Source organism: Macrosteles quadrilineatus, unplaced genomic scaffold (assembly GCF_028750875.1).
Source record: "Macrosteles quadrilineatus isolate MER2022 unplaced genomic scaffold, UCM_ALF_1.0 Scaffold_6__1_contigs__length_79288215, whole genome shotgun sequence".
In the NCBI taxonomy this organism is placed as follows: Eukaryota; Metazoa; Arthropoda; class Insecta; order Hemiptera; family Cicadellidae; genus Macrosteles; species Macrosteles quadrilineatus.
Genome location: NW_026542599.1, coordinates 8,437,625 through 8,509,713, shown reverse-complemented (window position 1 = coordinate 8,509,713; position 72,089 = coordinate 8,437,625). Strand labels below are relative to the sequence as shown.

The 72,089-nt window shown below is 35.2% G+C and overlaps 1 protein-coding gene across 2 annotated transcripts; it reads left to right on the top strand.

Moving 5' to 3' along the window:
• Nucleotides 1-13,158: 13,158 nt before the first annotated feature.
• On the top strand, nucleotides 13,159-66,684 carry LOC128997270 (myb-related protein B-like). 2 transcript variants are annotated; one of them, XM_054422888.1, is made up of 16 exons: nucleotides 13,159-13,509; nucleotides 33,998-34,112; nucleotides 40,575-40,724; nucleotides 47,509-47,741; nucleotides 48,763-49,036; nucleotides 49,916-50,058; nucleotides 51,230-51,378; nucleotides 52,146-52,315; nucleotides 52,793-52,882; nucleotides 53,257-53,391; nucleotides 55,432-55,566; nucleotides 56,925-57,029; nucleotides 57,846-58,016; nucleotides 59,745-59,876; nucleotides 63,212-63,307; nucleotides 64,581-66,684. In XM_054422888.1, exons 1-16 carry the CDS (start codon nucleotides 13,439-13,441, stop codon nucleotides 64,698-64,700), a joined length of 2,289 nt encoding a protein of 762 aa, XP_054278863.1. In that variant the 5' UTR covers nucleotides 13,159-13,438; the 3' UTR covers nucleotides 64,701-66,684. The 2 variants fall into 2 exon arrangements, with proteins under 2 accessions (XP_054278863.1, XP_054278864.1); XM_054422889.1 differs by lacking the exon at nucleotides 13,159-13,509 and adding an exon at nucleotides 21,282-21,472.
• The last annotated feature ends 5,405 nt before the right edge of the window (nucleotides 66,685-72,089 follow it).

Sequence of the window (72,089 nt, the reverse complement as noted above, 5' to 3'; positions counted from 1 at the left end):
TGATTACTTTTAAGATTTTCTTAAACTTAAACCAATGTACATTATAAATCTGAATTAGAATTATTTAAAAATGTTAACTATAAAAATGAAAAAATACAGATTATATTGTGATATGAATTAAATGAAATGAATTGCTGAGGGTATCCTTTAAAAATGTTAATTTAAATAACCTACGTTAAACCCCAGCATTGAGACCGATAATGTTTTAAACTTTCACTTCCCTTAAATGATCAAATTGATTGAACAAAATATGTTTTTTAATTAATTTTGTGGATTCATTGTTTATGTATTTTGTGAATAATGAGGTTTTAACCTAATGTTTGTGTTGTATTTCTTTCAAATAGTATGCACTATATTAAAATATTACCAATTGGTTTATGCAGGTTCTATTTGATTATTGTGATAAGGTATAATATTTCAGCCAAAATGGAAGACACCACCATTCTTAAAAATTGTACCCAGAATTAGACTGTGAGCCTTGAAATTATTTTTTTTAATAAGTAATTTTGGTTGACATTGAGTCATATTACATCAAAATAATGTGATGTTATTTTATATGCAATGCATTAATGCTGTTTAAACATTAAAAAAATTCTCAAAAATAATGTAGCCTACTATAAAAATCACTAAATAAAACCAACCCATGGTATTTTCCTTGTGTTTTTGGTTGGTTTCTGAGTCATAATAGCTACTTAAATCTAGCTCTATCATAGCCACTTTTAATGTTAATAGAAAATGCCTTTAAGTAATTTAATTACGAACTTGTAGGCCTAGCCTAATATATTGTTTATTGTTTGTTGTGGGTATCTTACAAAATGACGTAGTTACACAGTGGGTACAAATAGATTTTGTTGAAAATATGAAATAATTGTATTGTATGTCCGGGGATCAGATTAAGGTTACATAAAACATGTGTATTGTATTTTATTCCATACAATCTAACAAATTTAGATGCTTAAAGCATTAGTCCCAATAATTTGATTTCGTTCAACGCTAATTTCCAGTTAGGCTGATCGAAAAGTCTGAAAAGTACATGACAATTTTACGAATATAATATACAGGGTGATTGATATAAGTGTGCCAGCCATTTTATTCGAAAACCATAAGAGATATCAAAAAAAGTTAAATGGTAAGTGCCTTGGACTTTTTATTTAAAAAATTGTAGAAAAGTCGAAAACATTATTTTAGCCGCCATTTTTCCAATATGGCCGCCAACTTTGATTTTTCTTATGGAACACCCTGTATTTTATGATGTATTCTGGTAGAAAATGTAATTTTAAGACGATTTCATTCTTGTGATTTTTTTCATAAACCTAACCGTTTCAAAGATAATAATGGTTTAAGTTGTGAAATTTTGAATGGTTTTCGAATAAAACAACTGGCATGCTTGCTTAGGCCTGTATCGAAACTCTTTCTCATGCAAAAATTTCAAAACTTTAACCATTATTATCTTTGAAACGGTTAGGTTTATGAAAAAAATTACAAGAATAAAATCGTCTTAAAATCACATTTTCTACCAGAATACATCATAAAATACAGGGTGTTCCATAAAAAAATCAAAGTTTGCGGCCATATTGGAAAAATGGCGGCTAAAATAATGTTTTCGACTTTACTACAATTTTTTAAATAAAAAGTCCAAGGCACTTGCCATTTAACTTTTTTTGATATCTCTTATGGTTTTCGAATAAAACGGCTGGCACACTTATATCAATCACCCTGTATACCGTAGCTAGAATGATGAATTGGTAATAATAAGTAGGTATATTAATACAATAAGATTAAATTGATATTAATTGAAAGAAAGAAGACTAAAAAAAAACTCAGTGAATTTTCATTAGATATGGGTATTTTACCTAATTTAGGACCTGAATCAAAGAAAACTGTACAAAACTATGAAAAAATATTGTGATGAGTTGAAGTCAGAAATAAGTTTAATTGTATAAAATTAACAAGCTGGTGTAATTTGAACCAATTACACACACACACAAGCTGCTTTACATTATGCACTCACATCGCATAACAATAGACCTAGAGTGTACCTTCTTATCATTTAAGAAACCCCTGTTATGTATTTAAAATACAGTTTAGTTTGAAAAATGTACATCACAATTCAACAGATTATACATATTCTTTGAGTTTAATAGGATAACTAACTTGCAACACTCCTGACTTAAAAAATTACAACCACTACTTGCTGTATTTGTAATGGATTTGCTAAAACCACAACTTGAATTTTTTATGTTTTAACGAATTCAACCGTGGCTCTTAATTTGGAGAACTGAGAAAATGATTTATTTCTTGAAATTAAGTAAACTTCACTTGTTGCTTCACTAAAATTTCCTACGGATTTAGTAAATACAGCAAATTTTTATGTTAGCTTCACAGGCTGCTTCGCTAAAATTTCCTACAGATTTAGTATATAAAGCAATTTTTATGTTATAATTTCTATTGAAAAATAAAATGTTCAAAAAATGAAATACCTATTTACCATGAATGTAAATTACTCTTAAGCAAAGATTCTAAATGTTCTGTTCCTTTTTTTCTACCTTTTTTTAACATATGTTTACTTATTAAAAGTTTAATGTGGATCAGTTGTTTTATTGATCTAGGCTAACTGAATTTAAAAGTTTAAGACTTTTATGGGTACTTTCCTGTTAAAGGGAACATTCATTATTATCGATGATTTTTTTCTCGATACATCGATATTAAGAAATTGAAACATATCAGCTGACAACTACGAAAAATATTGTTCAGTATCAACAAACATTAATGAAATGAAACTGTTCTAAAAAAAAATAACCTAACATAACTAACCAAACTTGCTGTAACATTTAAAAATTCCGTGTTTATAACTTGCCTTTTATATTCAAACCCAAACGAATTTTTTAAATGGTAAAGCCAGTTTGGTTGGTTATGTTAGGTTAGCTTAGAATAGTTTCATTTCTTAATCCATATAACAGACTATTTTAGCCTAAACAAGATCAGTTAGTTGTTGTCAATTTGTAATGGATCGGAAAACAAAAACATCGATATATCGAGAAAAAAATCATCGATAGATAATAATGAATGTTCCCTTTAACAGGAAAGTACCCTTTTATGTTTAACCTTTGACTATTGATCAAACCTGATGTTCCATCTCCATGATTGAGTTGTTACCAGTTTTTAAATCAATAATTTATAAATATGTAGAAAATCTTTTTAAAATCCACATTTTTTAACAAACTAAAAAGCAGAAAATAATTTATAAATATGTGGAGAGTACAAATACTTGTATAAGAATAATAAGAAAAACGTGGGCGCATACAATTTAGCTAATTACGGAAAGCAAATAAAAGAAACGTCTTATAACACTTAAAACATATATTTACCCTTAGGGTGAAGTGGGATAAGTGTGACCTAAAAATCATAAAGTTCATCTTTAAAATTTTTTTTCTCGGTTATTTCTAAAGCTAGAAACTTGAAATTTTTAACACTTAAACTTTGGAAATATCTTTATTGGTAAAAAAACCAATGTGATAAACTTATGCTTTCACTATTTTTTTTTTTTACTTACAAAAAATGCCTGCCAGCTGTCACACTTGCCCCATGGGGTTGGGGCAAGTGTGATAGCGGCCTGTATAAAATCCTGTATCTCTTTTAATAGTAAATGGGGCAATTGTGATAAATACCCAGTTAGTGCTCTTTCAGGAACATTTTGATTTAAGTCCCTATCATTCTTACTTTTTGAGATATTCACAAATGAAATAAAGACGTACAAATCTGCGGAAATTTGTAAAAACTTGCATCAGATCACACAGATTACATCAGATCACACTTGCCCCGGGTGTCGGTGTCACACTTGCCCCAGCCATTGAAAATTTCCGGGGTAAGTGTGACATGAGGTTTTAAATTTAATGATAAATTTGTACACGTTTTAAATATTTTTTTCTAAAAGTTTAGCTTTTAGGCTCTATAAAAATCTGAGTTTGATATAAATTGGTCAAAATTTAAAATAACTACAAATTAAACAAAATTTCCGAACAAACTTTGATTTTGACCTAAAATGTCGGACTTAGAAAAACCAATAAAATCAACATACAGTAGTTACTAAATTGATAAAAAAACTATGTAACTAGATACCTTATATGTCAAACATTATTTCTATGACAAAACCAATTTTTTTCAGCGATTCCCAAAAACAAGATGGCCGGCTATCACACTTACCCCACTCCACCCTATACTGTTACCATAGATAAAACATACTCCCTTAGTAGATTTCCCATCCTAATGGAACAGCTGAAGACAATTTTATTGTTAGTTCATGTACGGTTTATGCAGAGGTTGTGTTTTGTTTACAATTTGTTTCCCGTTATTACAGCCATTTAAAACCTCGTTTAACCAAATAATACGATCTAATCATAAACAATAAATTGTCCCCTAGTTATTTAACCAAACAGTAAAGCACAAATCAAGAAATTAACCCTAAAATAATAGAAGCAAAATTTCGTTGACACTAGCGCCCAGTGTGGCGTACACTGAACTAGACATGAAAAACGAGCTTCAAAATTTACAATGGGATGAGAAGTCTACTTGTGTTGGTTAGTCTATGCTGTTACTCACAAGATCACCACTTGCCATCTTTTTTGTATATTTACCGTATTGTGAGTAGGCTAACAGTATAAGCGTTAGTTTTAAGTGTTATAAGACGTTTCTTTTATTTACTTTCCGTAAATTTAATAACACGAAAAATGCTGATCCAGAAGTTATTTAATAGCTAATTTACAATTAATAACTTCACCTATTGCATGCGCCTCACATTTTTCATTTTAGATCTTACAAGTATTTACTCTCTCTACATATTTATAAATTATTTTCTACTTTTTAGTCTTTATTGTGTAAATTATATGAAATCCATTTTATATAGCATGCTAATACATAACCAACCCCTTTTTAACTGTAATCAGATGTTCCTAATTATTCTCATAACCCTAAAACTTTTGAATCTCTCGGGAGCAGAACCTGTAGGCCTACCTCTTAAACTCTGCTCTTAGAATAAACTGTCAAATTAAAGTATTTACAGCTGAATTCAATTGATATATTTGTTCAGTCTTACAACATGTAAACATTGAAAATTTGGAAGCCCGTGGGGCGTAGTCCAAGAGAAATATGAAAATAAAATTATATAATATTGCATTGTCATCCATTTGTGAGCTATGTTTCAATTTTCAAGTCTCTAGCTTATCGGAAAGTTAGCCTAGTTTGAAACCGATTGCAAAATTTGTACCGAACAGACAAGAAAGCGAGCTAGCCTAATAAAAACTTTAAAAATGGATGTCTTTTTAAATAAATAAAAAATGTGAGGATATCCAAAGAACAATCAATTTACTCAGACTTTTAAAGAAGACCTTAAGTACCGGTAAGTGGAATCATTGACTAGAATACTGTAGTAGAATGAGGTGGTATGACTCTTTGTTCATGACTAAATTAACTTTTCTTTTTTAGCCATGATCATTCACATTAATTACCTACTTGAATTCCCATGATTATTGATTGGTCTTTGAAGCCTAGCTATGTTAGCGCCCTAGATATTTAAATAAAAATATTTTGGGATAGTCTTCAGAATTTGGCTGTATTACTCTTATAGCCGGCAAATCCAAGATGGCCTTTAGCTTTCAAAGACCCAGGAAACCAGTGTCAGGTTTAAAACAATCCAAATTCGACACACACACACACACAGATATTAATTCAAAACCCACTTAGCCTAATTGGGTTCAGGGGGCCCAAAACAGATATTTCCACCCAAAACTCAAACTGGAAAATGTTGTCAAAAACAACTTTAACCATTTAATTTACTATGTAGGTTATAGGGGGAGAAAGTAAAACTGTTTAGTCCTACACCCCATGCTATTGTTTTGTAGTTTTAAAAAATCAGGACACCACCAATTTTTTATGCCAGGCTAAATACATTTTTTTTAAATATTGTTTTGTTAAATGTTTGGCAATGCGTCTAATAAAATTTAGGAATCAATTTACAAAATTAAACAACCAGAACGTAAAATTTATTTGAATAATTTACTCACATAGGTACGGTACTAAACTTAATACATCCAGGACCACTCACTACCAGGACACTGAATGTTCACTTCAGCTGTGAAAATAACTTTTTTGTAACACAGTGATCAAGGGCATGAAGATAATCAAAGAGTTCTTCAGTACACGTTTCCGACGTCTGCGATTTGCTGTTGACTCGGCTGTTGCATTCCTCGAGTCTTGTCTTTAAATGCAAGGTATGTTTGTCAGTGGCAGAGCATGTATCCTTTAGGACAACTTGAGGATCCACTAATTCCTCCTCTTCCTGAGCTCGGACGGTAGGAAACAGTTTCTTCAGTAGAGACATTTCTGGTTTCTGAAAAGTTAAATATTTGTTATTACCTATATAAATTATCTGTGTTAGTGTATTTAAGGATGTAATTAAATCCGTACAGACTTGATTACCTGACCGAGACTGGCAGGAGGGGTAGTAGAAAGGTCGGATAGAAGGGAAATAATGAAAATCAATGTAGACAAACAAAATCATTCCCATGTCAAATGAACACAGTAATTCTACCTGACCATCTAAGATAGCCTACAAAGAAATTTTGTAAAGCCTACTGGTATACCCTACAAACATCTGAGTTAAATACTAAGTTTCATCTTGAAATTTCAACTACAGTAGTTTCAAAACTACGCTCAAAAGCAAAATGTTAATGAATTACTTTATTTATACTACTATCACCTCTCAAAATCAAGCTAGGAGGATGAAAGAGGTTTCACTTTGTGACATTTTTTCTAAGCCATTCTAAAAATATATAACTTAACACAAAAAGTTTTTATATATAGCCTATATAAGTTCTTATATATTTTTTTTTTATATATATAAGTTAAGTTAACACAATACCGGTAGTTTTTTTTTAAATTAAAAATTAAATTTACCGGTAGGGTGACCCGGGGCAATTCTGGCAGCCAGACGTGAACCTTAACTTTAACTGCTTGTACCGCGGTGAACATATTTTTCATTTTATTTTGACAATTACCATAGTAATTCTATGTTATTCCTCTAGTGTTTTCATATATTTAGACAACAATCTCAAACTCCCCTTAAGGGGGTTTGAGGTTTTTTTTTTTGGAGTGTCAGATGCCAGAATTGCCCCAACCTTGGGGCAATTATAGCAATACCTTATATTTTCCTCATTGTTTAAATTGCTCTGACATTGGGGCAATCATGGCATAGGCCTAATTTAGCTGTTTAAGATGGTGTTTTAATTTTTGTTCTATCTCTATTTATAAGGAAGTTGTGAATAAACCGGTAAGACAGTACAAGCGTACAAGGGCCTTAACCTCAAAACTTCTAGCAACAATAAACAATAAAAATAATCAGGCTGCCATAGAGTAATCTAAGCAAAAGGTGTTTACAAAGCCATCCAAATGAACTGAAATGAAACATATTACACATAACACACGTTGTTATACAATTTATTCTTTAATTTATACATTATTTGTATAAAGATATATAGCTGCCATAATTGCCCCGGGTTCTTTGCCACAATTGCCCCATAGCATATGAAAATGGGGCAATTATAGCACCCATTTAAATTTAAATATCTTAAAGGGATAACTGCTATTACTATTTTTGTTCATGAAGTTTTAAGTCTGAACAATTATCTTTGAGTATAAAAAAAAAATAAAATATAAAATTCATAGGGGAAAAAAATTAGCCGTGTGCGATGTTTCGATATCCTCGGGCTGTGGAAGAAAGTACTTTTTTAATCGCTAATAAAAATTACTGCAAACATTTTATTTTTACAAAAATGCTATCCTATATATAGGAGGTATATGCTGAAATAACAAATATTGCTTCACTGATCTGTAAAGCTGAAATTTAAAAAAAATATAGGCCATTGCTATAATTGCCCCGTGCCAGAATTGCCCCGGGTCACCCTACCGTAAGTTAAAACATTTTTGAAGGTTCTCAAATAATGTACCGGTAAGTTAGTTTTGATGGTGAGAAATGGTGATTGATTTAGATTGGACACTCCTATCATCATTAGACATCAGACCCAATTGGCGGAATTTTGAAATTTTAGAGCAAGTTTGGTTAGTTAGGTTAGTTTAGAACAGTTTCATTCCAATATTTTTTTATGTTTGTTGATACTGAACAATATTTATTTATCGTAGTTGTCAGCTGATATGTTTCAATTTGTCAATATCGATATCTGGGACCAAAAATTAAAATATAGGCTAAGTGTCAATAAGTTATAGCGAAAAGAAATCATGGGTACACTTCCATATCTGTTGGCACAAACAAACGAATGAGTAGGCCTAATAATAATTATTCGATTGTTTAATTCAATATATCGTTTGGTTAGTTAGGTTAGGTTAACCTTACCTAACTAACCAAACGATATATCGTTCGATATTTTCATTCGGTTGTTTGTGCCAACAGATATGGAAGTGTACCCGAAATCATCGATAATAATGAATGTTCCCTTTAACAGGAAAGTAGGCCTACCCATTTTCACAACAGGTAACTTAGGCCTAATAGAATTGAAAAGTACTTAAACAAAAGTCTTGCAAAATACAAATCAGGCTATTGGCTCAGCTTTTTTTTTTTACCTAATCTAACTAAGTTAACCAAACAATTTTCAAATGAAATAATCAAACATATCGAATAGGGCCTAATCGATGTATCATCGATATTTTCATTTGGTTGTTTTTTAAACAGATACGGAAGTCTACCCCAATTTGTTTACTCCAATGATACAATAGGCCTTTCTTTTAAAGTGGTGGTAGGCCTATCTCATTCAGCTACAAGCCTGTTAACTTATAGATAAAATGGGCGGAAATGTGCTCAATAGGCCTAGGTCTAGCAACTACCTACTGTCAGGAGGTTTGTCTTCCCTTTCAAGCAATTGGCAGGGGCTGAGGCAGAGGCCGAGACGAGACTTCTCGAGGACAAAACCCCTCCAATCGGACCTCTTCATTCGATTATTATCTAAAATCTTTTTTATAGTATCAGCAAGTTTGGTTGGTTAGGTTAGGTTATGACAGTTTGCCTTTATAAAAAACTAATTTTACAATAACCAAAAAGACCTACCTTATGAGATGCAATTCCTAGCCAATAGGTTTATAAACCTAAGTAGCCTATATAAGGTTTAAGGTTATCCTGAAGCGCAGAACAACGTAAAGTTTTACTTAAGTACAATTACAATAAATGACTATGACAAGACAATGTCAAAGAAAGGAAGAGGAACCAACCACACCACCGTCGATCGGTCGAACTGACTCTGAGACTGAGACTGAGAACTGAGACTGAGAGAGAGGAGACTGAGTACCTATTTTAAGCACTGAGCTATAACATTATCTCAATGATTTTAAGAGACTGAATAGAGTGGAGTGGAGTGGAGACTGGAGAGTGGGAATTGGGAATACGGATTATCTACGGATTAAACAATGTTGCTAGATTGTTAAAATGTTTAGTTTTAACCATAGATAAAACATTCTCCCTTAGGAATTGAAGTGGCCGAAAACTTAGATTTTATGTTCAGATATATTGGTGATATTTTGCCGTTTTCCCGATAAGCTGAAGAACATTGAGCAACATCTTATTCTTAGGGCTTTGTTCAAAAGACTCCACTCCTATGGCGACATTGTAAACTCGTCCAAGTGTGTTTTTGCAATGCCTGAAGGGACGTTTTTAGGGTACAGAGTTTCAGCATCAGGTGTCTACCCTCCACAAGACCGAATATCTGCTCTTCGTGAGTACCAACTACGGTACCTAAGACAATGCGTAGCGTATGGTATTCGACGGTTCCTAGGTATGATCAATTTCTATCGTAGATTCTTACCTAAAGCCGCAGAACTCCACACATCTTTACACTCTCTGCTTGGTCATACAAATAGCAAGGGATCACTCCCTGTGCCTTTGAATCTAGAGACTGAGGAAGCGTTTCAAGCTTGCAAGTCTAGCTTGTCGTCAGTGACACTATCATCTGAAACATGACGCCCCTCTTAGACGGTTTACAGACTCCTCTGACGTTAGTGTAGGAGCTTGTTTTCAACAATTTGATGGAAATTCCTGGCAGCCACTGGGATTCTTCTCTTCTCTAAAGAAACTTTTACGAAAGCAAATAAAGCTCTTGGCTGGTGTACTACCGTGAACTTCTAGCTGAATATGAAGTAGTACAGCATTTTCATCATTTTTTGGAAACCACGGCATTTACCATTTTTACGGATCTTAAGCCACTGCATCTTGATTTTCATCAACGTCGTGAGAAACTGCCAACTGTTCAACTACGTCAGCTTTCATTCATATCCGAGTTTTCTACAGACATAAAACACATCGGAACTCAGAAAACACTGTTTCCGATGCTTTATCACGTGTAAATAAAACGCTGTCAAAATATTCGTTCAATTATAGTGGTGCGATTATTTCATACAAATTAAAAATCAGTAACAAATATATATGCCGTACTGGCTGTACTCTTCGGTTGAATATTAAGGCTGTAATTTTATGTATGAAGCTAACATATTTTTCAAGCTTCTAAAATAAGCTAGGTACGCAATACAGTAATAAACCATTATTTAAAAATAAATACACGTCGGTAACGACCAAACTTTGTATTTTCATGATCTCATTTTTTATGCATGAAGATGCAATACACTCCATTTACGATTCACGTGCCTGTGTCACATGGAAATTTATGTTTGTTTAGTTTATGTTTATTATTATACATTTTATTTTATTTACCTATATTTAGTTTGTATTTATTTATGCAAGGATCTGGTTGCAGTAGCAGCGCTCAGCGCCTGGCCCTCACCACGCCGTAGGACGGATTTTACTCCCTCTTCAACTTAATTTATTTCGATTACCAAAGATCGTAAAATTCCCCCAAAAATATATGTTAAGGTTTAACCATAGATAAAACATACTCCCTTTTAACTCATGCTCTCAAACTTTTCCACTGACGAAACTTTCCTGACCAAAAAAATAAAAAAAACTTCCTCACTAGTAATTTTTTCATGTCTTGATTTAAAAATTACTGCTAATAGTCAACCTGAATTAAATATTAAGATTGCATTGAAGTTAAAGGGTATTTACTCAGGGGAGGTATAGAAGAGGCTACGATGACAGCTGAGGGCTTCTTATTAGCTGAGGGAACGCCATTACTGTAACAAAACATTCGGTAGCCATCGGCCTCGGTGGTCTAATGGTTAGCGTGCGGGGCTGGTATATTATAGGTCCCGGGTTCGAATCCCGCTAGAAGCATTAACTTTTTGTCCAAGATTTTTTTTTATTATCAGCAAGTTTGGTTGGTTTGGTTTGGTTATTACAGTTTAATTTTATTATTAAGTCATTATAAAATTTTAATTGAGCAATTAATTTCTAGTTTTATTTAATAAACAGAATTATTTTTCCGATTACTAAACTTTTGTTATATTATTTCTTTATCAGCAAGTTTGGTTAGTTCGGTTAGGTTATGATAGTTTAATTTTATAATTAAAAATAGTAAAATTGAATTTGAGGCATTTATAATTTTATTTTATGAACAGAACTATTTTTGCGATTAGTAAACCTTTATTGCCAAAGTGCTCTCTACTACAGCGCTGTTCACGGAGGAATTTTGAACTAAATGCCTCATTCGTACCTCCCCTAAGTCAGGTAGACTTCTCATCCCATTGTAAATTTTGAAGCACGTTTTTCGTGTATAGTTCATGTACGTGACACAAAGGCGCTAGTGTCGACGAAACTTTGTTTCTATTATTTTAGGGTTAATTTCTTGATTTGTGCTTTACTGTTTGGTTATATAACTAAGGGACAAGTTATTGTTTATGATTAGACCGTATTATTTGGTTAAACGAGGTTTTAAATGGCTGTAATAACGGGAAACAAATTGTAAACAAAACACGACCTCTACAGAAAACCGTACAGAACTAACAATAAAATTGGCTTCAGCTGTTCCATAAGGATGGGAAATCTACTAAGGGAGTATGTTTTATCTATGGTCAGACCCAAGTTAAAGTTAATACTTTTAATTACACCATTAGCATCCACATTTAATATCGTTTAATTGTGATGGGTTTCAAATTTTTATCTTAACTCTAAGTATGTCAAACAGCGGTGTTAAATGAAAAGCGCGCACTATATAATTCTCCGTTTCTGAGCGCTACTTTCAACTTGATGCCGCCCCAAATATGGCGGACTGGCAACAATCCTTAGTAATGGTTGTATATAGTGCACGGCCCTTCTATTTTTATTCTGTGTTCGCTGGTATTAATTTACTGGCACTAACAGATTTCTAAGGTGTTTCATATAGTGAACAATCATAGTTGTTTCGCTTCAGGTTTTTCATTGTTGGCCAACCTGGCTTGACAGTCATGTGTTTTCAAGTAATGGCAACTTGACCCGCCGAAGGTGGAATGGGCACACGGAAGGGACTAAGGCTAAATGTGTAATGACGTCATATCTCTAGTGGTTATTGTCTTCTCTTGAGGCGACACGATTACCGTAACGAAACGATGTGATTTCAGCGGCGTTCGTGGCATAGTTGGTAGCGTTTCGGATTGCTGTTCAGGAGGTCCGGGGTTCGAAACTCGCTGGCAGCATTACCTTTTTGTCAACAAATTTTTCATATCAGCAAGTTTGGTTGGTTAGGTTAGGTTATGACAGTTTAATTTTATAATACTAAATTTTAAAATTAATTTTATAATTAATTAAAAATTATAAGTAATCATTAATTAGATTTTTATCTTATATAGTTTTTATATTATCAGCAAGTCTGGTTGGTTAGGTTATGTTATGACAGTTTAATTTTAAAAATTAAAAATTTATTTTATAACTTTAAAACAATATTTTATAATTAAAAAGTTAATTTTATAACAAAAAATAAAAAATTAAAAATTAATTTAAATTTTTTCAACTTAGCATTCCTAGCGGCGAACGCTGACACTACAAGATATGTTAGCCTTAGTCCCTCCCGTGTGCCCCACCGCGCCAAAGGTAGGGTAAAAACAAAAACAACAACGCTGAGCCGATCCCGGTCGCCGACTGCCAGCGCCACGCCAGGGGAGCCAGGCCTGGCGATATCAAAGAAGGACAAGACAGTGAAGTGAAGTTTGAAGACTGACTGATTGATTAGAAGAGAAGATCGGTCGTAGCCGACAGGCTCGCGTTTGTGTGAAAATAAATTAATACATAATGATAATACAAGTATGACTGACTTAAATCTAACGTAATTATAATTGTTAGTTTATAGTTAAAAATCAACAATAATGATAACTTACTGTGTGTGTGTGGTAAATTCGGTACGGTGGGGGTGTGTTGAACTGCATCGGGACTAGGCCTAACTTCTGTGATTTTTATATTAAAATGTGAGTTTTCATCTCGGTTTTCGGTGAAACTATTTAAGTGAACTTCTAAATTATGGAACCAACCAGTGTCAATGGATTGCATAAGTCAGCTAAGATGTTCATAAAGTCAAAGAAATCGTTCAGGTAAGTCCAATGCTGGAAGTTACCTAATTCTGACAGCAGCAGTACCTGAACCTGTAGTCATTTAACTTAATGCCGAGGAGTATAGGCCTGGTTTTAATGAGGTGTTTGTGTTGTGGATTCGAAAATAATCCTGTGCTTTATACAACTTAGGTTTAGCTCAAGTTGTAGTATAGTTTTTCAGCCTACACAGGGAACTGCCCTCTCCCCCCCCCCCCGCCCATGGTCATAAGTCATTTATTTAACCAGATTTACCCTACATAAGTTACATGCATTGGTATTGGTACGTCAATTACATTTATAGGCCTACATAAAATATACAAAGTTTCTTATCCTAAGTACCTACATGCCATAAGCTAATTACATTTGGTTCATTTTACATTTTGTTTAGAAGGTCATTGTCAAGGTCTTTCTAAGACAACACAAACATAACTTAATTAACACAATGGCATGTTACACAAAGAACAAAATGGGTGAAATACAGTCGAATGGGCAGTACTAGCAAAAGCAGCATTAACCTAAGTACCTAAGTTATTATGTTTTTTATGATGGACAGTCTATAAAAATTCGTCAGTTTTGTCATATCGTATTCTATCTATAAGCCGTTGGAGCTTAATTTAATTGGTAATTGCCATAGTAACTTGTTATATTTTAACCTGAATATTAGTAATAGGCTACCGTAGCCTAAGTGTAGAATGCAAGTGCAATGCCTTTTGTAGCTTTGTTAATGACTTAAGACAAGCTTCTTTTTCAACTGGGACGACTTACTTATGACAAGGATTCTTGGGATTGTTAAGTTTGTTTTGATGTGGTGGTTTCTAAGTTGGATGATATCGATTGGTCTTTCTGAAGCTTATTGTTGGCAGAGTTGTATGCTTAGCCATGGCTTAGCCTTGATTATGCAATTAACAATTTTAGACTGTGTAATGAGTGTCGTGTTTTAACTGGGCTGAGTGATCATAGTGCTGGCCTAGCAGTCAGTTCCGAGGACAATGTTAAGTGAGCACTGAGCAGGATGCATTTCTTGCTGCGGTCGCCTGTTTGATTTTGGTGAAGCAGAGGAAACCAAGAAGATTCTGGGTTAAGCCTTATCCATTCCTACTTGGTGTTCTATTTCTAATCCAAGAATATTTATAGCCAGGTCTTTTTAATTTTTATTATATAGCCTAATTAATTAACTCTTATTTTTGAAAACAATATTTTGAAATTAAAAAAAAATTATTTTTACAAAGTAGGTTGAGTTTGGTATCAGATATAAGACATTTAAATCCTCCTTAAAATAACCCATTGTACAACTTGATAGGACCAATAGAACTCATCCTAGACAATATTTTAGATTGTCGCGCACGCTAAAAAACACCAATTTTTACCATTTTGAAATATTTATTTTGTAAAAACTATGAAAGATAGATAAAAAAACATATTTGGATTCAGAACTTTTATTTGATTTTTATTTTCCTAATTTTTATTTTAAAGATTTTTTATTGTTTGATTTCATATGGAATGACCCTAATTACACATCTTGTTTCAACAAACTCTATTTCAAAACTAAACCAATGTTTACAAAATAATCTGACAACAAAACATATTCAAACACAAATAAATCATATGACAAAAAGAACAGACTTATTACAACATCCCGTTCCCGCCTCAAGATGTCCACATCTTTACGAAGCTCAGTATCGCCTTGGTTTCTTAATGGACCTTCCGTAACGGTTTACTGTGCCAGCGCCTAGACGATCACGTGAGTTGCATGGATGATTAATGACTATGAATGAACAGTTTGAAGGAATACCATCTCCTCCGTATTACGGTGCAGGAACTAAGAACTTCCGGTTTTGTCGAATGGTTCTCTTGCTTCCACAAGGTAGGAACGTGGTTCGTTCAATTTCCTGACTACCTTATCGTGTCTACGTAGATCTGTGATCATCCATTCCATGCTTCCAACTTCTAATTCACTTAAACCACTTGATCCATGTTGTTGGCTGGTACTTATTCTCCCTCTCAAAAAAGTCATTGATTTCCAACCAAAGTAGACGGAAGATTGTCTCTTAATTGTCTTCCAAACATAAGTTCAGATGGGTAAATCCGGTTTTAAAAGTTGAGGTCCGGTAAGAAAGAAGGGCAAGTTCAAATTTATTGTTGTTTTTCTTCATTAGCCCTTTTGCTACTTTCACAGCTGCCTCATTTCCCTGATAGTAGTGGGGGGGTAGCGGATTTTTATCCCCCTGGAATTTTACCCCCTGGGCAAACGTGACGTCACAAACCAGGGGGTAAAATTCCGGCCGTGAACTTTTGAGTTTCGCGACATCAGCTCGATGGATTAAACGCGGAATTAAACATATATTTTCACGGTTGTGAGTTTAATCAGAACACATCAAATTATAAAAACCTAGAATGTACGGCCCGGATTTTTACCCACGGAATTTTACACCCGGAATTTTACCCCCGGAATTTTGCCCCCGGAATTTTACCCCCTGGCCAGATATAAATTTGTGAGTATGATTAATTATCGTCATTCAGTTTTAATTTAATGGTAAACATTTTATTATTAAGTAGCATATCTTAATTTATATGTAACATTAACTAATCGAACAGGGTTTTAATATAAATTTTGAGATTCGAGTGTCAGGATTCGATCTTTGAAGCCAACTGTTGGTTAATATTATCAAAATAAAACAGCAAATTCTGTTTACTTAGTTGAGATTACAAAATAAATAAATAAAGATAGGCTACTAAATAATGAAATGTTTACGATTAATTAAAAACAGAAATAAGAAAATCAATCATTCAATTTCTAAAATTAGCCAGGGGGTAAAATTCCGGGGGTAAAATTCCGGGGGTAAAATTCCGGGGGTAAAAATCCGGCCCGTACATCTTCAGTTGCCTAAACGCTAGTTTATGGACAGGGGGTAAAATTCCGGTTTTTATCGCTAATCTAATTAATCACGCTCTGACTATTTTCATTAGACTTCCAAATTCGCGGGGGTAAAATTCCGGCCGCGAACAAACTTTTGGCCACTCTGGTTACTACGTCATAGTGACGTCAGCTTTGCCCAGGGGGTAAAATTCCAGGGGGATAAAATTCCGGCGACCCGTAGTGGGGACTACATCTGAATATAGAGAACCCCCACTCCTTTACAAATATTTTACATTCACTTGAGTCAATGTGGTGAAACTGTGTCCCACTATCTGAATAAACACGTTGAGGAATTCCAAAACGTAAAAATTTGGTCTTGCAAACCCAATTCACATCTGAAGCCCTCATTCGATACATTTCCTCAACTTCAAAGTATTTTGAGTAGTGGTCTACAATAACCATATACCACTTGTCTTTGTGTTTGAACAAGTCAATAGACACATTTTGCCACGGGTAGTCCGGGACAGTCCTCGGAATCAATGGTTCACTGTGATTTAGTTGAGTTCTGAATACACACTGGACACGATTTGATATTCCTTTCTATTTCTTGAGAAATTTCAGGCCACCACATGGTTCCCAAAGCACGTTTCCTTGTTTTTGTGATTCCCAAATGTCCACTGTGGAGCCTCTTGAGCATTTCCGCTCGTAGTTCATGAGGTATTATCATCCGAGTCCCTCGAGGCAACAACCCATCAATACAACATAACTCGTCTTTCATGTTAAAGTATTCTTGAATCTCATTAGGTAAACTTGATTTTACAGGCCATTCGTCCAAAATTAGTAACTTAAGTTGTGCACAGATTGGATCTCTCATTTGTGAGTGAAGTACCTTTGTCACATTTTCGTCTGTAGTGTTTATACTAATCAGACTGATTTCATGGACGAAGGCTTCCACTTCTTCTGTTAATTCACCATCTTCATTAGCCAGAAGAGGACTTCCCGATAGCAGATCAGCTATGGCAAGGTATCAGCTAGGCAGCTAAGGCTTTTCCTAGGGTCCAGGTCATCGTCATGCGATAATTGTTCCTCATCATACGCATTCTGCATCGCTGTAGCCTTGGTGAGAGCTCATCCAAATTTTGTGTTTTGAAAATTGTTTGGGGTCGGTATCAATTGTGTATATTTTACCCATCAGGAAACATTTTAAACAATCACTCGTCCAAGTGCAAGCGCTTGTCTCTCAATGTTACTTCAGCAGGCGTTAGAGTCTGAGATATATATGTCACAGGTTTCTTGTCTACTCCTTCAACTTGAAGTAAACCACTCCAAGACCTTTTTTGAAGCGTCACAAGATAGATTCAAGGGGTTTTCCGGATCATAAACAGTCAAACATTGCTCTGACGACAAAATCTGTTTTACAGTTACAACAGCTTTTTCTTCAGGTTGGTCCCCAAAAGAAATTGTTTTTAGTCTTTAACAAGCTCGTAATTGGCTCCAAAATCTCACCGAGTAACATAAATGATAAAATACTCACATTGACTTTAAAACAAAACAAAATCTTAGAAATCCTCATTTGAGTTCTCTTCACTTTATAAAATAAAATACTTTAAAGAGTAAGGTGTTTTGGAAAATTTTGACTAAAAGAGAAATTTATTATTACTATTATCATTACTAAATCATTATTAATCAACTCACACAATTGGTAAAGGGAAATGTTTTTTTTTCTCTTCGTTGAAACAATATATGTCCAGATATTTTTTAAAACTTTGAAATAAATTTTTAAAAATAATCATAATTTCGCCAGATTTAACTAAAGCATTGTTGCGTGTAACAAACTAATCAAAAATAGGTTCATTTTCCACAACAATCAAAATTCTGTTTTTACTTTCTTTCCATATAAATTGTACCTACCTATGCGGAGAAACTATGTTTTCGTCAAAAACTGTTGAGGTTGAGTTTTGGGTGGAAGTATCCTATTATTTGGGCCTTCAAATTGATTTGTGTACAGACTACACCTGGTGATCTGATTGGATTGTTTATGAAATTTTGTAAGGTATTTGACAACTAATCAGACGGAAATTTTGATTTTAATGGTGATTTTTCTATAATCAACTAAAGTTTATAGTTAATAACTATAGTTAACGCACATAGTGGCGTCTCCATCTTAAATAATTGATTGATTGAAAATAACTCAAAAAGCTAATTTAAAAAAATGCTCTGATGATTTTGATAGAAATTTATATGAGCCGTATTATCTTAAACAAAATTGCATAGTTCCCAAAGCTTTAAAAAATGACGACTCAAAAGTATTTTATTTCCCACCATAAAACCAATTTACATACAAATGTACTACAAACTACACAATGTGGTCTGATTCGCATGACTATGTTGGTACTAATCCAAGTTATCCAAGCACATTTTTGACCAGTTACCCTAAAAGTAGTAGGATGTTAAAATTGAAGGTCAAAGCTAAACGTATATTTCATTGGCAAAAGTCTGTGGTTGATAAGGAGCTGGATGAAAGTGATGAGAAGTTAACGGTCGCGAGGGCTTGTTAAGACATTGACCTGGGATGAGACGATCGATATCCAACAGAAAGCGAAGGCAAGATGCAGACGGCAGACTCTATTATAATGGATATAGAATAGGGGAGGGAGCACGTGCTATGAGTGCTACGACCTAGAACACAGCAGGCTCCACACTGTCTGGTGTTTGAAGTTAAAACATCGAGAATGTATTAATGTACGCTGTTTGATTGTATAGCTTAATTCTGTGGAAGAATATAGAACGGGAGTTAGATAATGTCTAGCGTTTGAATGTAGAAAGATCGATAGTTTGATTTGTCTGGCGTTTGAAGGTAACCACAAAATAATGGGTGGTAGAAAATCGGCTGAGACCTAAGCAAACTGCAGGTTTGGATGTAGAACATGGATCGAGAGTTTGTAAATGTCAGCTGTTTTAAATTATAACCTCAGAGTAATAATACCTAATTTAATTTAATACATATTTAATCCAAGGTATAACATAGATCGCGCGTTTGAAATATATATATGAAGCGAGAGCTTTCTATTGTCTTGGGTTTGATTCTAAACCTTATCAATTAATGTGAGCGGTTTGTTGTACCTACTAGGTTTCATTAATTTTCAAAACAAAAGTAAATTGCCATGACTTAACAATCTAGTTTAAGAAACGACTGACCGTTAACATACACGATTCTCAACAAACTTGATTGTACTTTTGACACACTGGAACGCTGGATTAAAACTAAAACTACAACTATAACAGCGTCAAATGTGTCACAAAATAGAATACATTAATTTTTACTCTCTTCATACTTAACCCATAACTGAAATTTTAAATTACGAAAGAAATAAAAGCCAGCTGGAGTTAAATGGATCAAAAGCTCTGTAAAGTCCAGGTGTGAGGCTAGACGAAGGAATAGCACGCGCCTAGCTATTGTATGATTCCCCCAAGGTTTGGAAATACCTTCGGCTTTCAATGTCGCCGCGGCCTATGCTAGACGTACTGACCCAGTTATATTACACTTTCAATTATACTATGAAAAGTTATCACGCCCCTGCAACAGTTGACAAAATAATCGGTATCCGCAATCTGACACATACTTTCTCCCATTAGCTTGTCAAAAACCTTTATAATGTGGTGGGGGTAACTATGATAAAGGAAAATCATAAAAGTTGCAATAACTTTCGAACAGTAATTTTTACAGCAATGGGGCTATTTTGTTTGGATTATAAGGACCATAACATACCAGCTTTGATCAAAAACGGGGTTTTTGAAAATACTATTTATCGTTATTTTATGGGGAAACTTTTGAACCGTAATTTGTACAGCAATGGAAGTTAGGCTATTTCGTTTAGAATTTTAAGGAATATAACCACAGGCTATGGAGTTAACCTAACAAACTAAATTTGTATTACTGTCGTTCGGGCCACTTATTTTTTGTTAGGTATTTGATTAGTATTTATGGGAAAATCACAATTAAAAATCAAAATCAAATATAACGCCTGGAGATACCAAGGACGTAAATTTAATCACACATACAGGTACAGACAAACACAGGCAGACATCACTTTGAAATCCACTTTCTTTTTGGGCTCAGAAGGACCCTACTCAAAACCCGAACTCAACAATGTTGACGAAAGCAATACTTTTTCCATATACATTCATGGTATAGGGGAGTAAAAAAGAAAAAAAAATGTTGTGCTTAAAAAATTTACAATTTTATTTGAGGATGCAAATATGAACCTCAATCATACTGTGAGCATCCGGTGGGAAGACACGAGAAAAAAAACTCTTAAGAAGCTAACTATGTTCGGTTTTGATTCGTCCAAAATAAATTTGTGTAACGCAATCCATGTAACAATAGAAACTGGGTTCAATAAGGCAAAAAAAAACCTTAATAGTAATTTAAATTGAGTTCTGTCTAAACTTTCTTATGCCAACTAAGGTTCAAACTATCATCTTAGCAGTCTGTGCTTTACACAATGCATTCGTCCTATCTATATTATTAATAGAATTTGTTGGAATTTTTGTGTGCAGCAAATCGACCCTTAAACATTTAGTTTATAGGCGTATTGGGTATCAATTTAAAGCTTTATTCTCTTGATGTGCCTTTTGCGGGTTTGGATTATATCTCGTTTAGATAAAAAACAAATTGAAATAAAACTTGGATAATAATGTGATAATCTGCCAAAACACATTGCAACTCTTCCACCATGCCTAAAAACTCAATCCAAAAACTATGGGACCAATTTTTATATCCTATAGAAAAGTACATATTTTTGAGCGTGAAAATGTGGAAACTTCATTCTGTAAATTGCTCTCCCGATTTTCCATTTACACCAGACTGTACTGCAAGGTACCCGCACCGAGGTCTACAGTGTGCACACCCGAGTGTACCCGGGAGGGGGTTAGCACCTGGCGTTGCTTGGACCCCTCATACTGCCTTTAGTAGTCGGGGTACTCGGGGAGGTGCAGGGTATCCCGTGTGATAGTGAGTTCTGTGTTATTGCTGTTAAGGATGGCCGGTCGGGCCTTCTACGCGCATCACGTACAGCCCCAGTTCGCAGAGTACTTCAACGATGCGTAAGTTGCATTTTGGAATTTGTGTGTGATTTTTAATTGTTTTGGAAGAGTTTGTTTTATAACGAGTGTCAAAAGCTTAGAAAATTCACGGTGTGCTCATCATCCATGCATCACGTTTTAAATTCTTTACCATAATACTCTCGGAATTGACGCAATTTACGGAGAATTTTGTTTCTTGGAATTGGACTGTAGGATATTTTATTTGGAAGTGAAACTATTGAGGATTTGGTGTAGGGCCTATGCTCGCCGCACTAACACGACACAAAAAATGCTTAATTATAATTACACCCCCATTAGTGTATTTTATACAATCTTAAACGTGACTCAAGGAAATCTATACATATATTTAATACGCTTCATTTTTTTGTGGCAACCAATTTGAGAGAACGGCTGGGCTAACTTGGTAAGAGGTGTCTAAAGAAAGGTCTTGGTCTGTAGATGAGCCATCAAAAGAGGAACACAGTTTTATTGATTTTTGTCCCGTAGTTATATTAATTTATCCCTTTAGCAATAACATAATGTATTTATTTAGTAAAGGTTTGTAGTATGCATATTTACGTGCGAAATCGCACGGGTTACCCTAGGATTGCGTATTTTTCTTTGATTTGAAGATTTGTATGAGTAGACTTGATAATCATCTAAAAAAGATTCACCTGGAAATCGTGTTATCGAAGTTTTGTTGTAGCGTGTTTTATGCTTTTATTTTAATTATGTAATTTATGATAAACTGGAAGGTGTAATTAGGCTACAAATGCTATAATTTCTAACATACTATAATCACAATACTCGAAATTAGTTAATTTAAATTACGATAACATCTGTTCATCAGAATTGGCTAGTAGACTTGTCATCATATTTTATGAAAATGTAGCATAATGTGCGGCTCGCGTTTAAAACAACAGACGAAATGTCGACTAAAATTGTTTCTTAACTAAGGGTAGAATTCCTCCATACTCGCAATAGTTAAAGCGTAAAACAATTGGTTTAAGTTTAAACACAACAGAGACATGCAAAACTGTTCTAATACAGAACAACGAGGTAGTTATGGTCTCGTTTCTACACTTGGTTGGAGCGACCAAAGGATTATTGTGTTCGAAGAAGTGTTGCTCTTTTTCTTAGCAGACTTTCCTCAATACTAGGAACTATTTTGTGACCCTAGCCCTTACCTTGAGATCCTATAGCTTATGCCTGGACTGTCTTTTATTCCGTTAGTCCTTTTGAAATGCTCTCACTTGAACTGTTTTCTTTACTTGTTATTCTAAACTCGTCTAACTGGTCTTTGTTTACACTTGTTTATTGTTATTTTTGTCAGGAAAAGTCCAATGATATCAAGTATCTTGGTAATTTATGATGGCAATTATTTAGCGTTATATTTGGTTCAAATGTGTAAACACAAATATTTTCTCTGCACGAGATTAATTAAACTGCAGATTTCCCAACAGCTTGGATTTTCTTATAATTGAAAAAAATGCAATGTTTTCATCATTAGTTTTACGTATGAGGAATTTTAGTACCTCTATAACCTCAGGATCTTAAGGATGGAAGATTAAAATTTGAGTTCTTGTTGAATTTTAAAGGAGCATAGGGTAAAATAGAATCCGAATCATTATATTCCTGATAAGATTACCAATGAAAAAAATCATTATACTACAATTAGGTCCCGACTAATTAATTAATGTCAAAGATTATGTTATCGTCCTTACCACACCCTATAATAACGTAACTTACAGGCTAACCATCGACTAGCAATAAAAGTTATGAGACAAATAACTACTGTAGTATTTATAGCATTCCATTTCTTAGAAATCACCCCATATCAAATTATAGTCGTTTTAAGATAAAACACGCAGTTGTATGAGATTCCTCGATAATATTTGACACAAATTATGATAAATTAGGAACATAAATATATAAGGAAGTTATTTACGACAAAAAGTCTACTTGAACTATTTATATTCAATAATACTAAATTAACAATTTAAAAGCAATCAAATTTCTTCACGATTCAAAGTTGCTTCATCACTCGTTTTCAAAGGGGTTTATCGAACAAACTGTCCCATCTCCTTGTGTAATAAGATCTTCTGTTTTGTAACGCGCCGTAAAATGAACCCCCGAATTTTGGCGACGCGGAGCCCTATTCAGGTCCGGAAGTGTTTTAATTTCTCCCGTTTGTCCCACGCGCCGGATCAGCTGTTATAGCAGATGTTTGCTGTCCTAGTTAACATCTCAGATGATTATGGAGTCTACTGTCGGGTTATGATAACATGGTGCTTGGGTAGAATAGTTGACAAGTTAATTCTGTTCGGGAATTTTAGATTTTTACTAATTGCGAGGAGTTTTACGATTATAATTTTGTTGATAATGTTGGGTCTGGCAGGAATCTGCTGTTCAAATTGAAGACGATGATGGAGTCATACTGTCGGGTTATGATAACATTGTGGTTAGAAAGGCTCGAATGGGTAGACTGCTTAGCCGAGTTGTTAGATTAGATTGCTCGCCTACAAGTATGAGGGTTGCTAGTTTGAACAAGCAATTTTGATTCTGAACCTCGTTATTTGTCATTGAACTTGATACTATATATCTAAAGGTTGCTGTACAGTATAAGGGTTTGGTGCTTAAAAAACGTAAAAGTGCCATTGCGTTTGTTAATGCACACAAAAGAAAATTCTGACTCCCAAGCCTCAATAGGATGAAATTTGCTATTTTCAGGATAAACTAGAGTTTAGAAAAAATTGTGTTTAGGGCCCTATTGAGATTTGAATGATTTGGAAATTTTTCGGTTCTTGAAGTGCAGCAATAAGATTATCAAAGTAGTAATTATGAGGATTTTTCACATTGCTTTAGGCTAGACCTAGGGGTTGCGGCATTACCACTTGGATAAAATCCATTGGCGATTTGGCGGGATTTGAACCTGGGACCCCTGGAACCGAAGTCCCACGCTCTAACCACTAGACCAGCTCACTCCCTTAATTCCGAGGAATAGGTAATAGTGAATCAGTATACCTTTTTTGGCTCCTTGGGTACTGAGGGTGGCCTGTACGGGATGGAAGGCACCTATCAGACTATCCAAATAATTTTCCACATTTTCATCGACATTATGACTATCGATTAAGCCTTCAAAGCTAGAATGACTTTTTGGTGCCTTGCGTACAGGGTGACTTTTACAGGAAGGAAGACTCCAATCAGAGTATCCAAAGAACTTTCTACATTTTCATCGACATTATGACTAATTAAGCCTTCAAAGCTAGAATGACTTTTCGGCGCCTTGGGTTCACTGAGGGTGACTTTTACAGGAAGGAAGGCACCAATCAGAGTATCCAAAGAACTTTCTACATTTTCATCGACATTATGACTAATTAAGCCTTCAAAACTAGAATGACTTTTCGGCGCCTTGGGTTCACTGAGGGTGACTTTTACAGGAAGGAAGGCACCAATCAGAGTATCCAAAGAACTTTCTACATTTTCATCGACATTATGACTAATTAAGCCTTCAAAACTAGAATGACTTTTCGGCGCCTTGGGTTCACTGAGGGTGACTTTTACAGGAAGGAAGGCACCAATCAGAGTATCCAAAGAACTTTCTACATTTTCATCGACATTATGACTAATTAAGCCTTCAAAACTAGAATGACTTTTCGGCGCCTTGGGTTCACTGAGGGTGACTTTTACAGGAAGGAAGGCACCAATCAGAGTATCCAAAGAACTTTCTACATTTTCATCGACATTATGACTAATTAAGCCTTCAAAGCTAGAATGACTTTTCGGCGCCTTGGGTTCACTGAGGGTGACTTTTACAGGAAGGAAGGCACCAATCAGAGTATCCAAAGAACTTTCTACATTTTCATCGACATTATGACTAATTAAGCCTTCAAAACTAGAATGACTTTTCGGCGCCTTGGGTTCACTGAGGGTGACTTTTACAGGAAGGAAGGCACCAATCAGAGTATCCAAAGAACTTTCTACATTTTCATCGACATTATGACTAATTAAGCCTTCAAAGCTAGAATGACTTTTCGGCGCCTTGGGTTCACTGAGGGTGACTTTTACAGGAAGGAAGGCACCAATCAGAGCAGTCAAGAGGTTTGACGCGTGCCAAGGAGATACACTAGGGTGAACACTCCTCGCAGCTGTCTTGTGTTCTGTCATATCTTGGAGTAATTAACCAACAAACATCTGCGATCCAGGTGTTCCAAGGAACCTGTGCAATTTACGAGATCGTTATTTTGGCGAACACTTTCTGATGGCGAAATGTTCAATGGTGATTATTGCGAAGGTTGGAGGAAACAAGTTGTATCAAAAGATTCCTAAGTGATCGCAAGTACGAGGATGATTATCATAATTTTCTGGGATACACTTCTATATATGTTGGCACAAACAACCGAATGAGTAATATTTATTATTCGATTGTTTAATTCGATATATCGTTTGGTTAGTTAGTTTAAGGTTAACCTTACCTATCTAACCAAACGATATATCGAAAAATCGATATATTGATCGATATTTTCATTCGGTAGTTTTTGCCAACATATATGGAAGTACCGTTTTCTTGCATTCGTTTTTAAAGTGGTGGTCGTTGTCAGAGCAGTTATTGGTAAAAATATATTTTTTAATTTTCACGATTTTTTTTATATAATTGGCATTTTGTAAGGTAACTAACCAAACCATTGACCTTTTGTTATAAGAATCGGATATATAGAAAGTATCACTCACGCTCATTGACAAATAGCATAATTACATTGACAATTAGCATCTGGGTCCAGAATCAATCAACATGAAAACAGAAACCTTCGTATAGCTGCCAGAGTGGGCAAAAATTGATAGAAAAAATATAGTGGCTTATTCAAATAGTTTATTCCAAACAAAAAATGGTTACAACTGATTTTAATAGATGTGATGTCTACCAAGGTGCTTAAATTCAATAGTAGTGCTTAACTTAGATTAGTGTCCTAAATTCCAATATATTCAGAATGAAAATTCGGCTGAACAATCGGCGTCAGTAAATAAGTCTGGATTTAATTTGTAACCCCAAAACTTACACAAACCTTTTATTTAGTTCCTTTACAACCGAAATACTTTATGCCCACTTAAAAGAAATTATTGCCTCTAATCAAAGCGTCATTATACAAGACAGACTCTGTTTATTCTGTGATAACACAGTAGTCAGACAGTCCGTGGCTACCGTAAATTCATCCTGGTCTCAGTGTTTGTGTTTACGTTGTCAACCACGATTCCAAAAAAGGTCCACGAATTCCGACTAATTCGTAGGCCAATCAGGTAGCGCTATTGTTTGTGGGGAGCAACCCAGTTTTTGGGTGAGAGCAATGCCCCGCCAAGGGACAATGTGTTTGGAGAGGGGAAGTATCTGTGGGAGGGGGGTATCAGCTGTCGAGATGCGGGTGTCAGCTGTAGAAACAGCTGTTCTGTATAAATATGCTCTGCATATAAAATACCATGTTCATTGGTTTTTTATGATCCAGGAAAGTCCTCTTATTGTTTTTACAGTATTGGCATTGACTATAATGGTATTGGGTAGGCATAATTATTTGCAATATTGAAAATGAATATTAAAATTTCCTACCACTTTACAAAATACGTGAAATCTCAAGTAGGCCTTCTCCACAGTATATTGTTGACAAAACATGCTCTTCAGGGTTTTTGAGTTCTACGGGAATTTACTACAACTTTCTGTTTTAGCACGTAATTCAAAGGGGTTTTTATAAATACAAATTTATGGTTCCTGGCAATATTTTCTGATAAGCTGGTTTTTCGGATAATCTGTGACATTTTTCATGTTCGGCAGCTTTACCATTATCTTTTAACGAAATAAGTAAAAATATCGCATATAAATAAATCTAGGGTGCCTGTTGTGGTCAAATCAACTCGGTATATTTTATGGCTTTATCTGTGACGGTAGATTTAGCTTAGTAGATTATCTTTTTGGCATTTGTTTTTTCAAATAAATAAATCTAAAATTAATATCCGAACCTTCACGCGTGTATCCAACAGGATTCGAAAATTGTTGGATGTTTTGTAAAAATTGCTGTAAAATAAGGTTTGAATTGATAGCCTGACAGCTATTTCCTATAGTGCAAAACTGTCTACAACGTCTGTGAGGTGACAAAATCGGTTGATGGTAAAACTGTGTTAAAGGTGGATTATCTATAATATAAAGTCATTATACAATGATTTTGCCATAAATATGCCTAAAATCTGTATTGGTAACCAACGAGTTCTTCAATACATATTTTTATAGGACAAAACAACATCACGCGTGTGTTTGGTAATACTTCATAGACGCGACGTCGACAGAAACTGTGTATCCGCGCAAAGTCGCACGGTTGCAAGGAAAATGCGTGATTTCTCATATTTCTCCGGCGCAGCTTCACAGAACCAGTTCAGGGACGTGTGATAATTTGACGCCGCTAAGGCTGCATGATAATAAACAGGATGAGAGATAGGCTTCATGCACTTGCATGATGTCATCTTTTACCGCTTTGCAAGTTCAGTAACTTCCATTATCGTAGAGCCTCCACGGGGTATGGAAACCTAGTAGTCATCCAAGCAACATGTTACATTTGTAGCCGGTCTTGGAATGAAAATCAATATAGTAGAATTGAGCCTACGAATGTTGCTGTTAACAACTGATTTCTGTGAAAGAGAATCTTTTACAAAGACAAACTGAAAGGGCAACATATGGTTTCTAGAATATTTTATGTCTCATCATATACTAAATGAGAGGGATAATGAAATTTTAACATGATGCAGCACATTCTGTGAGAATTCGTGAATGATTGACTATACCTGGTGCATGAATTTGATCCATGCAGCATCATGGATTTCATAATTTCTATTCGGATGACCCTTTTCTACTTAGTAAGGATTTCTAAGGAATCATTTACATCGTGTTGAAACTTTACCATAAAAAAAAAACAAAAAAAAAACACTCAGCATTGTACATCTGGAGTGTTTTCCCATCGCTTTGCATATTGTGAACTCCCTGTTCCTCTCCCACGCTGCCCAGATGGCTCCGGGTGGTATACCGATGTGCGGCACGCCGATAGCATCAGGAAGTGCTAAGCCACCCCCACGGCCGGGGCGAAGGCATATTAGCATACGCGGATGTGAGGGCGAGGGGATGCGACGAGTGCTGACCGTGAAGTAGTTATGATGTGTAGGATCCGTGACTCCTTAGTACTCGCCCCATCGTGACTTCATTAACTCTTCCTCCAGAGTTATCCTTTCGCATACTTGATCGATTATTCTTATGGCTGAAGAGGACATGGTCCTAGAAGTCTTAGTCCAGAGGGTTTCGGCTCCCTTTCATCGTCCAGTCTACATATTTCAGCATTGATTCTTCATCCAATGTCCTCACACATTTATCACACTGTCTTCCTTTCTTGGACACCTCTCCAACCATTATTCTTCCATCCTTCATAGTATAGTCTACCGATTTCAACATTGATTCTTCATCCACTGTCCTCGCTCCTCTCTTCTTTTCTTGGGCACCTTTTTAACCTATTCTTCCATCCTTCATCATTAAGACGACATGGTTCAGCACTGCTTCTTCATCCACTTGCCTCCAACTAGCATCACCCAATATTCTTTTCTTGGACACTTCTTTGGCCATTCGTCTACCATCCTTCATGTTTCAGTCTACGTTTCAGCGTTAAATGTTATCCAATTTTCAACCTTCATTGCCAAGCCGTGAACTTTCATATTTAGCATCGAATCTTCACGCACAGTTTCCAGTCTCCTCGCACGTTATCCTTTATCTATCATTCTTCAGTCTTCATCTTCCTGTGTTGATACTTCACCCACCTTGTCTCAACCTTCGCCCTCGAACCGTATCTTATTTCCATCCGTTGTTTCACTAGCGGTCAAGCGGCGGTTTTGACCACATCCGACGCTTCTTATACGGATCGTCAACATACTCTCGCATATTTCGTAATGCTTGGTAAATATCCTTGAAAATATTAAATTTTGATCACGTTTTAAGCAATCCAAATGATTTAGAAGTAAAGACATTTTTTCACCCTTACAAATATATTAAGCAGTAGGTAAATATTTATAATGTTTTAAGTTCGTATGTTTTTAGGAGTTTACGATATCAAGAATAGGGGAAAATTGATATTTAAATTACTAAACATATTTAAGAGTTTGACCGAAACATGGAGAAATTCCATAATTTCTCAATCAATATAATATTCACAATTCATTTTACTAGCAATCCCCATAAAAGACCATAACATATTTTAATCAAATGCAATTCGACCTTGAACAGTGACAGTGATAGGGCTGTTTACAGAGGGGCGCTAATTGTGGAGGCAATGAGTCCTTTGTGTCCTCCGAGGGTGCTAGCCGTGGGAAGGAAGGTCCTTTCACCTGAGTCCTTAATTACACAGTCCCCATCCCGGCTATCCCGGTCCCGGTCTATCCCGGCCAGGAAGTGCGGGGATCCCACACCCCTCGCTTGGTTTTGTAATAGGAACCGGAGATTATGTAAGAATTTTGAAATTTTAATCGGGGTGATGGATTTGTCGAATGTTCATTTCCGGAGAGTGGAGTTTGATTCGTCTGAAGTTCAGCCAAGGTGGAACGTTTATGACAGTGTTGTTACAAATTTCAGTTGATGATTCAAGCAATCGATGATGAGGTGATTTGTTTTGGACTTGTTTTGGGTTAGACAACGTGTATTTAGGTGAAGAAATAAATTGGTTGAATTGCTCATTTCCGGAGCAAGAATTGAGCTTGATTCATGTGAAGATTTTGGGTAACTACTTTCAAAATGGAGAACTATTTTTGAATTTTGTGGGGCATTATTTTTTAAGCTTTCGTGGATATATTCTTTTTTATGTGCTTAATTAATTTTATATCTAATTTTTATTGTAAAATATTGCGTTTGAACTTAACCCTAAATCTCACGAGAAACCCAAGAACACTTTTGCAAGATAGATGGAACCGTAACATTTAGCTTATAACCGAATACAGCTGACAACGTAGTAGACATTTCGAAAGGAAAAATCTCCTTGTTTTCTTCATTAGTAAACTATTAAGTACTATAATTTCTCAGAAATTTATAAACGCATCAGATAATTACTACGCTCCAATTCTTGCAGTAAAGTCTAACAATCATTTTGATCCGGTGGTGTTCAAGACCGATTATATATTGTCAAGGGGCCTTGTAATAGTGAGCGTTCTCAACACATTTGGCCTTGACCAAATGAAACTCGACATGGACCGGCCTGGAGCGAAATTCTCGGTTGAGAGGTTCATAAAACCCAAACTGTAGAGCGTGGCCTTCGTGGTATGGGGTTGCCTGTGCAAGTGTTATATGCTTAGGAATGAAATGTTAAACTAAGAAATGTTGAGGATCAGCTTAGATATTTTAGAAATAACGTGTTAATAAAATGGACATTTCTTATGATGCTTGTATAGCTGAATGGATTCAGTCATAGATAAAACATACTTCCAGTCTATGATTCAGTGCTCACCTAATCAATTTTAAGATTCAGATTTGACCTTGAAAAAAGTAACTTTTTGATGTTTGATGGAACCGGTTGACCTTGATGGCTTTTTTATGGTTCCTGGATGGCTGATTTCAGTCTACTTTGATCTCATTTATTCAACTCTTACTTTTTACTAGACTGCATCGACACACGCACGTTGGTGTGTATAATAAATGGTTGTTAGATATATTTAAAAGAGAAGGGATGATTTTCTAGATAGTGAGGGATAAAATAAATTTCTAGTGGGAAAGGGGCCTTGGTAGAATTTCGAAGCAGGAAAACTAATCAAGAGATACTAACTAAATTTGTACACTTTATTATGTGCCTTTCCTATTACTTGCGCCATTATAAAGGGAAGGGATGGTGTTTTCGACGATGAGGGATTATGAAATTACAGGAAGACGAATCGAGAGATTGTTACTACATTGTCTAAATTTGTGCATTTTAAATGTCCTTCCTACATGTGGCATTTATAAAAAAAAAATAATAACTTCCTTGACCATAGGCCTAAGGTATAAAATAAATTTCTCATTCTATAATAGAGAATAGGGCAGGATTTTCTACTGTAAGGACACTGCCCATGTGATGGCCGTGTGTTAACTGATAATCATCTCAAGGACGTCCGTTTGGCAACACTTTCCCTGGATACACTTTCCAGTCGCTCAGTCGCTGACCGCTTTACGTTGTATGATATCTTGGGCAGAGCAATAGAATATTCTACGTCTTTTGGAAAACGGGTTGACGTTTTCGGACTTGTTCTCGTAAAATTGTGTTTATTACAATGAATATTTTAACTTGGTATTCAAGAAAACTTACTGAATTCTATCTCCTCTGTTCTAAAGACGTTCTCTTTCAGTTTTCCTACGTTTATCTAAATTATTATAAATTTTAGTGTCTGGAATTCGTTTCTAAACGCAATATATTTTCACCAACAATACACGGGGTTATCAAACGCCAATAAAAATTATTTTCAACGACGTTCGTTTTTAATCAAACTGACCAAAACTTTAACATGAGGATGGAGTGTCTAGTTATATTCGCTGTCAAAACATATACTGATTATGTAATGGTACACCAACGATGTAGTTTTTACATCGTTGTGGTAGACTCGTGAATTGCTAGACGATACTCTAGGCTGCTTTGACCATCTCGCGTCGCTGACTCTCCCTCCCCTTGCCTGGACATGATCCTACTCGCGAGGTCGTCAGGGTCGTCACCCCCTGGACCGGAATCCTCCCTTCCGTGGGAATCTACCCCCTTGGCCACCACGTTACGTCATGTATAATTAATTCCTTGCCAAGTGTGCTTCGGTGTCTGCGCCGGAGGGATTTCACTTTCGTAAATTTACTTTGGATTTTATCAAATAAAAGTATGAAAAATTATGAATTTTACGTGAATTGGTATTGCTTTTTTCGTATATTTAAAAAAAGTCAGAAAAGAGTTACATTGAAATGGGATTTATAAAAAAAGAAAAGAGCTTATTTTATTTAAGTTTCTCGAGTCAAAAATATTTTCAATGTATGTACACGGTTTTAAACACATCATAGGATTATTGATTTTATTGCTGTATTTTGAAATAAGTTTGAGGCTTAGTCTGTTCTTCGTCAAACCACTTCGCAACCACTTCAGTTTATTTATATCGTCTAGAAGACTAACAACGTCTAAAGGTTCCTTCATCCGATAAATTTTGGTCAGAATGACATAAAGTTAGTTATGGTGGAATACTCAGCAGCAGCCACGAGCAAGTATTTACAATTTGAAATCATGAAACAATTTATGAACGCCTATCGAAGTTAAATGTACACTGCCCTGATCTTGTCGAAAACTCAAAGGTCACCGGTTCGATCCTGATTAAATTCTGTTTATTTTATTTCCCGAAACTGAACCCAAATATGCTTGATCATTGGTATTTCATTATTCTTGCTCAAGAAACTACTGATCTTAGTACTCAAATCATACACGCCATTCTATACTCGTATTAAACTTCACATGTCCATAAAGCATACCACAATCTTAGTGAAATAAATTATAAGAGATTCCTTGGCGTGAGTTAAACAACACATTTGTTACCACGTCTGTGTATACATTGTTCCAACACTATCGCAAAACATTTTAATTCACAAAAACAAATGAGACCATTAATCTAATGAGATGACCCGCAACAGTGTATGTGTCGGTCTGTATTCGGGAGTCAAAGGTTTATCTAACTTTGTGATAAGATTAGCAACATAAGTTACTTAGTAATTAGCCGTCTCCAGTCTCAACAAAGTGTTAACTCGAGTGTTTGTAACGATGGTTTTCACACTGCGTTTCGTGTTGCAAGTGCATTCTGCTCTTATCAGCTGATAATGTTAGTGTGTTTGTCAACAATGTAATTGTACAAGTTGATTGACAGCTTATCAGCTGTGAGATGTTAAAATGTGACAGCATTATTGTAATGGACTATTTGTGGAGGTCTGTTGTGATTTTATCAGCTTCTACTATTAATAACATTAAATGTATGAATGGACATATTTGTTTTTGCACGTTCTTTGACAAATTATTATCTATTGGTTGGGTATTGCATATTTGTGCTTGTTCAATGTAACTTTTGAGCTGATACTATTGTTAATGTTACTGATACAATGTTGATTTTTGTCGAGGGAAACGTTCGTATGGAAATTTGCTGGTATGCAGGTTTGCCTCGTGTGGTATATTGTACGTTGTTTAAATGTGTTGACCATGGTTCTGTCTGTCTTTACTGGTTGTGGAGGTTACAACGAGTTTTCCCTTACGTTTTTCAACTTGTCGTGTATTTTAACGAGTGTTTCTCCATGTATTTTATGCTTTTCACTGCCATGCTGAATTTCTCTTTGAGTCAAGTCAACGATTTTCATGGAGGTCGATTCTACCCTTTGTCCGTCATCGTATTTGTAATGTTTTACAACAACTCGTCTTAAAGTTTATTCAATTCTCTGTCTGTTCTTATGAGGTGTGATATCTATTGTTGTGGTTGTCTAACAGGATGTTTGTTTGCCAGGTCGAGGTCTGGGTACGAGAGTAGCGACAGTGAGGACTCTGATGAATCTGGAGCCACTGATGACTCCAAGGCGAGGTCCAAGACGGTCCATAAGGGCCGCTGGACCAAAGAGGAGGTATGTAACTTAAATCTCCATAGCGTTAAGAATCAACTTCAACAATCTGACATATACTTTCTCCCAAGTTTGTCAACAACCCTTATCATGATCTCGGTGGGAGTAATTATGGTATTTTATGAGAAACCCCACAAAAGTTGCTACAACTTTCGAACCGTAATGTTACAGTAGGGGGTTGTACTGTTGTGTTCAGAATTGAAAGGACCATCACATTTTAATCAAAATTGTTCTAGCAGATTTTGTGAAAATCCGATATTACCGTTATTTTATGGGAAAATCAATTTTTTCCTTTTTCCCTAGAACGCTAGGCACGAGCCGGAATTGTTTTTCACATTACTTCAGGCTAGACCTAGGGGTTGTGGCATTATCACTTAGATCAAATCCTTTGGTGACTTGGCTGGATTTGAACCCGGGACCTCAGGGACTGAAGTCCCGCGCTCTAACCACTAGACCAGCTCGCTCCACAGGAAAAATCATCATTAAAAATTAAAATTTCTAAAAACTGAAATATAAACGCCTGTGTGTCGCCTGGGGTACTACGTACATACATACAAAATTTCATCGAAATCGGAACTCAGTGGTTGTCTGTAGTCTGTACACCTCTACACACACTGACATATCTTCGTTTCAGAAACTATTGTTTCTGTTTAGGGGGAGAATGTCCAAAACGGACATTTCCACACAAAACTCGAACTCGACAATTTTGACGAAAAAATACTTTCTCCATTTATATACTAAGTATGGGGGAAAGTAAAAGAAAAAAATACTCGTAGTTTCCCCTTTGCTTTGCTGTCCAGTGGGGTATAACCATAGATCTATATACTGGAGATACTGTCGAAAAACGTATATAGTATCTCCATTGATTATCAAACAAACAGTTTATAACATCAATTGTCTCTATAAGCGTTCGTATTTAGTTTCTAGTTTCTAAAACATTAACTTTTCGTACGAATGAAGTACATAACGACATAGCTATTGAGCTACGTTAAACAACCAGTGTAAATATCATTTGTAAGTTAAACTTTCTTTGACAGCTTATTGGAATCTGACAGGTGACGCAAACGTAGCCTGCCTTAAAATTACCTTTTACATCTAATACATATCCATAAATAAAATATCTATAAAACAGTAATCAATGCATAAAATAAATATAATTCAAATACGTAAATCTATAAACACACTTATGAATCCATCTGCTTTTCCAGAGGCTTCAAAGACTTTTGATTCTCGCGCGGACTTTGGAGCAAGTCGAAGTTGACGCAGTCAATTTCAGTTTTTGACATCAGCTCTCTCTGCAGGCGGCTAATTTTAACTACGTTAATACTTATTACTAAGCAATCTACGGTTTTAACATGACAATGAAATGTCTACTTGTATCTTTAGTGAAACATTCTTGGTTCAAAACCCCCTAGTAAAGTATTTCGTAGAGATATTGGTTTAGTTATTAATTTATGACCAATTAGTTAGTTAACACCATCCCCGATATTATAACCCACTTTAGTTTTACACAGTGCCGTGGCTAGTAGCTTACGTAAAGTCGCGGCCCCAAATAGTTGATTATCTGAGTTTGAGTCAAGGCCAAGGACATTGCGGCCTGCTGCTATCATTGTAATGTCAAAGTGCCTTGCCTTTCAAACCGGCGATGAAAAGAAAACCTTGGCTGAGTTGGAGAAAAGTATTCTGTTGGGAAAGATGTGCATACGGCAATAGAGAGTTATCAGGGATAAGGAAAATAGGTGTGCTACCAAAGAAGAAAGAAATGTATTCGTAGAAGATTTTATTTATCGCTAAGAAGTAAAAATATTTCCCATATTTTTTTTCTCAAAAACGCCCATTTTTTATTTTTTATTTTTGGCTCAGTTGGTAGCGTTACGGACTTCGGGCCCAAGGCAATGTCGTGGGTTCGGATCCTGGTCACTGCCGTAAACATTTTATCAGTACAGTTCACCTTCGTACTGTACCGGCTCACTCCTTGCTTTGCTGGATACGTTCCACGCACAGAACTGTAGTCAATATGGACGGGTAGGCCTAAATGCAAGATTAAAAGAGGCCGCCAACCTAAAAAAGGAGGTTATTGACAATAACATCTAAATTATTGAACTTTTTAAATAGTCATACCAATAAGGGTTAAGGACAGTATTTGCTACATTTTAATACATATTAATAAGTCTGTGGTGACTAATGGTGTTTTTAAATCGCCAAAAGTCACCCACTACTTGCTATAGAATGTCACAACACCAATTAACACAAGGCACGCTGCTTTGCGAGTCAACGTCTGCTAATTGTCACTAATTGTGTCTAATTGTGTCTAATTGTTTCCGCCAACAGCTCGGCCGTATTTGTGTACAATGTGTGAATTTGCATATGATAATTTTTACTGTAGTTGAATAGGGTTTGGGCTATTCGTGGTGCCTTTATTTGTTTGTAATCGTAGTTATGGGAGTTGATTTTTAATCCAATGTTTGTGGGGTTCGTTTTTGTAAATTTTAAAAACAGTAGAGTTTAAGTTAGATGATATGCTAAGTGTTCGTTATCAAAGCCATTCTTAAAATGGGTGTGTGGCACGATATTAAATTTGAATCACTTTAACTTAACTACGTTTTGAGTTTAAAAAATAAACATTTCATGTAAAAAATAAAGCATTAAACCCTTATAATCTATCGTTTGTAAGTTATTGAAAGAACTAATTTAGAGGTAAAACTGACAATGCAACCTAATTTCAAATTACGGATCTCGTAATTAAATTACCATTTCTTCGTCTTTGTGGAACCTGTACTCTTTGTCCTTTCCGAAATATCTACGTAATATATTTTTCAGCCATACCGCAACAAACCTTCTAAAAATACACGTAGTGTTTAGCGATTCATTTATCAAACAGGTATATAAATCAAATAAAAATATCTTTATCCACGTGCGAGTTACCGATCAACAAAACGTGTTTATAAACTGACTAAGAGTTGACAAAGAGTTCACTCAATTTGTTTGAGAAATACACATTCTAGATTCATAAGCTGGAGCAGAAGGCTTTGACAGGTTTGCTGCAACGGGGTAGTTTAAGTTCCACACAGAGTGTTGATTGAAATGCAATAGTCACAAGTACAAGTACATATCCAAGTGCCTTGTTACTGATACCACCCCAAGGTTCCCATAGGTGTTGTCTTACGGCACACCCATTGTTTAGGCCCTCGCCCGTCGCAAGTCGGAGGGTTCGAATCCCCCCTCGGCTCACTTAATTATTAATTCCGATTGTGAGGGATCCCAACCACTCCCCACCCTCCGGCTTTGTGGGGCGAAGAAACATCCGGACCGCTTCCGGATCCGGACCTGAAATTGTCCGACCTTGGGAACTCGGGAGTGACGTTTGTATGGGGCTAATGACGTTATGTTATTTAGGTCCCGCGAAAACTTCAGCTGGTACACCTGTTTTGGAGGGAAAATGTCAGAGAATGTCTGACGTGTGTAGGGGCTAATGAAGCTGTGTTCTTGGGTTCCCGCGAAAACTTCAGCGTACACCTGTTTTGGAGGGAAAATGTCGGACAATTTTTGACGTGTGTATGGGGCTAATGAAGCTGTGTTCTTGGGTCCCGCGGAAACTACAGCTTGTACACCTATTTTGGAGGGAAAATGTCAGAGAATGTTTGACGTGTGTAGGGGCTAATGAAGCTGTGTTCTTGGGTCCCGCGAAAACTTCAGCTGGTACACCTGTTTTGGAGGGAAAATGTCAGAGAGTGTCTGACGTGTGTATGGGGCTAATGAGGTTATGTTCTTGGGTCCTGCGTAAACTTCAGATTGTACACCTGTTTTGGAGGGAAAATGTCGGACAATTTTTGGCGTGTGTATGGGGCTAGTGAAGCTGTGTTCTTGGGTCCCGCGAAAACTTCAGCTGGTACACCTGTTTTGGAGGGAAAATGTCAGAGAATGTCTGACGTGTGTAGGGGCTAATGAAGCTGTGTTCTTGGGTCCCGCGAAAACTTCAGCTGGTACACCTGTTTTGGAGGGAAAATGTCAGAGAATGTCTGACGTGTGTAGGGGCTAATGAAGCTGTATTCTTGGGTCCCGCGAAAACTTCAGCTGGTACACCTGTTTTGGAGGGAAAATGTCAGAGAATGTCTGACGTGTGTAGGGGCTAATGAAGCTGTGTTCTTGGGTCCAGCGAAAACTTCAGCTGGTACACCTGTTTTGGAGGGAAAATGTCAGAGAATGACTGACGTGTGTAGGGGCTAATGAAGCTGTGTTCTTGGGTCCAGCGAAAACTTCAGCTGGTACTCCTGTTTTGGAGGGAAAATGTCAGACAATTTTTACGTGTGTATGGGGCTAAAGTGGCAATGTACACTGGGTCACGCGGAAACTACAGCGTACACCTGTTTTGGAGGGAAACTGTCTGAGAATGTCAAATGTTGGAAAGAGAGGGAATGACGTTTAGTAATGATTACCGCAACATACTAAGATGTAGTAAATTATTGAAACATGTATCGAAATAAGTAAATATTTTTGATGCACTTTTTTGAAATCCCCTTGATATGGGGTTTATAGTATATTTAGGTATGACTCTCAAACAAACAATTAAATGCAATCGGTTTTTGCACGTAATTAAAAATTATAGATAACCTAATTATATTTTTTCCTCGCATTGAGATTTACAAATCGATTCGTTTCCTACCCTCTTAAGAATTAATTATTTTGAAACCCTCTTATGAATAGATTGTTGGTAAAGCTGCTCTTGATCTAAATTCGGTCAACCACACTACCGGCGAATATGCTAATTAAGTGATACAATAGTGCATTACCATTACGTTATTGTCCCTTTCAAGTGCTCTAATTCCTCTTTAATTCCCTCCGTCCCCCACTCCACTAATTGGTTATCCAATTAAATGTTAGTAATCAATTAACCCGGGTTTTTGATTGCAGATGTAGACGTAAAACAAAACACGACACAAACCGCCCGGGAAACTCCAAAATTTTAAATTTTAATTTTAACCCATCCAAACAATTTTATCCGCTGTTATTTTTATGTATACCGTTAGCAATATGGAATTGCCCCTAAAAAATTGACTTTACCTGGCACATTCATGTATTGCTAAGGGTATAGAATAAGCATGAAACTTTTTTTACAAGTGCTAGTAACTTGAAAGTTTGTACGCTATTGAGTTTTATACCCCAATCCAAAATAAAAATGTAAAAATAATATAGATCCAACCTTAATGGTGGATTTAGACCGGTGTGACGATGGATACTGGTTTTAAATTAAGCTATTGCATAGTAAAGGCGCAGTATCGTCTGTCATTCACATTCAAGACTACTCTATTGAACTTTTGATAATTTGACGAGAAACAATACTTTCGCCATGTAAACGAATCTTATCACCGTGACATTGATGTAATAATTTTGCAGGCAACCAAACTTCATTTAGACGTATAAGTTTGAAAGCGTTTGAGTAGCTGACGGAAATATTTTAATTTTTTAATGCACAAAGAGAGTTGTTTGTGGGCGACTGTGAACAATAAACATAATTAGTTGATTACGGGTGATAGCCTATTACTCTATCTCACTTTTTCTCCGTCTCTCTCTATAGCGGCGGATCTATGGTTCAGCGCTCCCCGCATTCAGCGCCCTGCGTGCTCTTGTCTCGCAGAACTACAGCCAGTCTCTAAACTGTATACAATACCTCCCGTATTTTATCAGGTAGCATTTTGGGGTTCCGCTTCAAACCGGTTCTTTTGCAAGTTTTTAGCTCAAAAATGTATTTAGTTTTTATTTACAATTGTTACCTTGGATCTTTGTGGTGTAGAATTTTGCTTTCCTGGTTAGGTGTTATATTGACGAGATGGCCTCAAATAAGAATTAGAGGTGGAGATTTCTTTTGGTGACCGGTACGCATATACACTACGGCAAATTCTCATGATTAGATTCGAGGGAACGACGGGATTGGCGATTGGATGGTATCGTATCAGCGTCAGTGTCAGACGGTGTCATTATGTTGAAGAAGCCGAAGCCAGTGTACAAAATAAGAGACAATCATGCAGATTGGTGATCTGTCAAACGTGGCTAACAAGCCCGAAGAGCTCATCACGTATTGAATCATGACGATCACGTTGTGATTGTACGAGGTAACGCTTGATTGGAGTGTCAAACCACTGGCTCAATGTATTACTACTTAAATTACCAACAACACGTTTTCACAGGCGAAAAACTGTTGATGAGAGGTAAATTACGATCCTGATTTCACATTTTGGCTTTAATCTGGCCACTTCGCCAATGTTTGGTCGTCTTTGCCTCACTAACTGGTGTTACCTTTGAACATGCGTGAGAGTAGGCTAAATCTCTGAGTGGCGTACATCGTAATTAGAAGTTTAAGGTCGTCTTGAGGCCTATTTGTCAAAGAGAACTTCTCGACCTGATTGAACTCAATTCCCCCCAGTTCTTGATGCATTCCTTCACCACCCGGTTGCTCTTCTGTTTCAGGACTGTCTGCTCAAGGAGAAGGTGGAAGAGTACAGCGAGTGTTGGGAGATGATCGCCAAACACTTCCCAGAACGTACGGACGTGCAATGCCAGCAGAGATGGCATAAAGTGGTCAATCCGGACCTGGTCAAGGGGCCTTGGACCAAGGAGGTGAGTGCGCTACTAGACATCTACTAGTTTGTACTGAGTTTTGGTTGTCAGCTGAAGAAGACATCTTCAAGATGTTGTTCCAAGAGGACCAAAGTCCTGCAGTTTCAGCTGTAAATGTCCAATGTCTTGGAGATAAGAGACATTCCTTGAGGGAAATCCATTGTAAGATACTCCATATTGTTTTCTAAAGGTGGAAGGACCTAAAGAGTGTTCTTGATCTCTAAGGATAACATTTTGGAGATCGGCGGTCGTAATTTTTATTAACAACTTTGGCCCAGACTGTACCCCAAAGGGAGAGATTTTTAGTTCGAGAGAAGAGTGAACTTCAATTTGGGCTGTAGGGTATTGTTGACCATAGATTTAATCTAAATCACCATCTACCATCTAAATCAATAGGCCTAGGTTAGGGTAATGTTCACAAGTCTAATGCCCAATAGTCCGGTGTAAGTTTTTTCACACAGTAAATGTCGTTTGGTAAAGTCTATAATTGCACCACTGCTTGATTTCTTGGCTTCCGTTCCAGTCTTTATCTCCATGCCACACTCCTACATCGCTATGTGGAGGTGTGTGAGCCAGGTGATGGTATGACAGGAAGAGAAGACAGGTGTGACTTCACCTGCTGCCAAGGCCAAGCTTTGTCCGGGCTTCGCCTCGCTGGCTTTGTCGCCAAAGCTTTAGGCACAGGGTTGAACTGGGGAAAGTGATTCGGTCATCAAGAACAGGATTGTGTAGAAGAAAGTAATCGTATTGGTGAACTTTTCAGATTTTTCGAGGATTCGTAAAAACTGACGAAGTGTTAAAATCAGTTCGTTTAGGATTTTGTTGATCTGGGAAAGTAAATGTTGAACACCTCCAATTTTTCAAAGGATTAAAAAAATTACTGGAGTGTTAAAATCAGTTCTTTTAGGATTTTGTTGATATGCGAAAGTAATTATGCCATCATGACCAGGATTGTGTGTAAGATTCATAATGTTGAACACATCAGATTTTTTGAAGAATTAAAAAAAAAATACTGGAGTGTTAAAACCAGTGCTTTAGTAACAGTGATGAATTGGGTGAGTGGTTGTGTCATCATGATCAGGATTGCGTAGTAGCACAGAATAAACTATTATTCTGTGGTTGAAGGACGTTATGTAGCTCCGATTTTTCGAAGGAATTGTTCAAATAAATTTAGTATTTTAATTGGGGAAGTAATTCAGTAATCGAGATCAGGATTGTATAGATAAATGTGCTTAAACATTTCAGATTTTTTTTTTAGAGAATTGTAAAAATGACTGACGTATTGGAAACAGTGCTTTAGAAACTGGCCCGGACACTGGGGATAAAATGCACAAATTACTGAATTGTGTAGTATCGCTCAATCAAGGTATTTAGACATTTCATACTTTTACAAAAACATCGGTGATTGGTTTTACCATCCTACTCTGTTTAGGACTAAAATGTTCAACACAAGGTTGTATAAATTAGGCAGGAACAAAATTGATTGGGAAAGATTTGTAGAAAGTTCCTCTTTCGAGAAATGGCATGATAACTGAGTTATAACAAACCTAGCCCTAATCCTATGACAATGTCTTGTAGTCACGTATTGTCTTCGAACACATGAACAAAAAAAACTAAATATTTAGCAAAATCGTCCGCAAAATAAATCATTGCTAAAATGACACAATTACCACTTAAAGTAAAACTGCGTAAAAACCTTTTCTACGTATCCGCAGCGTCTCTTTTTCTAGATAGATTTTACAAACCCACAAACAGTCATAGGCCATACTCAAGTATAGGGTAATTTTAAACATCTTGTCGCATCGTCTGCTTCAAAGCACTTGTCTTCTCTATTTGGTAGAACAACAATGTGTGTGGCAGACTGCCAGACCTAGACAACTAGACCACAGACAAACATGTAACTGTAGTTGATTACGTCTGTGTGTACTCTAGTCGGGAGAGTTGGATCTGTTTGATCTGTACCTGTACACATAGTATTTTAGACGACATAGTAGATTATTTTTCATGCCATACTTTCCTCGTTGTGTTGGTTAGAATATGATCACGGATTGATTATACCATTAGCAATATGGGAGTGCCCATGAAAATATTTTACCTGGCTTTCGACGGCACTTCCATTTTACTAATAAAATGCGTTTACCGCTTGAATGTCTCAAACGATCCTTTCAGTCCTTGGCCTTCTTGTTCTTCGGATAAAGCGTCTAACTTCAGTAGTTGCATTACGCCACGCTATCTCCAAGTCCACTTCCATCTTCGACCCTCTAGACTGTGATGCAAGATATCTCTCTCTTCGTCTGATAAGTTTCATCAGCACGAGCACCTGGCGTTTACTTATCAGGGGTGAGCACTGTGCGGACCAGGGGTGGCTGCCCTTGTGTTGTCCCTTCGTTGCGCAATTTATGTTTCAAAACTCCACTTGCCCAACCCCTCTCCCCTCTAACCCCTCTATGCTCTCTCTTTTGCGTCGTCCATTGCTACGAACTAGATTGCGCGATCGGAGATGACTCAAGCTTTTGTGAGTTCGATTTTTATCTGGTGAAGGACTCAGGGGTGGTTTAATTGTTGGAATAAAGTTGAGGGAATGCTATTTCCCACTTCTATATCTTGACTACGAAATACTTTGCGTGATCAGTGATGGCTCCAGCTTTTATGATTCTTTTTTTATCAGCTGAAGGATTCAGGGGTGGTCCAATTGTTGGAATGAAGTTGAGGAAATGCTATTTCCCTCTTCTATATCTTCCCTTTTGACAACTGCGTCGTCAATTGCTACGAACCACATTGCATGATGCGGGATGGCTGACGCTTGTTATGAATTATTATTTATCAGCTGAATGATTCTGGGGTGGTTTGATTGTCAAATTAAGTCGAGGCAATGCCATGTCCCTCTCCTTTTACTTGCGCGATCGATGATTACTCAATCTCGTGAATTCAGTGTATCTGGTGAAAGGTTCAGGAGTGGTTAAATTGTTGGGATGAAGTTGAGGCAATGCCATGTTCAGAATTTTTTAAGTTTTGTATGTTTTTCTGAATAGCCTCTGGAATTTGCTTTGTATTTTGGGATCCTTTCACGCGACTATGTAACTAACGGCAAACACTTAAGTCGTTTCAACGAATTAAAAGCTAACTTTCTCCTAATCAACGGAGTGATTTTTTTACGGAAAAGTAAGTTTACCATGTCAAAGGCTGTGTGGTCTTTATCCATCTTAATTATCTTTGGAAATTTGATAAAAACGATGATTAAGTGAATCAATGATTTTCTTATTAGCTTGCTCATGTTGCTTCTATTTAAGTTGGTTAAAAGACGTGAACAACTTTTTCACTCTACATTTTCGAGCAACCCGAACCCGATGGCTCAATATGTTTGTACCTCGATCATGCAATATATACAACAAAATCAAAAGTAGATGTCCATACGAACCACGGGTTGAATAATAAACGTTTCTCATAAAAGATTCCACATAACAATGAAGTATGTATCCATTTTTCGTAAACTTCAGACCTGATCAGCTGTTGGCGATGCAGAATCGAGGTCAAGGCAGTGGAATGAAGACCCGCCAAAGTGAAAGTGTTCCGGCGGGTTTGAATTTTGGCGGTTGCCTGGTCGCTATAGCCGCGAGAGCATGAAGGCATGCTTGAACGTCTGGTCTAGCCCCCGCAGCATGACGTAAGCTTGACCTTGAACCAACTCAAAGTCAACACGACAATGTACACCCGGCGAAACCCATCCTGCAGAAATTTGGAGGGAATTTTTACATCAGTTGATTTTCTACTGGATTTCTCAGACGGCATTTGATAGCTACGATTGTGTACGGTATGTAACATACGCGGAAAAAAGCGCATTTGGAACATTTGCCACGTCAAATCGGTAAAATTATTTCCTAAATAAATTTGACAATTTCGTGAATTGAGTCCGGCTTCTCGTTCATTTCGTAATAACGCTTTTGGGGATTGGTACAAGACCCCACTAGTTGACTGGTACTAGTTACTTATGTAGTTACCTTGATTGTGTAGAATTGTGAAACAACAATAAATTTTAATTTTTGTATAACTGTTTTATAATTGTTACTATTGCCCCTTCTGAATTTTACCATAATTCTTCAAAGTAGCTTTAAATATATCCTGGTAAAGAATACTCCTCTCTTCAACATTTTCGCAAAATTTTCTCTATGGATACTTTTCTAGGGTTTCTGTAATGTTGTTGGAAAAGTTTTAAATGTTTAAATTGTTTTAGTAATTTTTTGGGAGTAATCAAATATGATGTCTACCTGCTGACTTGCTGGAAGTTTTGATATTCCACAATATACGCTTTTAATCGTGGCTTCGAAGACTTTTTATCCGTCAGTGTTCGTCAAAGACTTTTTGCAATACAGTTTTAGTTTGCATCAAATTCTGTCACTGAGAGGTCGTAGGGTTCGTGTGTGAGATCTATTTATAACGTCGTGGATCTTCATTCCAATTTAGCACCACTCTTGACGTCCATTGCTCGTCAAAGCAACATTTCTACAAACAAAACTTGTTTACTAAGTGTCAACGGATCTTGAAGTTGACTTGAACGCATAGATTTTTAGCACAATTCATGTCCACACCTCTTAAAGGCAATATAGCTACACTACTTCTTTAATCATCCAAAAAAGTATCTACACAATTAAAAAATTTTAAATGATTTAATTTTTCTAAAACTAGTTATGTACGACGTGCACAGGAATGTAAATGGCTAATAATCAATCGTGAATGGCGACAATAAGTTTCAAATACCCTCCTTGTAACCTTTTACTATAGATAAAACATACTGCCTTAGTAGATTTCTCTTATGGAACAGCTGAAGCCAATTTTATTGTTAGTTCTGTCCGGTGTATGTAGAGGTAGTTTGTTTGCAATTTGTTTCTAGTTATTCCCGAGTCATTGAAAACTTTGTTTAACCAAAGAAAACGATATAACCAATAACTCGTCCCCTATTTATGTAGCCAAACAATAAAGCACAAATCGTGAAATTAACCCTAAAGTAATAGAAACAAAATTTCGTCACTAGAGATCAGTGTCACCGGACATGAACTAGACACGAAAAACGAACTTAAAGTTTACAATGGGGTGAGAAGTCTACTTGTGTTGGTAGGTCTATGCTTTTACCATAAAAAAAGGAATGTTATAAACTCTTGGCTTACAAAGAATATTATCAGCGTGGGCGATATACTATTGATTCTCTGTAGGGTTGGACATATGTACAGGATGAGTCACCATCACACAATACGTACATTATCAACAGGAACAGACGCAGCTGCTCGGAAGCATCTGTCCCTGTTATTCCGCTATTGATTATTTCATAAGCTGGTGGCCTGGTTTGTTGTGTGCCACCTTCACTTCAACGAGGTGTATGATTGTGAAAATCATATGAAACAGGCTGCATAAAAAATGTTGAGCTTTTTTGCATGTAAAATTTTTTTCCTAGAGTTCTCAAATTATTTTGTACACATAGTTTGAGCATCTCCTTGTGTTTGCTACATTAGTTTACCTATTAGTTGATTAGGCCTAAATGTTTATCTATTTTTCCTGAATTTTATTGTATATACGGCATATAAAAAATGTATTGGACAAATAGTTATATATTTGTGGTCTCAATTAACTTGTCTGAGCTCATTTAGTGCGTCAATCTATTGTGTTGGTGGTGTACTTACGTGGTTAAGTTATTAGTAATTCGTAGTAAAACTTGAAATTGATTTAGGTAAAACAATTCATGTTTGCGGCCACCAACATTACAATATAACCGACACATCAATGTAAAGCTGTGTTTACCAGGATTACGAATTTTCAATCAGAACAGAAAAATGTTTAGCGGTTTCGAATATACAGGGTATAACGTCAATATATGAAAGATTCACAAAAATGGCCAACATTTTGAAACAAATTGAGATAATTGAGTTGTGTTTTTACTAAAATGTTGCTTTAAGCAAGAACTCTCTAAATGTACAATGTGATGATAGGTTTACATAAGGAAATTTTGAGTTTCAAACCTCTGTGACCTGCATTTCTGGAGCACCCTGTTCCAAGTATTTTAAATGGATTTTTCATATATGTTTTAGTGGGGAATAATTTTATTTCGCATTTCTAGGTGAAATCGTACTTCCGTAAAAGTATGTGCACTGATGGTCTGATTCACCCTCTATAATTTCAGTAGTTAAGTTAACCAGCTAATCATAGCATATTGGTGATTGCCAATATCACCAATTGCAAAAAACATGGATTTTTCTATTTTGAACAGTTAGGTTTAAAATTTGTTATTGATTTATCTCCATTTTAATAAGATTATTGATTGATTGCTTATGGACGTTGTTAATTGGTTATTTTCAGTAGTGAGACTTAGTTTCACAAAAATATTATTTTCAGTAAAAAAAAATGATTAGGCCTACATTTTCTATAATTTTTATGCAAACTAGAAAATATTTTATTCTTCACTGTTTTTATTTTGATGCTCATTAAAAAAATACTAAAAACGTATAATTATATGTTTTATTTTAAAACTTTTTAGGGGGGTTTGTGATACAAATAAATATCTTATGTCACAAGAATTTAATAAAATAAACACTTTTCCTATTGTATAGTATAGCCTGTGATGATGTGTTAATTCTTATGTGTAGTCAATGTTAGGTTTTGAGTTACCGTATGAAAACAATTTTTTATAAAAAGTGAGTTTTTATAAACCCGAGTTAAAAAAGGAGAGTCTGCTATAGTTTCAGAATAGCTTTAAGAACTTAACTTCCAAATCGTAATGTTTATGTTGTTGATGCAGGAGGACGAAACCGTCATGGAGCTGGTGGAGAAGTACGGGCCGAAGAAATGGACGCTAATAGCTCGCCACCTGAAGGGTCGGATCGGCAAACAATGTCGAGAGAGATGGCACAACCACCTTAACCCTAACATTAAGAAGACTGCCTGGACGGAAGAAGAGGATAGGATAATTTACAATGCTCACAAGCAATGGGGAAACCAGTGGGCCAAGATAGCCAAGCTACTGCCTGGCAGGTACACACGTTGAAATATCTAGCAGTAGAAAATTATACCTCACAAAGAGTGCGCAAATTGCACTAGTAAGACTTCAAGACTTGTTTTAGAGGCAAAAGTATATATATAGATTAGCTTATCCATTTCTCATTGATAGTTAATGTGTCAGTGGCATTTTTTATGAAATAATCGCAAAATAATATTTTTACTTTTTAACTCCTTTGATTGTTGTGGATACGTTAGGAATCGAACTTGTCCCTTTTGCACCAAAGGCTGAGATTCTAACCACTAGGCTAAGAAACATCTGCTGTGTAGTAATAAATAGGTTATTAAAATAAAAGTGTTTGGCAACAAAAAATCATCGTCATTACACGTAGACCGGGATGTAATGATGCTTAAACATTTGAATAAGAGTGGTTTTATGTGTTTTAACACTATTAACAATTTTTAACCTTTACAATCCAAGACCTGGTTGTGTACTATAATCTATACTCCGTTCACAAAATTTAGGCGGTTTAAGGGGAAGTTCCCTCACTACCTTTTTTGTTTCATGGTGATCTGGTATCAGCAAACTTCAGATCCGCAGTAGGTTTAGCAAGCTAAAATTTGTTAGGCCATTCAAGTATTCTCAGAGTCCACATTATTTTATTGCTTTAACATTACTTTACTTTTGAAATGGTGACCATACAAATGTAAGTATTTTAAGCAAAAAATTTGAAATAGTTACACAGCGTTCGTTTATTGAAACTCAGAAAATGTATAGCTTATGCAGTAGGTATTTCATGCTGTTCAGAGTGTTTTGACAATTAACTTTTGGCTTAAAACGTAAATTTGAGGATTCTAACACAAACACGTAGAATGATTATATTTAAATTTGTTGTTTTACACCAATACTCTAACTGTTTACATAGCCTAAGTTAACTGAAAGCTTAGAATCATAAACAAACATTCCATCCAATTCATCAAACTTTATAGTTTATAAAATGCAAAATAGTGACTATTCTCATTTACTGTTGCTCAAATAATTCATTATACTTTACAGGACTGACAATGCGATCAAAAATCACTGGAACTCGACGATGCGAAGGAAATACGATCCGGAGGAAAAGTCGTCGAGGGATGAGAAGAACAAATCGAACAAGTCAAACCTAAAAGGCAAAACTCAACTGTTGACGCAAGCGCTGGAGCGAGCCGAGTCGAAGTTGGACGTTTTCAACACTGTGAGACAGCTGACGACGCCGATACATCACTACACTCCGACAACCAATGTGAAACAGGAGTGGCAAGAGTTTGCGCAACCATTGTCGTCTTCTCAGGTGAGATCAAAGCGAATCTTACTGTAACATTGTAAGAGTTCTCGCAGAAACGAGCAAATGGGTATTTTTAATCGTAATCAGCCAAACAAGTTTTTATAAAGTTTTGGGTATCTTCACTTTGATCCTGTCCTCGAGAATTTATGTTAGTCTAACGGAGAAGAATGTTCCACAGTCCAATTAATTGTGAGCAAAATTTTTCAACTCTTAAACATGACCTCGTTTTCAGGTGACAACATACCTAGAACAAGATTATTACACAAACCAAGCCAAAGATGAAATTACAAAAGAAACCACATAGAATGTAGTCAAAACTTTCATGGAAAATAAGAAAAAAATATAGAAGTGAATGCATTTCTGTTTTGTCATCCACATTATTGTTCCCAACATTTGCAAACATCTTGTACAAACACATCTATTGTGGTTGTCTACTATTTGTACTAGTTGTCGTTTTATTTCATTTTCTTGTATCTTATTTGGACCACTTAGTGTCCTCAGCGTTTTTGTTTCGTTTGTGTTTTTCCATCTTTAGCTAAGTTTGTGTACCACTTTACTTTCTCATCAATACTAAAATTAGATAAATCACAATAGAACAGTTGCAATACTTCTACAGTACTTTAAAGCCCTTTTTAGATTTTTGTTTTAGACAAGGTTCTTTTTCGATGGTATTCAGTAATAGTAATAGCCATTTTTGATAATTTTATACAACTGAAGGCCCAAATGTGTTGGAATAGAATTTGTCTAGCAGACCTTTCTTCTATAATCAACTATACTACTTTTGGAAATATTTTAAGTAGTCCAGTGTTGATTCAATGGAAGTTGTACAGCACTGTAGCAATATTTGTTGTAGTTTTGTGAACTATAAAGTAATTCATATTTCAGACGATGAGTGAACTGTCTCCACCCAAGATGGAGGTTGGTCTACATCACCGAGTGTCTGACTTTGAGCTCTCTCTTGACACCCCTCCCCGACCTGCCACCGTGCCTTTAGACTCCCCTAGTCAGAGGAACTACAATAGTTTTAGGTAGGTACAGTCTACAGTCAGCAAGTCGCCATAGTTGTAGAAGAGAAAATATATAACTGTAAGCTTACAGTTCGTGAAAAAAGTCGCAGTACCATCAAAAAATACAAATAATACAGATAGAGCTATAAAACTTGACACAAGTTACTGGGCATTAAAATCATTTCTACATTTATTTAGTGATATGCTACTTCATCGGGGAGATGGCCTGCTTGGAGTCTAAATGGAAAAAATTTGAGCTCCAATGAACAACTGAGTCAAAAATAGCAGCCGCTCAAAGATTCAAAATCACAAATTTCAAGTAATCTGGGATCCACTACCATTTTTTACTTGGATGTCCGTTTGGGTTTGACGAACTGTATTTTACTGTATTTTAACAAAGACCTTTAATTTTATATGCAAATTAACTTACCGTATGCTTACATTTAAGATTATTTTTACTCCTAGCGGGCTTGAGGAGGTCGCGTATCACTGAATAATGTTTTGAAATGGTTTTTTTTGTCCAGTGATTTTGTACAAAGTTTTGTAGCTCTTATCTTTTTTAATTTTGCAAATATTTAACCGTCCTGGGACTTTATTTCCACTCTGTACAGTATTTATATTAAGTGTTTCAATTACTTATATATCTCTTTTTTTAATTTAGTGAGGGAATAGTTTAACCTGCTGGTGTTGATTGTTAGTATCCTTCGATCTGTTGATAGATGGCATCATTCTAATCACAAATCATATCTGGTGTGACGCGGTAGGTAGTTGTTTTCAGTTTGTCTGTCAAAAAACACCATACTATATTCAAAATAAAAGAAATTTATTTTCTTCAACAAGTCAAATTTATATATTTTAGTGTTATGATGTAATGTAGAATATAAATCTACACGTATCAGTAATAATAGAAAAATGTTCAACATTATGTTTCTGTCTATAATGATAATAATAATAATAATGATGATCTTTTTTCTCATTAAGCCAGCATTTCTGAATCTTTGCTACCGATGCACATTTTATCGAGGGACTCGCGTGGTGTGGTTTTAACAAAATAACTTGTATATTTTCGAGACCATCAACTAATGAGGATACGGCGCCAAGTTACTCTAAGATTCTTGTAGAAATACATAAGAAGTTAATAACAAGGCTATTTTGTATGTATATATCTGATTTAATATAATTGGTTTTACAGGTTTCCCGGTTTATCCAACAATACTAGTCCTATGAAGCTGTCTTCGGCCGATGAAGGTTTCGGAGATATAAATGTCGCAGACTACGTGACGAATCTGAATGAACATTCTAGCTTTACCTCGCCTTTGAGGCATACCTCCCCGTTTGCTGGTAAGTAAAAACTATGTGAAAAACGTTCTGTAGAATCTGTTTATTAATAGGCAAACATGTTTCTTTTTTTCTCAGCTTGTGTGCATTGCAGGAAAAATCTACGCATACTGTTAGAAAGATATTTTCTTGTAGATGTGCAGAATCCCTTTATAGATTAAAATAGGCTCAAAAATGAGCACAAAAAATGAATTTAAAATTAAGAAAAAAATAACTTGTGCCTTATGGGTTGCCATGCTGGTGACAAAATAATAACAAAATATGAACAGAAAATCAAAACAAATGGAAGAAATTCCAATCAAATATTTTATTTACAGAGTGGGGGGAAAATAGAGAAGTCTGTACATCATAAATTTTTTGTTGAGTTTTCAACCACTGGATGACATCTAGTATAAACTTGAATAACTGACGTAAACTAGAAGATAACAGTATTATGCTCGAAGAGATAAAGTTATTTTTGAAATCACATCCAACAGCATCAAAAAGTACTACAGTACAGTTACCTCCTAAATGGAATAAATCATGATCTAAAACAAGAAGAGCTCAACTGAGTAGTAAAATGTAAGCAAACTGGTGAATATTGAGTCTCGGAGACTAGTGCGAATAACTACGCATCTGTAAGTTGTGGGAAATACGTTTTGATACTGTCTCCCAAGAAGTGGCCAAGTGAACCAAGACGAGTTATGAGTGTCTACTGTACAATGTACATCCAACTGATATCAGTCGTGGAAGTAACTATACGGAATTGAATAATACCATGATTGTTACAGGCTACGCTGGTGATTACCCCATGACCTCTATAGAGGTGGGGATTGTTCCGTTGACGGGGACCAAGAACCTCTCTCCCCCGCCTATCTTGAGACGCCATCGCACCCGACGGCGTAGCATATCCGAGTGTACCGATCTCTCTCCTGATTACATTATACCTGACTTGTACTCGGTAAGTTCCCAGCCATCGTTTGGTCATTCAATTAATCTTTTAAACAAATTTAAACATTGTGGTTGCTTTTTTGTTTTCAAATTTAATTTTTAAATTATTTTCAGTGGTTGTAGACCACTAATCCGAGGCAGCGATGTTTTGGGTTTGTGTCCTGATGCCCACCACTAAATTTTCAAAGAGGATACTTTATATGCACATGCTTGAAGTCCACGTGAACGTGCAAATTCAAGTAAAAAAGAGGTAGTTAACCTGTTAAAAAACATTAAATGAATATTGTGGAATGGATTATATTCCAAGGAGGTCTTCAAGTCTGGACAGTTTTTAAGCCACCTTTTAAACACGACGAGATGACATATCATATGCTATCACCATTGTTAGCTGGAATTGAAATGTAAGCCTCCAAGAGGTCAGTTTGTACAATTTGGCCCACAATTTTGAAATAACAATCTAAATTTGAAGTTTAATGTTTAATTTCAGAGTGGGGAAGACAACTCATTCTTGCTCGCTGGACAAAAGACGCCTGAGAAGAGTACGCCAATCAAACAACTTCCGTTTAGTCCCTCACAGGTAATTATGTTATATTACTTGTTGTATGCACGAAACTGGTTCACTTATTCATGTCATCCTCTTGGTTAATCTTAACTAAAGTATTTTCATTCGTTTTATGATCACATACTGGATTTTAGAACTGAGAATCTTAATTACTGCAGGAAGATTAAGAGTTAAAATCCCTCTTCCAAATTAATTTATATCTTCTTTGGTTGAAAATACAGCTCAGTGACAGTATTCTCATTACTGTGCAAAGATTTTGTATTTTTTGTGACAAAGTGAACTCCTTTCCATTCAGGCAAACCTGCTATCCAACCAAAACCTAGGTTCTTGTTATGTTTTATGCTTAAGTAGAAAACTTTAAGCTAACTGTTTTCATTCTTCTGTTACAGTTTCTAAATAGTCCTAACATGTCGTTTGACGCCACGCTCGCCTCCACTCCACTGAAATCTCAACACAATATAAAAGTTAGCAGTCCTGGACTCTTAGTTACCCCCAACCCGCAGCCGTTACACAACAAATATCAGGTTCGAACTCTTTGCTCACAACAACACTTATGTATAACCACCAAAGAGAAGTAACGTTCAGAGGAAACATTCAATGGTACACTTGTGGTGTCTAGCAATGGTCGCTGGTGTCTAGGGCAAAGTCCAACATGATCCCCCTTCACCATCATGTACTACAACCCTCAGGGTGGAAGAACATGCATTGTGCGATATGAATTTTCGCACAGTACTTGCTGCTCAGGAGTATATTTTTGGCACAACATACTAAAGCTGAAAACACACAATCGACCCATAAGTATGTTTTCTGTGTACCTTACTTCTATGTGAAATGATATGGTAATGAAGTAGACAAAACTTTTGTCTCCATTTTCCTTTTTTGATTTATTTCATTTCCCATTTTTATTTTTAAATATTTGTCCATTTTCTCTATTAGGTGAGTCATATTACGTAACTGTTACATATATAATCAATATAATGTCATTATATAGTATATGAGATCATTGTTTTATATCATCAAATGATGCATACCGGCAAACCCATTACTGCCATAAATTCTAACAAATCAGATCTTTCATAATTATTTTTAAATTTACCTGGATCAAGTTTTCCATAAAATCGGTCCAGTATAACTGCAATTTAGTTGTACAAAGTTAAACAAAAATGTATCTAATTCAGAATCATCCAACACCTATAAATTTGGAGGTTGCTTAGCTTTCCAAATGCTTTTAAATGAACTTTTAAATGGTGAGTAGACCAAAGTGGATGAGGTATTTTGAAAGAGAATACAATTTCCTACAAATTACTACTATCTATTTCTTGAAAATACACAATAAAGGCAGCCTAAAGTTGTGGTATAAAAAAACTGTTAGATCTATTAACCTGTCAGACAATAAGACGAGGATGGCTACCTGATTGCAGGGGTAGAACAGGACAATGTCTGTGCCAATCCTAAATTCTTTAGCCTCACTAATAATACACCACTTCTACTTAACCCTTTCAGTGCTAGGCCAATAATTCATATTTTGTAAGACTTTTTTGTTTGCCTTTTAATTCCATTACCCGTTGTTGAATTTTAACTGTCATGTTGTCACTATTTTATTAATTAGGCTAATTTTGAATAATAACACAATAAAAAATATGTAAGAAAGATAAATAACGGTATTTGTAGTAAACATCAAATAAAACTTAGTTTTTGTTGTAATTTTCCTGGTTTTCCTATAAATTTTTATGTTCTGATAGCATTATTTGAAACCGAAATCTCACAAAATCAAAAGACATATAGTTTACAATGTAATATTGAATTTAATCCTGATTTAGTTGGACGAGGTTATTGTGATATAGCAATTTTAGGGAAACTAATGTTTTGCAGCAAAGTCTCAGGAACACATTTACTACTACTAAAACTAAAAGATTGCATCTAAATAGTCCGTGACTAGCTGGTGCTGCTACCTAGTAACGCATTGAACAACCATCTGCAGAGCCATCTGTTCGCAATCGGTGGCGACAGCTTAAATACCGGGTTTTGACTCCCCAGTCTTCAAGCACAGATAGTCGAGAAGGCTAGGGCGTGTGTCACTTGGCCAGTGGCATTCGTCTGCTCGGTTCGAATCCCGTCCTGTGTGGCAAATAATTGGTGACCTGTGTGTTTGTAGCGATATACTACAACCACTGGGGCATAGTGAGGTGTTCCCTTGGTTTAGACATACACCTCGAAATCATCGGCTTGGGCGAATCTTTTAGCTAAGTGGTTGGTAGTGTATCCTATGAACATGCAGGTCACCAATGGCCGTTTTGATATTTTAAAAAAAAATAACCTTCCTATCTATATCCCTTAGGGTTTTTTTAAAACAACGATATATCGTTTCATAGCACTGAAAGGGTTAAAAGTGCAAATGTAATGGATAAAGTACAAATTTAAGTATTTTGTAATATAAATAAAAAACATGTACCAAAATCTTGGTTATCATTGTCTTAACGGATATTGAAAAAATGTCTAGTCAATTCACCAAGTATCATTGACTAATGTCTCTTGTCTTTTTCTAAGATTGTTTGTTTGTATAGTCGGAAGACTCTAGTGAACCACAGACGCCTCCCAGGTCACGCAAGCCTCTCTCCGACACCCCTCGGACTCCGACACCCTTCAAGAATGCCTTGGCCAAAATTGGGGTGGAGATGAGTAGACGACACTCTTACACGGTAATTGACAGTCTAAACTAACAAATAGTAGAATAGAACACCGCTAATCTGACTTCAGATAGTCTGATTCCTCGCGGTCTGACCGTACCATCGCCTATCGATGACAATATCATCGCAGTAATTTTGTGATCCATGGTAGTCTGGACATCATCACTGTCTCTCACAATTGTGGCAAAAATCTTGTTTATCCCCTGCGGTCACGGACATAATTTGTTACACACAATTGTGGCAACACCCTCAGTACGTACAGCAGTAACAGAAACATCATCACCGTCTTCGGAGATCACGAAATTGTTATCGTGATCGCCCGCGATCGGGCCAAATCTAGGACATAACCTGCGATAGAGGAAACATTATTCTTAAAATGGTTTACAATACCTGCATATAGTAATCCTTTGTTGCTGATTTAGGCAACTAGTTTCGGTTCTTGTTTTGAACCATCTTTAGGCCTCAAGGTGTCAAGTGATCACTTCATTCGAAGGTCGTTAACAGAGTTCAATAAATAAAACATATACAAAACACGATACACGGAACGGACACACATTACAAAAAACACGAAAAACACGAAGGGACATTGACAATCGATCGTGACCGGGCTGAGGTAAAGTCTAGACTGGTGGTCAAAGTGGTCTATGGCGTTGTCTCTGTCTTCTTATCACCGGTGCGTGTTCATTCATTCATTGTTTCCCTCCAGTATCCTTATAGCTGTGTTGTAAATATAGTTGGATTGGAAGGAGGAGAGTTTATCGTTGAAAACATTTTGATGGTCAGCTTTAACTGCTCTGTATATTTCAAACTCTTCCAATGTGTTTCTGGTTAGACGGTCCTGCGAGAAATGTAAAACTTCCATATTAATATTGATATCTGAATAATTGTGGTTGTGTGATACTAGATGTTCTGCAAAATTTGATGTTTGGGGAGCTGTTGTCTTTCTGGGCATATGTTCCTTAAATCTCTTCTTAAACGAGCGTGAAGTCTGGCCAATGTAGTAGTTCGTGCAGTCATTACAATTTATTTTGTAGACTCCAGACTTATCGTAGATGGATGAATTAATTTCTGTTTTATCTTTCAATAGAGATCCAAGTTTGTTGTTAGTCTTGAACGATACGGAGAATTTATTTTTGTCCATGATATTTTTAAATGTGTTACTGATGTGTGAACCAAAAATTGCTGAAATATATGTTTTCTTTTCTGTGGATTTAATTTGAGATTTATTTAAATGTTTAAAAATCAGTTTGGCATTTTTGTTGTGTCTTAATTCTATCCCTTCTATGAGTTTTAATGTGTTTTCTAGGGTTTAGCTTGTAGATTTAAATCACAATGTACAACAATTCTCACTTTTTATACTTAAATTTCAGCCCCAAACGCCAACAAGGCTGGCAGAAGACCTGCAGGAGATTATTAAGAAGGAACAAGATATGTCTGATTCTCAATACGACATGGATACGTCAGAAGCCAACTTGGTGAGCTAAACTTTTACTATTTTAACAATGTTGGTGGTTCTTGAGAGTACACTCCTATTTATCATAGAGGAACGTAGTTTTGTCATTTATATTTATCTTTTTTTTTAAATCCATGTTTTAGCCCCTGAGCTGTATAATAACTAAAAATAGGCTTTACCTTCGTCACTGCAGCTCAAAATCTTGTGGTGTAACTATGTTACGGCCGTTTCGGCATTACAATGCCATCGTCAGACTACAAAAACACAAACTCGGCCGAAGTAGCGTCGTTGAAGTTTAAACACGTAACACATACGAACAATACTATACATTTAAAATATTTACAAAAACCGAACAGGCCTGTCGTACTAACGGGTGACATGTTCCCGTTCCGAGCAAAAACCGACTGGAAGATTTCTATGTCGAGCCCGGTGTCACACAGTCGGTTTTTGCTCGGAACGGGAACATGTCACCCATTAGTACGACAGGCCTGTTCGGTTTTTGTAAATATTTTAAATGTATAGTATTGTTCGTATGTGTTACGTGTTTAAACTTCAACGACGCTACTTCAGCCGAGTTTGTGTTTTTGTAGTCTGACGATGGCATTGTAATGCCGAAACGGCCGTAACATAGTTACACCACAAGATTTTGAGCTGCAGTGACGAAGGTAAAGCCTATTTTTAGTTTTATATTTATCTCTCTAGCAGCTAGTCTGCCAGTTTGTTCTTAAAGCAGATTATTTCAGAGCAGGTGTTTCAGAGAGATATGCAGCTATTATATGGAATTGTCATCTTCTGTATCAAAAGTCTTTGTTGGTATTTAGACAGAGTTGTGTTTTAGAACGAGATGCATGACAGCGGCTACATGACGGTGAAAAGGAAGCCTGTGAACAACGGTCTGTATGGCAAGGAGAACACCTTCCCTCACAAGAGGGTGAGAAAAGCTCTTGCGCCGTCTTGGTCAACCCCTGGGCTAATGAGCGTCACTGACCTCTCCTTCAGCGAGACACCGGTGAGTGATAAGCCAAAATTACTAGAAAGTCCAGCTCTTAACTACTATAGTAAACAACTACAATTTTTTAAGTGATATCAACCAAATTTTTAAGTTTACAGTTGATGTAAGGCATGCACAAGTTCCAAATTTTCAGGACATTTTTGGGAAACAATTGAATTGGGTTACATTTTAATTTAGGACTTTATTGGGACAGGCTTTGTTCAACTGCCAGCAATTTCAATGTGATTTTTTGCAACGATGCTGTTTTTGCAATAGCGGGAGATATTCATGAATTCACTGCAATCACAAGAGATGTTCTTGATTTTACTAATATTGCGGATTTTATCAAGTAATAATGATAGTACCGCAATTACGGCTTAGTCATGAATACATTGGAAATTATACCCACTGTTAACAGTGCAACGTGCAAAAATATTTACTGAAAATTTGTGAAAAAATCTTTTTTATCTAGAAAAAGAATCCTCTCTCGTTTCTTTTCGAGCTACAAAATTTCAATTTCGGTCCATGCCATGATGTTCTTGCAGCTGCTCAGTTGATCATGTACACTTTTAGTTGGCTTCTTTACAACCTTCTTTACACTGTGTTATTATGTAAATCCACTTTTGAACTCCAAATTAAATTTACTCTAGATAATCCGACAATTGTTGTGCAAAGGGCAGTTGTACTAATGGAGAAAATAGTAAATTTAATCTATTATCTAAGAAAAGTCAATTGACAAAACCTGTTAATCCTAAACGTAATCCGAAACAAATAATCCAAAACAATTAACAATTACAGTTGAACCTCGTTTGTACGAACCTCGATAAAACGAATTCCTCGATAAGACGATTTTTTTTAAATCCCCTTGACACTTTCATATAGGTCAATGCTAAAAACACCTCTATACAACGTAGTAATTAAGTTAAAAACCTCCATAAGACGAATTAGTTTGTGACATGGGCTAGGACTGATTAACCTCTATACAACGAATATTCTTAGGACAAAACCTCTACAAGACGAACATGACCTCTATAAGACGAATTTATCATAATCTTAACCTCTATAGTACGTAGTTTTCAAAACAAACAGAAGCTTGTCTCAACATGAAACCCCCACCCATCCCTCCTCCTTCCTCAGTCATTGTTTGGAGAAACCTTGGGGCGAGGAGAAACCTCTATAAGAAGAATAAGAGCATTAAACCTCGATAAAACGACCCTCTTTATTAAGAATACTTCTATAGTACGAACTTTTCCCGTACCCCTTGAAATTCGTCTTATAGAGGTTCAACTGTAATCTAAAACATAATAATCCTAATCAGCCAATTGGCCTTTCCTTAACTCCTAGGCTATTAATCAATCAGTTAAGTTAAGACTGTATTTTTTACAGTTCAAAGTTAATTAAAGTACAAAAAAAATGGTAAATTAATTTAGTAGATGTTTACTAACAGTTTATTGTTGCATAAAACTTATATTTTTAAATCTAACAAGGCTTTTATTTATTTAATAGTCTGAAACTATAGAGTATTATACTAATTGATAAGTTTTCCATATTTACTGTATGGACTGAAAAATCGGAGCAGTAATTGGAGAGACTCCTGTAGTAGTAACAAAGATCAAATTCTAGTTTTTACCAGTTAACCGCGAAAGTAGTTACTGTTTGAGACAGACTAATTGCCGGATTATTGGTAGCCTTCTATATCTTTTAGTTCAAAATAGGTCTAGTAACATTTCATTGGCTGTTTTGCAGAGCAAGTGCCTGTCCGGAAGTGAATCGTCAGTTTTGTTTTCACCGCCTTCTATAGTCCGAGATGTTTTGTGCGACACAGATGATTCGTTCACTCAATCGACTCATCAGTTAAGGCTCAACTCGCCACCAAAGGTAAATATCTCTTGAGACTGACATTAATTCATAGCAAAGAATGAATTTGGTCAACTCAGAATTTTAAAAGACTCAATTATTACTGAATATACCAACAATCATTTAGATTAATGTTGATTGATTGAAAATATAACTTATTAAGACTGAACATAGAAATTTATGTGTCTTGAATTGTCAAAATATTAAATATGTATGGTATTTAGATATTTGGAAGTTAAAAGATCACTGTTAGTATAAAATAAGTTCTCAACCAACTGTAGGAATCATTTATTTTCGTAGACTAACTTTGCTAAAATAATAATTTTACCCAAGTGTTAACTTTTATTTAATTTCTTATGAGTTTTTAGTTCTTTAATTTACTGTAGGCTACCTTATTAAAAATATTTCCTCCTGTGTTGATTAAATTTACAGACTGTGACATGATGGAATTGTTGATTAATTACCATATTATTGTCAATACAAATTTGTGTATCTGCTAAACACCTAGAAATGGTTTGTCCTTCAAAATTATTGTTTTGGTAGTGGGCTGACTAACTAAACTGTGTTTATAAAAAAACATACGCTTATATTTTTACATTTATCATTTTGTTGCTCTTCTTTTACCTTGTACCCCTTAACTGATTCTTTCAATAACATTTCTTAGTACGCAATCTGCTGGATTTTAAAGAAAGCTGTGCATGAAACTTAATTTCAAATCTTATAATATTTGAGTAATTTTGTTTGCTACAATAGGTCGATAGGCGATGTAGCAAGGGGTAAATGAATACTCTAAACCCCTTCCCAAAAAAAAACTTGTTTAAAGAAAAACTGGCTTGCTCTCTTTAGTATTGTTATAATCCTATGTCAAAACTAATTCACCGTCCAATAAACCAATTCCATCATTGCCGTTCTGTACTGGAAGTTAGAAGATTTAGTCTTTACTGGCACTTGCCTTGTTAAGAGTGTTGTGTGCTTTTGTTTTCTTGTATGTACGTTTAGGACATTGGTTTGATAGTTGATTTTATCCATTTCAGATATATAATGGGTAAGTTCATAGTCAGAGATGGAGTCCGAAGCCGATTGTTTGCCTAGCAAAGTAGCTTTTACTGCTTAGACTTGATTTGCACCTTTAGCCATAGTGGCACTTATGTTTTGCGTGTGTTTTAGTTTGTAGTGGTGAAAGCACTTACGAAACACTTTTCATACACAGATTCTTTGGACGTAATAATACAGTAAAAAAATTACCTACCTAAAGATTTAACTTCAAATTTTGGCAATTATTAATATTTAGTTTTTGTAATCTTTATTTGAAAGTTTTTTTTTATTTTTTTTTTTATTATCCAAGAAAATAGAAGTCCTAATGAGTAACCTTGATTTTGATGAACTGTTAAATTTAGACCAAGGATAGGAATAATTTATTCATCATGTTCAATTTACTAACCACTAACAATTTTAACATTTTCAGGGTTATATATTTTCCATTGTGAAAGATATAATTTATACATATGACACCAAAAGTGAATACTGTGTTAAACATTTCTAGCTTTGAACACACAATGTACTCTATGCACCTTTATGCACAATTGCACATACTGTTTCTACGGTTTGTAGTTTAAAGTTTTATTTTTTTTGTGAATAAAGATTTTTGTTTACAAATAATTTACAATCATAAAAGTTTTGGCTTAGCCTATATAAACTAATAATAATACAAACTTTTATTTACAGTACTGGTTATATTGTCCTCCAAATCTCCAATCTTTGAGGTTGATAATAAACACATAAAATAATATAATCTTTACAAATGAAATAGGAATCAGTAAATATTTGCTCTCTGCCACTTTTAGTTTTATTGTAATTTTGAGTCTTTAGTTGAATTTAGTTCTTGTACTTAGTTTTCACGTAGTGTATTTTATTTATTGTCTTTAATACATATAAAAAAAAACCTTTACATTCTTATCGTTAAAAGTAAGCAGTAATCTTTGCAGATTTGAACTTTTTTGCGTGTAAGTTTTCTAAGTATTTTTAAAACCTTAAAAAACTTTATTTCCTACTCTACCAATGAAATATAATCAACAAAGACCTCTTGAAACATGAATTTTTTATTAGACTTTGAGCAAAACCTAAGCAATGTGATTGTCTATGCTTTTGCTAGTTTTGTGCAGCTTAATTTCCTGTAGAAAATCTGTTTAGATTTTTTATAGACAGGAAGTAGATTAGGTAAGTATGTGTGTGCTGTAGATAACATGGAAACAACAGTGTCAAAGAAATCCTCTGTTTTATCACACTTGTGTGATATTTTCAGTGGATTTCTGTCATTAAGAGTGTGACAATCTTCATAAAAAATTTAAATAGGCTAGTTTTTGTTGTAAGCGCCACTAGTGAATAATTTTGTGAAGTTTTCACACTCGGTAGCTTGCTAGTGTAGTTTTGGTAGCAAGTTCAGTCAGATTGTGGTTAAGTTTGTAAAAGGTTGGGTGGTAAAACTTTTACTGTCCCCATATCTTTGAGGAGATACTATTTAATGAAGTAATTACATTTTGATCCCTGAACCTGTGGCTTAGGTAATCTGGTAGGTGTACTCAGATATTAAAGTTGTTGGTATATCACGAGGTAGCACAATTTTTTTGAAAATGGTACACTGTGCTAAACCACATTCAAACGTGTGTTTAGGAACAAATTGAGTAGGTTGCTTGTGTTTTATACTTGTATTCAATCACTTAACTGCTTAAAAAATATTATTGTTTTATATTTTACCTACATTTTGTTTACCTACACTTTTAAACATAAAAAGTTGTACGAAAAGTAAGTATAGTTTGCGGCTCAGCTGAAGACCTAGGACTGTAAAATCAAAGTAGCAATGTATTTGGTCTGTATTCCGGTGCAATTGAATCTTTTTCAGTACAGGTAATTCTTGTGATTTAGGACCTAGTTCCATAAATTCATATTTGAACCAAATAGGCCTACAATGAATGTGTCTGTGGCTCAGTTGGTAGCGTGGTAGACTATAAATATATCTCAGCAATGTCGTGGGTTCATGTCCTGAGGCAGCTTACAAACTTTATCAGTAGATCATTCTTTTACTCTACCAGTCCACCCCTTACTTCATATTTTCCACCAACGTTTAAGCAGAAATACAAGGTTAAAACAGAACTCCAACCTCTTAAATAAATAACAATCCTCACACACGAGTTGAACTGCTCAAAGTAATTCATGTTTGAGTAGAAACTTAGTGTTTACCTGTAAGCTTATGTCTTCTTCTACTTTCTACTTACTCCGCCCAACCTTCTACCTCCCAACACAGTCTGACTGACGTAGCTAGGTGGTAGTAAGGGACTGTAGCCCTTGTGTTTATCCAGAGTTCGACTCCTGAACGCACCGTCGCTGTCAAACACCCGGTCTGCAAACGACTACTGGCGGACGTCCCACCCGCACCCCCACGCCGCATCTCCAAGGTATGCCAGAAATTATGGGTTAGCAGGAAATTATGGGGTGAAAGTGGGGAATTATGGATTGAAAGGTGGAAACCTTTGAGATATTATGAAGTTATGTGGTAAAATTGTGAGGTGAAATTTTGGGATCATTGGGAAAATCGACTGGTTAAAGTGGGAAATAAGAGGGCGAAAGTGAAAATTGATAGGCCTATGAAAAATGTAACATTATTGGGTAAAAAAAAAAAAAAATGTGAAAGGATAAAAATACTTTCCCTCCATGGCATTTTTAGGCTGAAGAGTGGGAAGTTATGTGTTGAAATATAAAATTATTAGGTTAAAATGTAAAAGAATTAAATGAACGTGTGGAATTGATTGATAATGGATTAACATAAACTTTGCTGAAAGGTGTGAAATTATAGTGTGAAAATTTGGAATTATTAGTGGATATGTGTAAATTTTTGTATAATTGGGATTAATTTAAAAAAATGCCCAAGAGTGTAAAACCATGGGAAAACTCTTTTATTAAGGAGAGCTAAGTTTATATAGTTAGGGGATTGAAGAGAACACATTCAGTATTTGAAAGCATTCCATCATTTTTAGGCTGTAATTTAGCTGTTGTTTAATTGGTTAACATTTGCATTATTATATAAAAACTGGAAAAAAATAGAAAATTATTTGCTTTCAAGTTATTGGAATTATTTTCCTACTTTAATCTAGGAGGTTGGCTGATAACTTGCCTAGATAAGATGTTTTGGATTACTTGTATTTAAATTTGTCAACAGTAAAAAAAATATCAATTCCGTAATCTGTGATATTATTTCGTCTGTTACACACTTTTTGAAATTATGTTTGTTTAAGAAAACCTTAAAAAAACATTCCTGAATAAGATATCAATTGTTTTGTTGCAAACCGGTTTAATTTGTAAAACATCTTTTGTTTGCTAGAGTTATGATTTGCAAGTAAACCATTTTACTATTACAATGGAACCTTGATAAGAAGACCCTCGATAACAAGTCGCCCTTGATAACAAGTGTCATTTTCAAATCCCCTTTAAATTATTGTAACCCTAATCACATGTTATTACAAACCTCAATAAGAAGACAACCTTGATAACAAGTCTTATTTTACAATCCCCATGAGAATCTTGTTATCAAGGTTCTACTGTACTTTCTACAGAAGTTCAGCATTAACTATTAATTAGTGTAGGTTTAGTTCTGTGACATCTTCTATTTCGAATATTGCTGTTTCCTTGTGTTTTCCATTGTTTAATGATTAACAACATTTTCATTCACAGTTGGCTGTGAAGTGGGAGATGGTTGCTTACGGGAAGACTCGAGATCAGTTGGATTTGACGGAGCAAGCGCACCAGATCTTGGCCCAGACTAGATTCAAACCTCGATCGCTCAGTCTATAGTTTCCGCCACAACACAACAAACAACAACAGTAACAGTACAACTGTACCGGTGACAATATTAGACTAAGTCTGTTGTCCTTGCTTTGTGCGGCCTTCAGAAACATAAAAGTGTGAATGGCTAAAATATCATTGAACTAAATTGTTAAATGTCATAAAAAAGTAGTAAGTCGACTGATATAAAGTTGATATTTAATTATTTTTTGTCGGAAAATGTCAGAAATGACTGGAATCACAGGGTATTATTGTAATAAGCTGGCAAAAAAGTCCAATCACTTTTGTGAAAAGTAAAAATGTTTCGACTTTCATAATCTGTTTTAGAAACAGTAACATTCAAACAATTGACCATCAAAATAAATTTTAGGCTGTTGATCTATTTATATTCTAAATTAGACGTGATTGTCGTAAGGATGATATTTTGTTTGAAATTAATATCATAATTTATAATTACAATTTTTAGATCATGCTCTCGTTGGTTCTGAAGGCCGTTATATTTTACCGGTTGATTAACATCTATATATATTATAGCAATACAAATAGATCTGTCACATTTATCTGATTAGGAGCAGTTTTAAAATCATATGTTAAAAAAGTCTGTGAAATGCTGAAGAAGCCTTGATGAAACTTAGAAAATTAGTTTTGTAACAACTGCATCACTGTACATTTTGTTCACATTTAATTATTAGTTAAGAATCATCTCAAATGTCTTGTGACTGATTGGCATCACATTGAATCAAAATGATCAAATCTAGATAATTTTTGTTCCTGGTTAAGCTCATTGCACCTTCACTATAACTTAGACGTGTAACACTTCACTTTTTGTTTGTTTATTTAATTTTATTTAATATTTTGTTACTTTACAATTTTGTATAGATTATAATTTATTCTGTACATATATTTTTATACTAACAAATAAGTTATGCAACTTTTATATTTGCTTTAAAACTCCTTTGAGTATTCACTGATGTAAACATTACAAATCACAACAAACGGTTTTACTTAATATTGTACGGGGAATTTTTGGTTAAAATTTAAACATTCTACATAATAATTTAACTTTCTACATAATATTTAATTAAGAAATAGCATAGGGCCACCTTAAAAGGAAGTAGACCAACAAGTAGGCAATTAAGTTAAAATTACATAATAATTAGAAATAATGATCTACCTCAAATCAAAGTATTGAATTAGATGGATAATTAAAGTGATTATTCATAATGAAGAAATTATAATAAATAATTACTCATAAGATTGAACGGTGATTATTTTAAGTACAAACAATAACAGGAATCTGGAAATACAATATAGTATTTTATTTTAGTTTTATTTAGTACCTGATAAAAATCATAATGATTTTATAGTTTAGGATCTGAAACAGTCTCTCTTTTAAGAATATAGTTGTACCAGAGTTGTATTTTAGAAATGCAAAATGTGTAAAATATTCTGTAAACTTGCTTTTGCTTACATTTTTACTTTCTTTCGTTATAGTGTTCATAAAAACAAAAATAAGCAAATGAATTAAATGATACGCATTTACATAATATTATTATGCATGGTATTATGCATAATATTATCATGCACCGGTTTTAATGGCATTTGATTATTGTTAAACTTTAATATTTATGTGTTTTGAAAAACTAAAAAAACAGTAGATAAAAATTGCAATCGCTTAACAAAAATTTTAAGGTAGCTTTTACTTTCCCGGTGGAGAAATATTAAAACGGACACTATACTGTTTTTTTAGGTGTAGGCCTACTTAAGTAATTTACTTAGACCAGTTCATTAACCCGAGTGCATTTCAATACATAAGTTCCAAAAACAAATTTGAAGTTTGGTAAAAAAAAGAGCATTCTAGATTGCCAATGTGGAAGTTTTAAGTGTAAAAAATTTGCATATAGGTACTGACATATTGCTAATTTCGTATCCAATTTCATTTTTGACCATACTCCTCCATTATTGATTGTAAAGCTATATTGTTGTATAAATACTATCATCAATCCAAATGAATATACAGTGTGTAAATTAAGTATGGAAACAAATCTGTATTTTTAAAACCGAAATAGATAGAAATATTCTATTTGTGGCAATAATAGTTAACAAAGATTCCGCAATTTTTCACATGAAAAATATTTTTTTACCCCCCTAACAGGGTAGGTGGTAGGGGGTGACTTATTTTTTTCAAATAGCAACCCCTATTGAGTGACCCCTCATTTTGAAGAGTTTGTCAAAAGAAACACAATGACGCAAATCCGAGGTGAATATCTCACTCCTAGCCCAAATGGCGGATATTCCAAAATTTGATTTATTGTACGTGAAAAGCACCAATTTCACAAATAATGGAAAGAAATCTGTATTTTTAAAACCGAAATAGATAGAAATATTCTGTTTGTGGAATTGATTGTTGACATAGGTTCCGCAATTTTTTTAATCAACAATATTTTTTCAACCACTTTAACAGGGTAGGGGGTGGGAGTGACTTATTTTTTTCAACAACAACCCCTATTGAGTGACCCCTCATTTTGAAGGGTTTGTTAAAAGAAAAAGAATGACGCAAACCCGAGGTAGATATTTCACCCCTAGCCTAAATGGTGGGTAATGAAAAATTTAATTTTTGTAAAAAAAAGCCCATTTTGGAATATCCGCCATGTTAGCTAGGAGTGAGATATTCACCTCGGATTTGCGTCATTGTGTTTCTTTTGACAAACCCTTCAAAATGAGGGGTCACTCAATAGGGGTTGCTATTTGAAAAAAATAAGTCACCCCCTACCACCTACCCTGTTAGGGGGGTAAAAAAATATTTTTCATGTGAAAAATTGCGGAATCTTTGTTAACTATTATTGCCACAAATAGAATATTTCTATCTATTTCGGTTTTAAAAATACAGATTTGTTTCCATACTTAATTTACACACTGTATTTTTGACAAATGTAATGGCATAGCTGTAAAAAATGTTATGACAATTTTTACTTTTCTGGTCTTTCCTTCTAATTTGCTCAATAAATTTTAGTTTTAAGCATCACAAAGAGCCTCACTGAAAAAATCATGACATTAGAAATTGTTTTTTTACCATAATTGTTTGAACCTGTCACAATTCTTTGTAAAGTTAAAAATATTTTGAACAAACGTTGCTGTAGGTTAGCTTACTTAAGTAGGGATATAATATATTGTTTTAGTTGTTATTGTTAATCTTTGTAATGATAATAGATTAGGATGTACAGCATTTATGTTTTTACAATCAAATAAAAGTACAAAGTATCATTTTTGTTAAATATATGTATTTCCCGGTATCCACTATTATATAGTTTGGAAGGGTTGTGATTCTGCCTTAAAATATATACAAATTTCTTAAGTTACACTTTTACAATATTTAATTCGTGGCTTATTTTCATAACCTGTCTGATAATTTTGAGATGGTTGATATCAATTATTACGACAATTTTGAAATTGCAACACAGTCTTTTAAGTTCAATCTGTATGAGGAAATAAATGTACATATAAGTGAGTCGAATTCGAATACTGAAATAAATTAATAACACCAAGATTCCTTGGTATTCATATGCTGAATCAAACTCTTTTGGTTACCAAAATAAAATACTTGAATGGAAAAGAATCTAAATTGGCCGTAGAAACACAAAACTTTATTCAATAAAAAAAAAACCATTAGAACACTTCACTGTCACTGACAGCATTTTAAACCGATTCTTTTATCCTCAGAAGAAAACTCTCTCAGTTGAAAATTCTGTCAATGACAATATTCTCATGTTTCATATTTGACTATTGATAGAGCTAGACATTCTATCCCCAATATTCAAGCTGTCACCAGTTTTTTTATTAATATGGGCGTAGTTGAAGTGAGTCACCAACAGATTGCGCTGATGTAAATGACTGGTTTTTTTTTACAAAAAACAGAATCTTTAACCAAGTCATACTTATAGGACAACAAGCTGCAGTATAATATTTTATGTCACTTCAACTGTCTCAGTGACAAAAAATAAGGTTTAAAATATAATTTTAGACACTATTGCAATCTCTGACTGGCTCACCAAACTAAGTGTTTTTAAAATAAATAAACGGTATCAGCTTTCTGACACATACTTTCTCCCATAAGTTTGTCAAAAACCTTTATCATGTGTAAGCGGTGAGAGTAAATATACGGAAATGGGATTTGTAAGATTTTCTTCAGAATTTAAAGGACTATAACATACTAAATTGTTATCAAAATCGTTCGAGCCAATATTGGGAAAATATGATTTTCCGTTATTTTATGGGGTTTTATGGGAAAATAACATAATTTACAATAACTTTTGAACCGTAATTTTTACAGAGATGGGATTTGTACCATTTTGTTCAGAATATAAAGGACTCTAACATACTAAATTTTTATCGAAATCGTTCAGGCCATTTTTGGGAAAATCTTTTTTTTCCGTCATTTTATGGGGTTTTATGGTAAAATACCCATTAAAAATATAAATTTCTAAGAAATGAGAAAAACTATCAAAATTGTAAGGACCATAACCTACTATGTTAAATAAAAACAGATTTTTTTGTCTAAAATCCTATTTTTCGTTATTTTATGGGGTTATTATGGGAAAATAACATAATTTACCATAACTTTTGAACCGTAATTTTTACAGAAATGGGATTTGTACCATTTTGTTCAGAATTTAAAGGGCTACAACATACTAATTTTTTATCAAAATCGTTCGGGCCATTTTTGAGAAAATACGATTTTTCCGGTTTTTTATGGGTTTTTATGGGAAAATCCCCATTAATAATCAAAATTTCAAAAAAATGAAAAAAACGCCTGGAGATACCATGGATTAGAACCTACATACCAAATTTCATCGAAATCGGACCACAGGTGTAGTCTCTAGCTCTGTACACATCCAGACACACAGACACACAGACACACAGACACACACACACACACACACACACAGACATCACTTCGAAAACCACTTTTTTGGGTCCAGGGGGACCCAAAACGAATATATCCACTCAAAACTCAAACTCGAAAATTTTGACAAAAACAATACTTTCTCCATATACTATGGTATAGGGGGAGAAAGTAAAAATATCAAAAGCTGTGCCCATTAAGATGGGATGTATACTTTAGTATGTAAAAGTAAATGGTTTTATGTTAAGTGTAAAGTTTAGTGTTTCTTGAGCCTGTTTGGACTCTTCCCCATCCAAGTAAGCTTAGCAGCCTCACTAACATTTTTAAAAACTTAGGTTCTTGCACTTGTATTATCTTTATCTTAAAATTACTGAATGATCACAATACTAGTGGACATAGTTTCAAGAAGTCTCACAATCTATATCCAAGTACAATCTTATAGCTGACTGTATCAGTGAACATCCAACAAGTTATTTCTAGTCTAAACACATTGTTAACTAAGGGCTGGTGTAGGTAGAACCAAGTTCCTTGTCCGAGTTAACGTGACACCTGATTGCTTCCCAACTTGATTACAAGTTTGATCCGAGAACAGTTGGCTTTCAATACATTCTGTAGGAAAAGTTATAATTTTGGAAGCATTCAGTTCTTTGACAGCCACAAATGTTGAATGTGTCAAGTTGATTTGGAAATTTTATTTTTGTATGGTTTACTTACCTATATCACGTTTGATGACACGACTTTTGTGTATTTTAACACGAGTATGATCGATCAAAATTGAATACGTCTTTCAACCCTTTTGATATATCTACGCCCTACATTTACAAGACAGTAAATACTCTCATATTTTAAAGACAGGCGAGTCTGCCATAGGGGCATTGGGAATGGGTCTGATCAAACGTTATTACCATTGCAATATTTACTGTCGTCTCCTAAATGTTTACAGTCTAGATTAATCAACTTGCATTTTATTGTATCTATGATGGCAATGAAACTACATTTCATGAATGAAAATTAGGGTAACGTACATTGTGTTTTTTTTTAACTGACTCAAACTTTATTATCAGATCTGAATGATTCAGAAAGTTAATCTGACCCATTAGTTATAAACCAAGATGACAAGAGAATCTTTTAAATGAGCAATTGTTCTCAAAAATATATGAAAAAATCTATATGAAAAATAAGTTTTTAAAAGACGTCATTAATAGTTTGTAAATAAAGAGAAAGATACATAACATCTGTATTCAAAGATTTAATGAGAAGTAGAAAATGGAAGAGAAGAGAAAAGAATATTTACTTTAGATGACTATGGATACACTTGTTAGTCTCTAAACTTGTTAAGAAGTTGTTGAGTGCTTTTTGACTCAATGTTTCTCAGTGGCAAATTAATGTCAAAGTAATATTCTTGTAAAATAAGAAGCAAACATTCTGTCTGTTTATGTCTTTTAATAACACAATTTCTACTTTGATTTATTATATTTTATTTACATAAAAATGTCGTAATTAACACACAGTTTAAACAAATCACTTTAAATTTAGTAGTTGTCGTTTTCCCCATGGAGAACACTCACAATCTTTATATTTATTATGACATTTCAATGTAAACTAGCAGAACTGTCAAATGCACATTAATTTACAACTAGCTGTTTGCTGTTACCCACAGGCTTCACTACGTTTGACTTCATAAGTAAACTCTTAATTGGTTAGGTTTTCAGGTATTTGTGTCTGAGGTACTTTGTGATTCAGTTGTCAAGGAAGGTGCAGTCCATTATGAGATGTGTTGGTGAAAATAATCAACTACGAAATCAGTTAAGATCATTTATTTAACATGGCAGTTTGGTAGTTTTGCCTCGGTTAAATATACAGTCATACCAATGTTGTTGTGGCGTGATTGTAGCCCTCCATCATCCCGACACCTGACTTCCCTAGGAGGTGTTCTGGAAGTGGTAACAATTTTCTTTGACTGCTTAAAGGTAATCTGTTTGACTCTCCTACAGAAACACTTTCCATTTTTTTCTCTAAACAAAATTATAAAGTTGTTGGTGACTCGATCGCGTTTGATCTCTTCCTCTGGCACTGGCAACTCAGTGATGTATATCCCCACATCTTTGGTTGGACAAGAGTCTAGAATAAACTTGTCTACGACTTGATACTGTTCAATTTGCATTTGGTCCTCATGATACGTATTATGATACATAATAAGTCCTGAATACATAGTGGGATCTTGGATTGCGTTGGCATGCTCTCCTCCTTTGTTGTATTGTTGGCACTTGATCATGAAGTTGGGGTTATTGATAAGAGGTATAACAATGGAATCACCGACAGGAGAACTTTCGATATAATCCATGATTTCATATTTCCCTTGTCCCCTCCATGTTTCTAAGAAAAACAAATCACAATTATTATTTTAGGTAAGAATAAAGCTAAATAAAACTTTATTTAATGTTGTATAGTTTCACAATTTTCCATTAATGCGTTTCCCAATTTACCTATAGGGA

What these genes read in the sequence shown, in the direction of transcription:
- LOC128997270 (XM_054422888.1), top strand. Translation starts at nt 13,439, where the DNA reads ATGGAACCAACCAGTGTCAATGGATTGCATAAGTCAGCTAAGATGTTC. An exon ending in AAGTCAAAGAAATCGTTCAG is followed by an intron (nt 13,510 to 33,997) that starts GTAAGTCCAATG and finishes TTTGTTTGCCAG; the next exon opens with GTCGAGGTCTGGGTACGAGA. An exon ending in GCATACCTCCCCGTTTGCTG is followed by an intron (nt 51,379 to 52,145) that starts GTAAGTAAAAAC and finishes TGATTGTTACAG; the next exon opens with GCTACGCTGGTGATTACCCC.